The sequence below is a fragment of the Humulus lupulus genome, chromosome 3 (genome assembly GCF_963169125.1).
Source record: "Humulus lupulus chromosome 3, drHumLupu1.1, whole genome shotgun sequence".
In the NCBI taxonomy this organism is placed as follows: Eukaryota; Viridiplantae; Streptophyta; class Magnoliopsida; order Rosales; family Cannabaceae; genus Humulus; species Humulus lupulus.
This window is the reverse complement of record NC_084795.1, coordinates 34,224,627-34,296,715: the sequence shown is the minus strand read 5'-3', so window position 1 is coordinate 34,296,715 and position 72,089 is coordinate 34,224,627. Positions and strand designations below refer to the sequence as shown.

At 35.3% G+C, this 72,089-nt stretch overlaps 2 protein-coding genes across 3 annotated transcripts; one reads left to right on the top strand and one right to left on the bottom strand.

Annotated features, from left to right (window-relative positions):
* Window positions 1-19,032: 19,032 nt before the first annotated feature.
* On the bottom strand, window positions 19,033-40,635 carry LOC133822505 (histone-lysine N-methyltransferase, H3 lysine-9 specific SUVH4-like). Of its 2 annotated transcripts, none has more exons than XM_062254871.1 (16): window positions 40,464-40,635; window positions 40,036-40,379; window positions 39,887-39,916; window positions 39,196-39,264; window positions 38,704-38,755; window positions 38,436-38,542; window positions 32,977-33,156; window positions 32,661-32,759; window positions 21,217-21,315; window positions 20,991-21,040; window positions 20,812-20,900; window positions 20,535-20,694; window positions 20,220-20,325; window positions 19,965-20,147; window positions 19,520-19,753; window positions 19,033-19,361 (listed from the first exon to the last, which is right to left on the bottom strand). In XM_062254871.1, exons 2-16 carry the CDS (start codon window positions 40,366-40,368, stop codon window positions 19,248-19,250), a joined length of 1,905 nt encoding a protein of 634 aa, XP_062110855.1. In that variant the 5' UTR covers window positions 40,369-40,379; window positions 40,464-40,635; the 3' UTR covers window positions 19,033-19,247. The 2 variants fall into 2 exon arrangements, with proteins under 2 accessions (XP_062110855.1, XP_062110856.1); XM_062254872.1 differs by having other exon boundaries at window positions 40,036-40,373.
* Window positions 40,636-64,654: 24,019 nt separating this feature from the next.
* LOC133823883 (uncharacterized) lies at window positions 64,655-65,098 on the top strand. The gene has a single exon (XM_062256736.1). It carries the CDS (start codon window positions 64,655-64,657, stop codon window positions 65,096-65,098), a length of 444 nt encoding a protein of 147 aa, XP_062112720.1.
* The last annotated feature ends 6,991 nt before the right edge of the window (window positions 65,099-72,089 follow it).

Below are 72,089 nucleotides of genomic sequence, written 5' to 3'. Positions count from 1 at the left end.
AGGAAAAACTTGGTCAGCCATGAGTTAGAGAGCATTAGGGGTGGTGTGTACATATGTAGTATGCTCAACTGCCACGACCGAGATTTCGCAGAGGAACTAGGGTTGGATCATGTTTTGCCGCTTAGGTCAGCTTATTTTGTAATCCTTTGAGTTGTAAAGAACTTTTAAACTCCTATTTTGGGATCCCATGTAAAGACTAAAACCTTTTTAATGAAAATGTTTATTCCTTTGACCAAAGTTTTTATACTTGAGCCATTAGTTACTTAATCACATGTTTTAGTCCAAATAACTTGTTTAGCAAGTCCAGCACTATTTTAAACACATGTTGTAATGGTCCCTGATTAGTAGGGCATTACATATGAATTTTGAAATTTAGAGGGGCTTTGATGCTTTGATTGTGTGTGAAAAAGTGAGATGACAATAGCTATATTTATAGGCTCCAACCCCAACCCCTTTCCTCGATTCTCTCGAACTCCATTCAACAAATCAAACTTAGTCTTCCCTTAGGTAGTTTCGGCCAGCCCTAAATTACTCATTCCTTGTTTCTACATCATCTCCCATCATGCCACATAGTCTTCAATTGATTCAACATGAGTCAAAGTCCATTCTTGTTTCTCTACATAGCCTACACGCCCATGAAGACCATTTTAAATTACAATTCTTAGTTCAAATGGTTTCAACCATCTTCAACATACTCACTTTATTCAAGCCCAGTGTGACACCTCATTATGTAAAATTCAAAATGAGTCAAAACCCATCCTACTACTATGCTACACACCCAAGACTAAACTATTTAAAATTCAAATATTTCAACAAACTTTAATCTATCTCCAACTTATCAACCTTATTGTGACACCTGACCTTTTAGAAATTTAAAAAAAATACAAACCATTCCTAATTAAGTGTTACACTCCTATGACTAAGCAATGCTTTACATGATTCTTCAAAATAACTCTTATAATAAATAAATTCACAAAAATTCCACCTAATAATACCATAGGGAAATTTGGCTATACACCATATATTTAAATAATTGAGACTAAATTTAATGTCACATGTATACTTCTTAGACCACCAAATAATATGTGCTTTATTCTTTAATAAAACTATATTCTAATTTAATCAAAAAAGCTTAAAACTATATACTAAAATTATCTCATAAATTACTAGATATAATAATTATAATTTATCTAAATTATCATTATTTCTAAGTCATAAGATCATACTTTAAAATAAATAATTTAAACTTAAAGCAATTTTTTTAATTTCCACCACTCAAACTAAACTATAAACTATAATAAAAACTAAAATATGGTCATAATTTTGGAGAAAATAATAAACTTGGTTATTACATTTTCTATATAAGAATTAGAAAAAATTACAATTTGAAAATAATAATAATTGATATTTGAGATAGTTTTAAGTGATATTTTATTATTTATGTGTATGTATAATTTCAAATGAATTATACAAATATAGCATTAAAAATTTGAAAAAATACAAATGTATATAACAATCTATTATTGTAAAAAAAACTATAATTACCGTTTCAGATTATATATATTTTTATAATTAATCAGATAAGTATAAAAGTTCTTTAAATACATTATTATAAAACCAAACGAAGCGCCGCTATATTTCTTAATTATTAAATAAACTTAAATTATAAAGTTGTTTAAATGAAGGACTTTTGGAATGAAGAGATTGATATATCTCATTCATATGATATTTTAAAAGTGACAAGTGGCATTAGTCTTTTGATTAAATTTAATTTTTTTTAACAATATTTACTCCCCACACAAATACACTATATTCTATAAATAAATAAAAAAATTCATTTAATTTATTACTGCACCTCATATGTTTTCGGCACTAGGATTTGAAATAATAGTTTACTGAAACAAAATTAAATTTTTGAATACAATTTCAAATATAAATTTATAAAAAATAAAATAAACTTAATTTTATATTAAATGACTTTTTAATTAGAAATATTTATTGTGGTGTTTGTTACATATCATGTACGCAGCAGATTGTACAGAGTGGTGGGTTGAGGAATTTCAAATTTTTTTATTTAAACAATATTTAAATAATTGAATTCATTAACATGCGTACATTAATCAATGATATAAAAAAATATAAGGAATTGAACTATCAAGATTCATCGTTATCTTTTTATATCTTCAACGAACATCCAATCTAAAGGAGTCTCCAAAATACTCAGATCAAGATCTTCCAAGATGCATGTGGGCACGTAGAGTTATGATGAGAATTATGTGATTCACAAGATATTCTCAATACATGATATCTTGAAATTTTTCACAGACAATTTTTAGGGATAGAGAAAAATAATACTATATAATTGTTCTATGTGAAAAGCTTAGAATTCTCTAGAATAATTTTGAATTGTCTTCTCTTAAAACTAATTTGCTATCCAATAGATTTATAAAAGAATAATAAATTTAAAATTCAAATTATAAATCAATTATTAAATAATTAATTAAATAAATAAAAATATCCAAGACCTGGACTCTGTTACACACTAGTCAATATTAAAACTCCAACAAACTTCAAGCTCCAATAAATTTATATTATCAATTAAAACTCTTTAAAGTAATAACCTTAATTTATTAATCTCAATATTATTTCACTAAAAATATGAGACTGCACTCTTACAATTATAGACATTTATTTATTGAGTTCTTTTTAAAGATAAATAGCGTCCATCGATTTAATCATTACATACAATTCAATCATCTATTAATGTTTCATAATTAAAGTAGAGATAAGATATTGTTTTACATCTTTAATTATTTTTTGTTTCCTTAAGTACCATTAACTTCACTAGTGAAGGTTAATTCATAAACTAATTTATGAATTTGAGCTCAATAACTTTTCAGTTCCAAAAGTTATCCCTTAAGAGAACCATTATTTAATTCCTTTCGAAAATGTATACATTTCATATCTGTATATTACGTCCCCAGCCATTCACATCAATGAGCCCCCAAAACAAAAGTTTTCAGCCGGATCATTTTGATAAACCATAACGAGTGAATCAAATGACTCAAATGACATAAATAGGAGTTCATAATAACTTCAGGATTAAGATCAATTTGTATATGATCATCTTATTGATATGTTTAATTAATACTTATAAAACAAATGATATATAGTTAAGTACTAATAACATATTAGGTCCAGTTCATGTATAAACACAGTATACAAACTATCTCCATTGAGATGTCATATTACATCAGTAATCTGAATCTAGATTACATGTATTCATAATACTAGTGAACTTTACTTACAATATTTAATCCAAAGATTCTATATAACTTTTTTTTATTGCGAACTATTTAAATTTGTTCCCTACAATCTTAATCATCTCGTACCAATACAAGATTGTAGTCACAATAATGAATTTGTGAATTTTTTGATATTCATATAATATTATTCAAATAATAATAATAAACAATCAATATATGCAAAAATTAATCTTAATTATTTATTTCATAAAATATTGTCCAACACATATGCTTTCAAAGGCACAATTAATTCCTAACAATGTTGTTATAACAAAGAATATAATTTTGGCCTTTGGTAGCAAGGGGTCTGCTGGGTGTGACTAAAAAATTGCTTAGACTAAAGCATATTTTGAAAGCCTTTAATAGAGAGGAAATTGGAGATGTTGAACAGAGTTATCATCAAGCTAAAGGAGACTATCAGCTGGCTCTCACTAGAGCTCAAGCTGCCCCAACTGATTTGGCTGCACAGGAGGCTGAAAAATCAGCAGCTATTCGTTATCAAGATCATGCTGATAGATACATAAGCTTTTTAATTCAGAGGAGCAAAATTACATGGTTGCAGAAGGGAGATGATAATAATGCATACTTTCATGCTTGCATCAAAAAAAGAAGAGAGGAGAATCGTATTGTCTCCTTTCTGAATGAGCGAGGGGATATTATTGATGATTATGAAGCTGTGGTTCATCATTTTCTGGACCATTTCAGAGGCTACATGGGCAGCTCTAGTTCAGCCAATGGTTCATTTAATTCACAATGTATAGAGTTAGGTACTTGTCTGGATATTGAGATACAGCTGCGGTTGACTAGGGACTTTGGGAAATCTGATGTTAAGAAGGCTCTCCTTAGCATTCTGGGCATAAAAAGTCCAGGGTCGGATGGATTTTGTTCTGAATTTTACAAAACAATGTGGCCGGATATTGGGGATGGCATATCAAATGTTGTTCTTGGATTCTTTCGAGATGGAAAAATCCCTGAGGCGCTCAATGAAACAGCGCTTGCTTTGGTTCCTAAAACTGAACCGCCTAGCCGAGCAGTTGACTACAGGCCCATAGCTTGCTGCAACACTTTATATAAATGCATATCAAAAATGATCTGTAGTAGACTATCAGAAGTTCTTCCTCATTTGATAAGTCAAAATCAAGGTGCCTTTGTTAAAGGGAGATCGTTAGCTCATAATATTCTTATATTTCAAGACTTGATCAAGAACTACAATAGAAGAAATTCTTCCCTAAGATGTGCTTTAAAGATTGACTTGAGCAAGGCCTATGACACAATAAACTGGTGCTTTCTAGAGAAATTACTGATCTGTTTTCGGTTCCCTAACCGATTCATTCATTGGGTGATGGTTTGTCTTCGTGGCACCTCTTATGTTCTTATACTAAATGGTAGAATGCAGGGGGGTTTTAGGGGTGTTAAGGGTCTTCGCCAGGGGGACCCTATATCCCCTTTACTATTTGTCTTGATTACGGAATATCTTACGAGGCTGCTTCAACTAGGGGCTCAGCAACAAGAGTTTAGATATCACCCTCTGTGCAAAGGCCTTAAGATCATTAATCTCTGCTTGGCTGATGACTTAGTGATCTTTTGCAAAGCTAATAGCGGCTCAGTCCAGGTGGTTAAACAGGTTTTTGAGGATTTCTGTAACAGCACTGGTTTGAAGGCTAACATCAGTAAATCTCAGGTGTTTTTTGGAGGGGTTTCGACTGCTGTTAAGGACCAGATTCTTCAGATATTACAGCTTGATGAGGGAACTTTCCCTCTTAAATATCTGGGGATCCCTATGCGGCCAACAAAATGGAAAATGGCAGATTGTGGTGAGATTCTTAAAAAAATCAAGCTTAGACTTCACACCTGGGCTAGTAGACATTTATCTTATGCAGGGCGAACTCAATTGATCATATCTATTCTTTTGGGATTGCGTAATTATTGGATGAACATCTTCTTGCTCCCTCAAAGCATTGTCAAAGAGGTAGATAAACTTTGCTTGTGGTTTCTTTGGGGCAACAATGGTACTAGGAGTAATTTTCATCTCACTTCTTGGTCCTCAGTCTGTTTGCCGAAAAAATTTGGTGGGTTAGGTTTCAGTGAAGGAACTAAGTGGAACAAAGCAATGCTAGCCAAATATATCTGGGCTATTAATCATCAACCTGAGACTCTTTGGGTGAAATGGGTCAACACAGTGTATTTAAAAGGCCAAAGCTTCTGGCAGTACCATCTTAAGGCAGATACCAGTTGGTATTGGCGCAAGATCTGTCATTTGCGTGATGTGTTTTCTCAAAAGGATATTGATGCAGGTGTTAGACATGGGAGATTTAAAGTTGGTTTACTTTATATGAATTGCATTCATCAAGACCCGATCAAGTACCATCCTTTTGTTTGGAACAGAATAAGTGTGCCAAAGCATAGATTTATCACTTGGCAAGCGGTGAATGGGAAGTTATTAACTCGAGACCATTTACATAGAGTGCTCTTGCAGCTTAATAGCCTCCTCTGCCCAGTTTGTGAGCTAGTTGCTGAAAATCATGAGCATCTATTTTTTTACTGCAATTTTTCTCAGCAGGTAGTCCAACAGGTCCAACTTTGGCTGGGGTGCACTTGGCCTTTGAAATTCAATGACTGGTCTCGGTGGATTGAAAATATGAGAAGAGATTTTATAGCTGCGCTTGTGGCGGTTGTCTTCTCAGCAATGGTTTATTACATTTGGTACAATCGTAATTCTTGTTTTGTTAATCACTTCTCTTATAGAGTCAATTGTATAGTTGATATGATTAAAAAAGATATTAGCTACAGATGTAAGTGCTTTACTCAAAGGAAGTTGACAGGCAAGGAGTGGGTTTTTGTGAGGAAATTATCATCTGTGTAATGTTGTTGTTGCCTTCTCAGTGAGGGAGTTTGGTTTGCAATTTGGCTTTGATTAATAAAGTTTTCTTTCTTGATAAAAAAAAGAATATAATTTTGAAAAAATAAATTGACTCAATTTTTAAAAAAAAATGGAATTTTAATTTAATAAGAAATTGGGTGTATTTACTATTGAGATTAGTTTAATATAATGATTAAGTAGTCTTACACAAGGTGGCGTAAAATACTTAACAATTTCACTTAAATTGAAGTAAAAATATGAGTTTTTGTTGTAGGCATTTATAATTGAATTTTTTGAGTAAAAAATGATACAATGATGTATCCTAGCATCCCTTAAAAATTGGGAGTCATTTGGAGATTTTTAAAAGCATTTTTGGACACTTTAGGTAGTGGGATGGCGACATGTCACATGCCTGTAGCCGTTAAACCATTAATGGCTGCAAGAGGCAACATGTAGCCTACTAGGTGGCAACATTTCGCCTTACACTGAGAAATCAATGTGTGTTTTGACTCCAGAAATGTGTGTTTAAAAGGTGTTATCCTATTAGTTAATCCTACTGATGGTGCCTACAATATAAATGGGTCATTTAGAGTTGTAAAGTCTTGATCACACTTTTCAACCCTCTCTCTAGCTTTCTAAAAACACTCATTTTCTCCAATAAACTCAACAAGAATTGCTTGACTTGTGTGAGTTTCAAAGGCTTGTTTAATTCCACTGCTCATTCCATCTTAGTGAAGCTTCAAGCAACTTTGAGAATGCTCGGAATAGAGATTTTGGATAGCGATACTCCTGGTGTATAAGCCTTTTGATATTCTCCAAAGTTTGAAGAGTCAATTGTTCAATTCAAAAGTTGTATCTCTCTAAAACCCTAACTATCTGAGATAGTCCATTTTGATTTTGTTTTTGAGTTTCTCATTATATTTTGTGTTTTCACATTTGATAGTTATATCATATTTTATGTGAGGATTCCATTTATTTAGGAGGTGTAATTTTACTCTCTATTTTACATCATTTTCTAGATCTTGCTTTAATATTTGAATTTTCAAGATTTTTCTTCATGTGATTCTTGATTAGTCTCTAGGGTTTGTATTATTGAGTTTATTCCTATTATTCATTGTTGATTTATAGTGTAAGCCATAAATTCTTAATAATTACTAAGTCGAAAATTTTATAAATAGAATTAAATATTTAAAGAAGTATATATTTAGTTATTTTACTAAGGATAAATATGTAATAAGAAAATATTATAAAAAAAAGGTGGATTTACAATATTTTGGGGTCTAAATATAACTCCCATATTTTAGGGGAATATATCATTTTAGTATTTTGTAACTGTTTTCTCAAAAAAAAAAAAAAAGTGTGATGACGTGGCACAGAATATCAACACATATCAATTAAAGAAAAAACAAACGACATCAACATCAAAGACATTGGTCGGATCTCGACCAGACCATTCAAAGTAATTAAAGTCTTGCATACATGTACCAAATGATATCGCCCAATAAACTCCTAAGCGGTCGCAGTAGTAATTGGGCTATGTCGTATCCACAGAGAGGTAAAATACAAGTAAAAAGAAAGATTAGTAAATTAGAAATAAGAAACTTTGAAATAATGTAACTTTGAAATAGAATAATTTTTAAACACTAAATAAACAAAATTGAGGAATTAGAATCAGAAGAAAAAAAAAATATGGAAGGCACAAGTTTCATTCATGCAAATTGTTTACCGAGATTTTCGGAAACTATATTAATGAATATTAAGTAGGACTAATGATATGGATTTTAGGAGATAAAAACAGGATTTTTACGTGGTTGGGGCGTTAATGAGCCTTAGTCCACGAGTCAGTTGTATTAGAGCTTGGAAAGTCTTTTACAATGGAGTTTCTCTCTATGTTTTGACAGAGTAACTGTATACAAGTCGAAGAGAGATCCCTTCCCCAGTGCTCTATCACCTGTATTTATAGGCTCATAGGAACACTGGGTTTGGGCCGGGCATGATCCGAGCCCATCAAAGATGTGGATACTCTTGGCTTCTCTGGCGGAAGCCCAATACAAAAGATAAAAGTACATAGGTCCAAGAATAATTAAGGCCCAATGAGGCGGCCCAAGAACCATATTTCGCCCGACAAAATGGGGATTTTGGTCTGGGCACTCCGAGTTACGAGGCAGATTCAGGAGACAAAGTCAATCAGTGTATTGGCAGCGCAGGTCTGAACTAGTGGCGTGCAATCCCGAGGTGGCCTTTTCCGCAGGTGAAAAGTGGGGACAACCCCCATGCGTCGTGGGGCGGCTTTAGGGTCATGGATGCCTTTTCCTGCCAACTTGGAGGACGCGACCCGGGTCTGTTTACCTCCGTCCCTCTTCGTTTACCAGAGTCCCGGACTGTTTACCAGGCTCCGGGATCGTTTTGCGTACACTTCGACCGTAATCCCAGCTGACCATATGTCTCCTATGCGATTGTCCTAGATCACCTTCCCATACACCATCTGGGTCCGGAACACCCTTGGGTCGTCGTCCTTGGTTACTCCCGCACTAAGCGGGCCTGGCTGGGCCCATATCCAATCGCCCAGACCATGGGCCTGGACCATCATCCCGGGCCCACGACAGGAAATGGAGATAACACAAATATATATACATTAATAAAATTGATTCATTCTACACCATTAATTATAGTTAGAAAATATATATAATAAAGCTCACCTTAAAATATGTTCATAATTAAATTATACTAACTTCTAATTTTAACCTATCATATTATATACCTTAGAGCGACAAAATACCAATGGCAGATTGTAGGAAAAAGCATATAATATAACAAATATTCTAAATTAAATCAAGAGCCTACATTACATAAGAAGAGCATGACTAGACTTATGTAAAAGACACCAATAAATTTAGAATAAAAATTAGAAGAAAATAAATTTAATTGTAACAAATATATAGAAATGAAGAAAAAAAAAAGAATCATTATATTAAAAATATAATGTGAAACATGAACTTCACTCTAGCATTTTCACAAGAGAATTTAGCCTAAAATAGGCATTGTTTTCACTCAAAATGTGTAAAAGAAATGAAAGAAAAATAAGAAATACTTTTTTTTCTCTCTAACTATACTCTCCACACTTAATTCCCCAATCTAATGATGTTTTCCTACATTTGACTCTTTATTTATAGTGGAAATAGGACCAAAAATGTATAAAATCGTGTACAAAATAGTGGGAAAGTGGCTACAAAAACTTATGGAAGTGGGACAAATGGTGTTGGGCCGTGGGGGACAGCTGGGTGACGTGGCATGCTATGGTTGGCTCAGCAGAGGAGTGGCAGCAATAGGCAGGCGGTGGCAAGCAGGCGTCAGGCGCTGGTGGCTCAGCTCGACTCGGCTTCGTCAAGCGCTGGCGGGACGCATGTTAAGCAGGCAGGACTTCGGCAGGCACGCGTCAGGCAGCTCAGGCAACTCGGCTCGGCTCCAGGTAGCTCGGCTTGACAAATCAAATGCAGACATGTGGTAGATGGTAGTGGAAGGGAAGCTAGGCCGGATTGGGCTTCGGTTGGGCTTGGAATCCTTTTATTTTTACCATTTTCTTACTCCCAATCTGAATTTTAAGCACAAAATCATATTAAATTTATATTTTCAATCTAAAACTATTTTGCAATTAAAATGATGAAAATATATAACTCAATTCTAATTTATGTACACAAAAAATACCTAAAAATGCTCAAATTTACACACTAATCACAACCCTCAACCAGCTTATTGCTAGTCTCTAGCAATTCAAATGAAATGATAAATGTCAACATGATATATTTCAGGTCAAAATTTTAAAAGAACCTAAGTATTAACACAAAATGTTAGTAACAAGTCAATAAGAGTTATTAAAATTACTTTAAATAAATCTAGAGTTGTGAGTGTGTGCACTAAACTTGAACCTTCTTACCGCAAACCATAGCACATAAAGCCTTCGAAATTATGCCAAGTAAAAGTCTTAACTCCATTAACCTCTCATGTAACTGAAAATGTTTAAAGTTAAGGGTTTCACTCATGGAGTTGGAAATAAAGAAGTAAGCACTCATCAAATGGATATATATTTAGGACAAACTTTTAAATAATCATTGAAACGAAGATAGGAAATAAACTATTTGGACAACCACCATAAATAGTACTACAAAACCAGTTTTTCAGAAATTCTAAGTTAAATAGACAACTTTACATTTATTCTAAGAGCCATAAAATAAAACATGAAATTAATAAACACACTTTTTTTTCTTGGAGACAAGAGACAACATAATTTAAAATGATAAAACTATTGCTCTTGTGTCTTTATTTTTTTCTTCTTTTTTTTTCGTCTTTTTTTTCATGAAGAACATAATAAAAAAGGCTCTCTAATAAGATTTGTATATAGAAAATATTATCCCTAAAACATCGTCCATTCATACCACAATACCTTGTCCAAATAATTATAATCATTTCTACGAATCAATGAAAATTCAAAAGTTGTTTTCTTAAATCTCATCTCTCACAGCAAAGAATGAATTCTTGAACATGAAAAATTTCTAAGCAAATATGTGCTAACAACCATCTTACCACAAAGTTTGGCATGTGCATTAGGTAACTCTAAAGAAACTCTTAGTAATAAGAATAACAAAAATTGACTCAAAAGTAACATATTGCAAGAATAAATAAGTTTTTTTTTTTAATTTGACCATGAAATTATAAATATGACAAAAATCAATACACATGAATATGCTCACCACCCCCAACCAAAATTTGATAGTATCCTCAATGTCTCAAAATATAACAAATGTAAAAGTGCATGGAAAGAGAACACCTGGATAGCGAACGTTGAGTGATAGAGCGAATATTGATTCTCTAAAACATGAAAAACTGAAAACACAAAATGATAACAAATAAAATAAAATGACAAAAGGGAAATAAACAAAAAACAAACCTATGTACAAATAATTTGGAACACTACTTAGACTTGGTAAACCGGTTCCACGAGAGTGACTTCTTCAGGTTGGGTCACCCTCTCTATGTAGTGTTTCAGTCGCTGGCCATTTACTTTGAATTATCTCCCATCAGTTGGGTCTGTGACCTCAACAACACCTTTGGGAAAGACGGTTTTTACAACATATGGGCCAGTCCACCTTGATCTCAACTTTCCAAGGTGGAGTTGCAAACGAGGGTCATAAAGATGCACTCGTTGATTTGGCTCAAATTATTTTCTTAGGATCTGCCTGTCATGGGCCGCTTTCATTTTAGCCTTGTAGATCCTAGAGTTGTAATAACCATCGTTCCTGAACTTTATGTGGATACAACATAGCCTAATTACTACTGCGATCGCTTAGGAGTTTATTGGGCGATATCAATTTTTGGCGCCGTTGCCGGGGACAGCTAGGCAACGTGGCATGCTATGGTTGGCTCGGCAGAGGAGTGGCAGCAACAGGCAGGCGTCAGGCGCTGGTGGCTCAGCTCGGCTCGGCTCGGCTCGGTCAAGCACTGGTGGGATGCATGTCAAGCAGGCAGGACTTCGGCAAGCACACGTCAGGCAGCTCAAGCAACTCAGCTCGGCTCCAGGCAGTTTGGCTTGTCGAATCAAATACAGACACGTGGTAGATGGTAGTGGAAGGGAAGCTGGGCCAGATTGGGCTTAGGTTGGGCTTGGAATCATTTTATTTTTACCATTTCCTTACTCCCAATCTGAATTATTAGCACAAAATCATATTAAATTTATATTTTTAATCTAAAACTATTTTGCAATTAAAATGATGAAAATATATAACTCAATTCTAATTTATGTACACAAATAGCACCTAAAAATGCTCAAATTTACACACTAATCACCAAACATGGTTTAGTTGGAGCATAGTCAAAATTACATATGGAGAAGACAAACAACCCTATTCGGCTCGATTGTATGCTCAAATAACAATATGGTTGGATACCTTAACAAGAACGCGTAGAACGACCAAGTCAAGCAAATATTTATTATTTAAAATGTATTGTTATTCATTATTTTATTATTACTTGGAAAATAAGTCATGTAAGGCCCACAACTTATCTTGTAAGATCCTTAAGTCTATAAATATAGGGCTTAGTGCATCATTATTTCTCAAGTTTACATTTGCACACTTTTATACATAGAACATTGTATTCTCTCAAGCTTACGAAATTCAATTGAATCTTGTTCATCCGATCGTGGGTTTGTGACTTTCTACGTTAATAAAAGTGTCTAAGTGGATGTAGGGTGTGGTTGGCTAAGCTTCAACTTTTAACGTTTAGCTTATCAAAAGCTCTTTTTGGAGAAGCTACTCCTTGTAGCTTAGTGGGGAATAACTTTTTGAGGTAAAAAAGCTCTTTTGAATAGTAAATTCAAACAAATCTCAAAAGAACTTTTAAGCTCAAAAGTAAAAAAAAAAAAAAAAAAAAGTGGCTTTTAAAGTTTTGTCAACCAAGTCCGTAAATAATTACTAACTCTTGGGGCCAACCACTATAAATCCTTGAGTGTTCTTTATTATTTCAGTTTAGTTACTCTACTTTTATTTTCCGACTCAGTGTCGAATTTGTGGTCAACAGTAACCAACTTAGCAAATACCATTTTATACATGATTAATCAATTCAAAATTATACTTTTTACTATTTTTTAAATAAAAAAATTAATAAATACATAATTATAAAAATATGTGCAATTTTAAACTGATCTACTACCTAATTAAGTAATAGTGTTGCATTCCTCAATGTATGGTTTGTTTCATTTTGTATTTGATTTTATGGTTTATAGAAGTAGAAGTCCTATTTTTTGAAAAGTATCACTTATGTCCCTAAATGTTACTTTGTATAACTTAAGTTCCCAAGCATACTAAATATGTATCACATGGGTCCTTTCTGTTGGAAAACAGTTTTCAGAATGCCCAGTCGAAAATGATTTATGACTCAGTTAATTTTTTTGTAATTAATTAGGTCATAAATAACTTTTCACTGAGCCATAATTGCTTTCCGCTGCGCATTTTGAAAACTATTTTTCAACATAAAGGACCTATGTAGTACACATTCAGTAAATTTGAGAACCTAAGTGATACAAAATAAAATTTAGAGACCTAAGTGATACTTTAAAAAAAATGGCGACCTCTGTTGATATAAACTCTTGTTTTTTATTGTAATTTATCAGTTTGGCTCACAATCGTTCTTTCAACAAACATTATCATGAAAATGTAAGACCATCTCTAATGAGAGATGTATATATTGTAATATATTTGGCACACAAAATCACTATGTGTTATGTTTGGCACAATTTTCGGCACTAAGCTCTAATGCACAATTGTAAAAAGTGATGCAAAAATTAATATTTAATTAATGCTCATTTGATATTTATTGAATACAAAAAGTAATAATTTAACTTTATATTTTATTATTGATGGTTAAAGATAATAATAAAATAATAATATAAAAAATCTAGCATTTAATAGATAAATAAAGATAATAACAAAATAATAAAAATGACATAAAAGTAAATAAAAATATAGCATTTATGGTGATGCAAAATATACATTATGTTATATTGTGTGCTAAATTTTACCCAACTTTTAACATGTGCCAAATTTAGCACAACTTTTGGCACACTATTGGAGTAACTTTTTTGTAATATGAGTTATAATTTAGCAAAAAATAACCAATTGTCACTCCATTCGAGATGTTCTAACGTTGGTTTGGCTTGGTTGTGTGATATGTCTTGTGATATGAGTTGTGTGATATGTCTTGTGCTAGTTTTTTCTTGGCTTGATTCCATTATGTTATAAAAAAGAATCTTTTTAATTAATACTTAATTTTATTGTTCTCTTTGTCTAAATTATTTTATATTAATTGAGGGGACTTCCCTTTGTTAGAAGAGTAAGTTCTTTTTTTTAAGGAATTATTTTAGTTTGTAAGTTTATCTATTCTTTATTTGATTTTCAGGAGCCTCATCGGACAATCTATCGAAAATTCTTTGTTGGTTGATTCAAGTGTATTTTGGTTGTTTTATGATTTTTTTTTTCTTCTAATTTTTCAAGGGAAAATTTTTCTCGTGTTGGACTCATTTTTTTGGTGACTTATATTTTGGATTTTCATACTCTTAAGCATTCAAAAAAAAGTTAGACAAATAGCTTTCTTGAATGTAAATGATATTTCCATATTTTTTTTTTCAAACTTGATGTGAAACAATCATTTTTAAAATAATAATAATAATATACTATGGTGTTGTTTGGTAACACTTAAAAAAATAGTTTTCTATTTAATTAATTAAAAATTTAATAATTAAACATAAAATGTATTTGGTAATTCTATTTTTATTTATTATTTTTTTAAATTTTAATTAAAATTTATTAAATTTTGAAAATAGAATTCTTTTTACTTTCAAAATTTTTTAATCTGTTTTCAATTTTTTTTTTCTTCTTTTATTCAAATCAACACCTCATATTGTTAAACAAAAAATAAAAATAAAAATTATCAAACACATTTATCATTTTTTTGTTTTTAAAAACAAAAAACAAAAATAGTTACCAAACATATTTTATTTTTTTTAAATAAAAAAACAAAAATAAAATAATATTTCTATTTTAATGTTTAAAAAATTCAAAAACACAAATTTTACCAAATATATATTTATTTAATATGACACGGTATAGTATTGGTCTCTCAATTAAAGTTTATTCGTTTGTATGTTAACTGATGTGAATCTTTCTAAGTCACTATTGAAATTCATCATTGGTAAAAGTTGATAATAATTGTCTTAATTTTTGTAGCTCTATGTAAGATTTTACGTTACTCTATAGAACACATTATTTTCTTTTCCTTCTTCTTATTATTGTGTTCTCAGAAACAAGTCCACATAGAGAACAATCTTAGGGCTGTCAAAACTTTTGACAGCTAGTTCATTCAAAAGATGATATGATGAAAATGGTCTAACATTAAGGTTCGATGAATTATTTGAGGATTTTCTATAACAAAGATAACTTTTGGAAAATTGCTTTTCATAAAATAGTAACCAATTGCCGAAAAAGAAAAGAGTCTGGTTTACTAATTGTTTAGGCTTTTCTGGAATTTGCTGTCAATTTTTTATTCTTTCTATGAATTTGGTATATGTCCCACACAATTTTTTTTTTAATATTATGAATAGATTGGTACAATGTACTTAATAAATGGTTATACTGTGGTCTGTGAATATATTAAATAGTTCATTACGTAATAAACTAGCTTAATTTATTTTGTGTGATTGATGAAAGAGAATAAAGAAAGAAAAAATGGTTACATTAGATCTTCCAGATAATAGGACATATACGTATAAATATAAATTCAAACCGTAAGATATAAAAATTTGACCAACTCTTATAAAATATAATTTTCTTGATTTAACTTGAACTTAAACATGTTACAATTTATATACTAAAGCTTTTTTTAAGAAAACATAAATTTACTAAAGTGGATTGCAATATAACGTTGTAGCTAATACGATGTGAGACATTCTGCGGAACATCTTTGACAAGGGTATAAATGTCTTTTCCACTATGGGGTAAGGTCTGGGCCCTAAAAAAAAGGAAAATCAGTATTTGGTAAAATGTCAAATTCGATGGGGATTCAGTGACAATCTAATTCATCATCGTACAAATATAAGATTCCGAATTAGGTGGTAATAAGACAAATAATCCACATTAGTTTTTCAATTTTAATTTAATTGGTTGGAGCAATGGAGCTTTTCTTTTCCATCTGAAACTAATACAAATTGATCGATACTTTTATAATTATACAATTTCAGTGGGCCATTAGCCATAATGGGTAATATAATCAAGACTATAAATTTCAATTTAATGACATTTCGAGTAAAATCAACTTTTGAAAGATCTTTCCAGTTTACAAATATATAGAGTACCACTTATTAGTATTATTCTTTGAAAAAATAAACAAATAAATAAACAAATATATTATTTTGTAACATTTATTTTGCTTAATCAATCCATATTTTTAATATTGATTTCTACCATATTTTACAATATAAATCAAAATAGTATACTAAATTTATTTTTAGTCAAAATAATTTCAAATTAAAATAATTGATAATAAAAAATATATAATAATAAATTTTAAGATATAAACTAAATACAAACAAAAAAAATTAATTAATTTAAATTAGATTTATTATTAAAAAAATATAATTATATTTTCTCCATTCTCTCCTACTCTATTTTGTCCATTTTTTTCTCTCCCTACCCAGCCAATCTGACCCTAGACAGGGGAGCTTCGTTCTCGATAAAGCTCAGTTCGTGAGGTTGGGAGGTGGAGATATCAGAGGTCGTGTGTGGGTCAACTCTTGGTGCTTCCTATTTTTCTTCTTGGCAGAAGGTCAACTAGATAGGGTGTTTGGACGAGGATGGAGGTTGAGTTTCTAAGTGACAAGGCTTCAAATCGACGGCGGGCTGAGTTTTGCGATGACAACAAACCCATGATAATGGTTGGGTGCGATAGGAGATGCTTGATGTTCCTCTAATATAGGTGTTCGACTGAATTATTTTTGGCATTTCAGGATTGTTTAGAATTTTTATTTGCTTCTAAGAATAAATGAGATTCATTGGTTTCTATTTTTTTTGTTTGAGTTGGAGTATTTTATCTAGGTTTGAGATTTGAATAATGTTTAATGAATTTTGATTTTTCTTTGAATTGGGTTTTAGGGCATGTTGGATTTGGTCTTTGTTTGTATTATTGAACATTTTTCAAATCTTATATTGTTTAGTATTTTTTAAGCATTTTTTAGGTTTGACATTTCAATAGCTGATTTGATCATGATCAATTTTTTATTTTGATCTTGCAATGTAATGATAAAATTTGAGTTTGATTTTTTGTTATGATTTATGAGTTTGATTTATTTTAACTTTTTTTATCTTGAATAAAAGGAAGAACTTAATGAAGTTTTAATTTTGATTTAATATATTTTTAAAAAAATTCTATTAAATTATTTATAAATTAATATATTTTTTATTTTTTGTTTAAAGAATTAATTAAATATAATTAAAATTCAACATTTAATAAAATTTAAATGTATTTTGGTCATATTTGAAATTATTTTCATCAAAATATCTTCTGAAAATCAATTTAACAAAACATAAAGGCAAAACGAGTAATGTACTTTTACCCATTCTTATATGTTATTGGTCATTATTACTGTGATTATTTTTCTTTCAAATAATTTAAATTTCAAGAATAAAAAATTTCACATGGTAAATATCATAAGATTTTTTTTCAAAAAAATTCAATATTGATAATTTTCATTTGGTACCCTGCGCTTTATCGAAATATAAACTTAGTACTTTATGTATTCAATAATGTTCATCTAGTACCAGTAATTTGAAATCGTACATATTTAATATACTAAACTCAAATTTGATCAATATGACCATTCTGTCCTCAATTATATGTAAATAAGTAATTACATTTGAGTTTTTGTCGTAAAAATCAAATTTGAGTCCAATATACAAGTATGAGATTTGCATTAAATATTTTTCACAACAATTTTTTTTTAAAGTTGTTATACTTTATGAACAAAACTTCATTATTTAGGTTATAGCTAGAAATATAAATTATGTATAAATAAAGTAAATAGTTAGAGGGAGGGTTTGAAGTTTTTAAGCTGGTATTGTTATAGCCTCAAAATATAAAGAAGAATGATTCAAAAAAGAAACTCTAATCAATGCTCTCTTATATTGTCATTACATTTTTAGAGATTATTATTTATCTTTCAAACTTTTTTTAATAACATCTCTCATTCTCCTCCTTCGTTAAGTTATTTTTAAATGAATAAAAAAAATATAGTATTTAAATAATATATAGAAAAAATAAAAACTCGTATGGTATAATATAAAAATTGGATATACATAAAACAAAAAAAGTGAGATTTTTGTGATATATTCTAAAAAAAATAGAGTAAAAACCATTGGAAGTGATGTGATCTTAGGCTTAATCTAAAAGTTTCCCTGTATGACCATGTAAACGGAAACAAAAAAATAGTTGTGATCCAATCATGGCCAAATATTTTCTTAGAAATCAAACTGTTACACTTGTCAAAGGGCATCAAGCCTTCTTTTGCTACACAATTCATGAGAGGGATAACCCCTCAATATGGCTATGTTAACAAATCTCTTACTCTTGCAAGGGTTAAAAGGACTACGAACAAACTTCATCAAGAATGGCCACAAATTTTTGGATGAATAACTATTACCAAAATGATGAAAGAAAAACTCACTACATTGGAATGACTGTTCTTACCAAAAAAAAAAATTCTAATTTTTAAACAAAATATTATTATTAATAATAGTACTCTACCCAAGAGTGAGGGAGGGAGCGCTCACTTATTTAATGAGACTAAGAAGCGACAGGTACTCTCGTGAGGTTCAAGAAAATGGTTTCCTTAAGTAAACACATGTATAGCTATGGAGGGGCTTGTATTTGTACACGAATATGTACGGTTCTTTTATTATTCATGTGAAATTTTGACACAAGTCAATCAATAATTTAATGAACTAATTTTAAAATAATACAAGGGTAAGGTTTGTTAGTGAAAAAGGTATCTTAAAAATCCTAATCCTAATCCTAATCCTACCCTGCAGGCTGCTACGTCTAAATAAGAGTGGCTTTTCTTTTTCTGTTTGCGGATAAATCACGTTTCACTTTGCTTTAATCATCCACTTGACCTTTGGCTCTAAGCTAAAGCCATTTATTTGAGTGGCAGAGGGACTTCTACCCTACTACCATCTTAAAATAAAAAAATACATATGTACACACTATATGATTAGGTACTATTTCTTTTTTTATTATTATTATTATTTATTTTGAGGGCAGAGCTGATATTCGAATTTTAGACCTCCAAAAGAAGTATAGTACTACAAAGTGACCACATTATTACGTGGAGAAATCATAAGCAAGAATTTAAATTTCTATTAAAATCGATATGGTTCCCACTTCATCGATATTTTGAGGGCAAAGCTGATATTCGAATTTAACAAGAAAAAAAATGTTTCATTAGGGGAGGCCAACTAACCAAAATGCAAAAAATTCTCTGTCTAGTATAACCGCTTTCGACAGCTAGGTTCACCGCAGTAGCAAGGCGACTTCTTTATCTTTCCATCAGGACCAACAACACTATCGAGTACATAACCATAGTCATATGTAAGTTCCTGTTTGCAACAATGAAACACATTTTGTTAGCCAAGAATGCTGATGACATAACAAGAAATTTCAAGCTAAGAAATCACTAATTAGTTTCACAAACAATGGTTTTGGATACATTTGCTGCTGCTTAGAGAAAACTAATGAAAACACAAGAGTCCCTCACCTGCATAGGAGGTATGCTATCTGCAGCAAATAACACAACTCGAGCAAGTCTAAGGTCATGGTGAGAGTTCAAAACACACTGAACAAAGAGATTAGGCTCACAACTATGATTGATGAATCTGGCAACATTTCCAAAGGAACCTGCATCGATGGAAAACTCAGGTGCGCATTCTGATATCTTTCCTTTTTTTCTAACAGCGTGATTATGTGGGAGAGATACATCACGCAATCGCCTCTGCCAAGAATAAGATACTTAAAACAAACGAAAGCATAAACTTTTCCAAATATCCAGTGTAAGAAAAGATCTGACAGCTATACAGAAACAAAACCTCATAGTTTGCAAAATAACCCAAGTCATGTCAATCCCAAAAAGAGTATAAACCCGAAAAATAAGTTGATGGACAATAGAGCAAGATCTCATAACCTTCATTTGATGGTAACTATACCTCTCGCCCCTCTATCTCGTTCATGGTTTGCCAGCCATCAATTTCGAATATGTAGTCATTCTCAGAGACATTGTCTAATTCATCACTTCTCCTAATAACTCCAACATATTCACATACTGGCGAACCTGGAAGAATATAGTCCCATGACCTAACAGCCCAACCTTTTTCCGGAGTCCGATAGACCTGTAAAAAAGCACTTAGATTACAAAATCTGTCAAATGCAGATTCAAAAGTCCAAAAAGGGCAATTAATAACCTCAAGTCGATGCTTTAATTCCTGCATGGACGTACGGTTTACACATTTAGGTCCACAGCCACACTGTGGTCCGCATTCAAAGACAACATCCATAGGCTCGACCAGTCTAAAATGGGAGAACAGATCAATTGGTAAATTTTGCAACAACAAGAAAAATGCAATTGCAAAAATAAAACAAAACAAACTAAATTTATGCGGACAAAAAGGAGGAACTGAAAAGTAATACTATAAATGAATAATCAAAAGACAACAGAAAAGAGTGTTCACATTACAGCTTACGATTCATGGGCTGCAAAATTGATAATTAAATCTAACCTGCCACCATCTTGACTCACATAAGGAAAGTCATGGTTATTAAGTCGAGCACAAGAACAAGTCTTTGGATTAGTGCATTTTTCTTTGCAATTGCATCCAGGACCGTTCGGTGGGATTTTAACGTTACGCGCTACTTGAATAGATTTAATATATGTAAAGCCTACATGATGCCGGCCGCCACACCAAGAAATAAATAAAATTGTGAACCCGCAATATTCTTTCACACTCAATAAAACAAACTCATTTACAAAAAAAATCTGGAGGATTTAGCTCTCACCTTCTGGTGCTAAAGGTGGATCATCAATTACATTGGTAACAAGGATAGGTTTACTTTCTTGACCATTACTAATGTCCTTGCAGACCAACCTGAGAAAATAACACATTGGCATTAAAATTTATGGATGGACACATACCAAAACCAAAGCTTATTTGTGGTTATGACTACTGATTTCATACCCAGGTATTACAGACTGAGATTTATGCTTTCCCCCGCCTATAAAATGAACCTGAAAGTTATATCAGCTTTTCAAATATGCTGTTTTCATCTACCTTTGTCAAAAGTAAACCACATACGTCTATAGAACAAACTTGCAAACTAAGTAAATGAGGGCTTATGGTTCAAATTATTTGACAGTAGAATGCAATAAAAGTAAACATTTTGGAAATAAAAAGAACTGGTAACCTGATTTGAGATCAATTCAGGTTGATTTGGAAGTCGCTTCAACCTGTATTTAAAAACAGTAAAGCCAGCAGCACCTTTCTCTGCCCAGAACTGAACAACCTAGCAGAAAATAAACAAATAAATAAACTCTAACTTTCAATTCAGTTCATGAAATAATTTATTTCATCCATCATAGTAGCTCAAAAATTATGAAGAAGCTCAACATACAGCATTACAAAACTGGTATAACAAAGGCATTTCAGTGATGCTTGTGTATCTATGTTGCTTGTTTATGAATTTGGTTACAATTTCCCTTTTTTATATCATTCCATTTCCTATGTTTACACATCGAAGAAGAGAGAAGATGTTTCATTTTACTAAGTGTTCCTTTGTTCCAAAACCAAAACCCTTTATTTTGGCATTAAGACAGATAACAGCTGTTGGGTAATCCTAATATCACTGGCATATGACATGTTATTAAGAGGTTATTAAATAACTTATCTCTTCTGTTACTCTTTCAAGCCTAGACATTTACAACAGACTTTTAATCAGTTAAAACAGAACTGGTTTTACATTCAGCACACGAAGCATCTGGAGCTGCAACTATATATATTTAGGGGTTTCATTAGTTGGGTACAAGAAAAATAAGAGGTTTTGAAAAGAGAGATTGACAGAACAAGGGTTAATTTTCTTTGTACATTGTTGAGTGTGTGAAAGTTTACTGTAGTGTAAGCTAAGTGCTCATAATTTGAGTTGTACAGAGTGTTCAAGAACCTTTGTAGAGGAAGAAGGACTGGTTGTTTTGTAGCATTGATTCTTTATAGTGGAGAAGTGCTCGGACTGAACGTAGGCCTTAGTTTTAAGGCTAAACCAATATAAAATCTCTCTGTGTGATTCTTTTTCTTCCCTTTTCTATTTTTTTGTTCTCCAAGTATTTGTGTTTTAGTACACTTTCTGTATGTATTTGTTTTTGGTTTTGGTTTGTTTTGCAGGTGAAACTTGGAGCCTTGGGGTCATGGATTGCTTTACCACGACAGTGGTATCAGAGGCCAAGGTTACAGAGATTGAAGAACAAGGCTCAAATTTGATTCTTGATTACTACACAGAAAAAAAGGAGCAAGAATGTCGACATTGCATTTTGATCTCGACAAGTTTGACAGAACTTGGAATTTCAGCCTTTGGAAGGAGAAAATGATGGTTGTTCTCATACATCAAAATCTTAATGGTGCTCTTATAGGAGAAACCAAGCTTGATGAGAAAAAGAAGTCTGAAGATACAAAGGTGATGATGAAGAAAGCCAGATATGCAATTGTGATGCATCTGTCAGATAACGTGTTGAGACAGGTAATAGGAGAAGAGTCTCATGCTAGTATGTGGTCGAAACTTGAACAATTATATATGACTAAGACTACATCTAACAAAATATATCTAAAAGGAAAGTTCTATAGAGTCACAATGGATTCTACTAAAACCTTAAACCAGAATCTTGATGATTTTAACAAGATTGTTTTAGATTCGAGTAATATAGGCGAAAAGGTTGTTGAAGAGGACCAAGCTATAATACTGTTATATAGCCTGCCTAATCAATTTAGAAAGCTCAAGACAGTGATTCAATATGGTAAAGAAACTCTGTGTTTGGAAGATGTTCTGTCTATTTTGAAGACTAAAGAATTTGAGATGAATGTTGAGAAAGGCAAGAAAGAAAAAGATGAGTCTTTGTTCATGAGGGGAAGAAAACCAAAAAGATCTTTCAGTAAAGGGAAAGACAACTCAAATTGGAGGTCTCCTGCTTGATCAAAGTCAAGAGGAAAAGAAACAAGGTGTCACCACTAGAAAAATTGGACACCTTAGAAGGTTTTGTTGGGATTTGAAGAAGAAAAGGAAAGACGATCAACACACAGATGACACTACTGCACTCGTAGATGGAACAAGTCTAGAATATTTTGATGGAGAAATGTTCAACGAGTCATCAGCAAGAAATATAACTGAATGGATACTTGATTCAGGATGTACCTATCATATGAGCCTAGTAAAATAATGGTTTTTTTATTTCAAGAAATTGCACAATAACAAAGTACTCATGGGAAATGATCAAGCTTGTCAAGTAGAAGGAATTGGGTCTATAGCAATAAAATACTTTGATAGAACAATAAGGATTCTTGAAAATGTGAGGTACATACCAAATTTAAGAAAGAATTTAATATCAATTAGTGCACTGGATTCTCAAGGGTTGTGCTTCAAAGGAAGTAGTGGAAATTTCAGAATCTCACAACGTTTAAGAGTGATAATGAAAAGCATCAAAAAACATGGTTTATATGTACTTGTTGGTAGTATTGTCCCAGCTGGTGAAGCATCAATGGCCAAACATGATCGCTCATAGATAGAAGTTTGGCATCAAAGGCTAGGCCACATGAGTGACAGAGGTATGACTGAACTTTGTAAACAAGGTTTATTAACTAACATAAAATCCTCTTCTCTGCCTTTTTGTGAAACATGCATTAGAGGTAAACAACACAGTCAAATTTGGAGTTGGAAAACATAAAGCATCTTAGATTGTGGAGATTGTTCACTTGGATCTTTGGGGGCCGAGCAAAGTAGCTACTCAAGGTGGAAATCGCTATTTTTTGTCCATAGTAGATGATTATAGCAAAAAGGTATGGATTTATCATTTAAAACACAAGAGTGATTGCTTTGAAAAATTTAAAGAGTGGAAAAATTATATTGAGAAACAAACTGGTAAGTTGTTGAAAGTTATTAGGACAGATAATAGCCTAGAATTTGATAATGAGGAATTTAATACTTGGTACAAAAAGGAGGGGATAGAAAGGCATAGAATAATAATTCACACACCACAACAAAATGGGGTGGCTGAACGAAGGAATAGAACTCTTTTAAATAAAGTAAGATGCATGCTTATAAACTCTGGTTTGCCTAAACAATTTTGGGGTGAAGCTGTCATTAGAGCTGCCTATTTAGCAAATAGAAGTCCAAACAGAGTAATTGACCTAAAAACCCCTGAAGAAAAATGGCCTGGTCATCCCCCATCCCTAAGTCATTTGAGAATATTTGGCTGTGAAGCATATGCACACCAAGACACTGATAAACTAAGTTCAAAATCAGTAAAATGTTTGTTTCTAGGATATCCAAATGGTGTTAAAGGTTTTAGGCTATGCTCATTAGAACAACCAGGGTACAAAATAATTTCTACACTTGAAAGAGAAAGGTAGTGTTTCATGTGATGCAGGAAACCTAGGTAAACAAAGTACCAGTACAGAGATAGAGTTTACGTCAGTTGAGTCTCAAGGAACAGAAGACGAGTCTACTAGTCAAAGTGGAAGTTAGGAATCTGAGCAACATCCTGATGATGGGCAACCTCACGAAAGTCTTGCTAACTATCAATTAGCTAGAGATAGAACCAAAAGAGTCATTCGTGCTCCTTGCAAATTGGGAGAAGCAAATGTCATTTCATATGCTCTAAATGCGGCGAGACAACTTGATGAAAGTGAGCCATCAACATATCTGGAAGCAATTAAAAGCGGAGATTCAAAGTTATGGATTAAACTATGAATGAAGAAATGGACTCTTTAAGGAAGAATAAGACATGGGAGTTAGTTTCAAAGCCTAGAGACAAGAAGATAGTTGCTTGCAAATGGATTTATAAGCTAAAAGAAGGGGCAACACATGTTGAGGCAAAAAGGTATAAAGCAAGACTTGTGGCAAAGGGCTTTACACAAGAAGAGGGGATAAACTATAATGAAGTATTCTCACCAGTAGTTAAGTATAAAACTATAAGGATCATGCTAGCTTTAGCAACCCAGCTAGATTTTCAGGTGGAACAAATAGATGTTACAACAGCGTTTTTGAATGGAAAGCTAGAAGAAACCATTTTCATGAGTCAACCTGAAGGTTTTGAGGTAGAACAACCAGGTCGTGAACTTGTAAGCAAGCAAGAGAGGTCTTTATATGGTCTGAAGAAATCTCCTCGTCAATGGAATAGAAGGTTTGACAATTTTGTGACTAGTTTGGGGTTCAAAAGGTCTGAGTTTGATACATGTTTATACTACAAGAATTTAGAAACAAGTGATGTTGTTTTCTTACTCTTATACGTGGATGATATGTTACTAATTGGAAAAGAAAAGCAACAAATTGTTTGGTTAAAAGGACAGCTCAGTAAGGAGTTCGAAATGAAGGATTTGGGTACAGCAAAGAAAATTCTTGGCATGGTCATTACAAGGAAGAAAAAAGAGGAGAAGTTGATTATTTCTCAAACTGGATACTTGTCAAAGGTGCTTGACAGATTCAACATGAGTAATTCTAAACCTGTCAGCATGCCTATTGCTAGGGGTGGCAATTTGGGTCACGACACGATGACACGACACGACACGATGAAGGTAAACACGAACACGACACGTTTAATAATCGTGTCGTGTTCGTGTTTGAGTTTTTGACACGTTTAATAATCGTGTCGTGTTCGTATTTGAGTTTTTTACACGTTTAATAATCGTGTTGTGTTCGTATTTACCTTAATCGTGTCGTGTCATAATCGTGTTGACCCGTTTAATAATCATGTCGTGTCATAATCGTGTCAAACACGATAACACGAATAATTTGCATAGATTTTATGATTTTTTTCATATAATTAGGATTAATCGTGTTCGTGTTGACCCGTTTAATAATCGTGTCATAATCGTATTCATATTTTTGACACGTTTAATAATCGTGTCGTGTTCGTGTTTACCTTAATCCTGTCGTATCATAATCGTGTCGACACGAATCTGACACGTTTACACGAATTGTCAGCCCTACCTATTGCTGGGCATTTCAAATTTTCAAATGATCAATGCCCAAAGACTAATGAAGATACAAAAAGAATGGATAGTGTTCCTTATTCAGAAGCAATAGGTTACTTAATGTACTCAATGGTGAGTACCAGACCTGATCTAGCTTATCCTATAAGCATACTAAGTAGGTATATGGCTAATCCAGGCGAACCTCGTTGGGAAGGTTTGAAATGGTTGTTAAAATACATCAAAGGCACTTTGAATTATGGATTGCACTTCAAGAAAGCCAAGAAACATATTCAACTAGAAGGATTCGTAGATTCTGACTATGCAACAAATAGAGACAATAGGAAGTCAGTAACTTCATTTTTTTTCTTGTAAATGGAAATTGTATTTGCTGGAAACTCGACTACAACCTGTGGTGGCATTATATACAACTGAGTCAGAATTTATGGCATAACTGAAGCTATCAAAGAGGGAATTTGCCTTCAAGGCTTACTCAAAGAGTTAAAGATGTTGAAGGGAAGAGTTACTGTATATTCAGATAGTCAGTCAGCAATTCATCTCAGCAAAAATCCAGTGTACCATGAGCGTTCAAAGCACATTGGCATTAGGATGTACTGGATAAGAGAGAAAATTGAAAACAAAGAGATTGACTTGGAAAAGGTCCCTACTGAAGAAAATGCAACAAACTTGGGTACTAAGGTGCTGCCTTTGAACTGTTTGAACTTGATTGGTCTTCAAGAATTATTAAGAGGTCATTAAATAACTTATCTCTTCTGTTACTTTTCTAAGCCTAGATAGTTACAACAGACTTTTAGTCAGTTAAAACAGAACTAGTTTTACATTCAGCACGTGAAGCATCTGGAGCTGCAGCTATATATATCCAGGGGTTTCATTAGTTGGGTACAAGAAAAATAAGAGGTTTTGAAAAGAGAGATTGACAGAACAAGGGTTAATTTTCTTTGTACATTGTTGAGTGTGTGAGAGTTTACTGTGGTGTAAACTAAGTGCTCATAATTTGAGTTGTACAGAGTGTTCAAGAACCTTTGTAGAGGAAGAAGGGCTGGTTGTTTTGTAACATTGATTCATTATAGTGGAGAAGTGCTCGAACTGGATGTAGGCCTTAGTTTTAAGGCTGAACCAGTATAAAATCTCTCTGTGTGATTCTTTTTCTTCCCTTTTCTATATTTTGTTCTCCAAGTGTTTGTGTTTTAGTACACTTTCTGTATGTATTTGTTTTCGGTTTGTTTTGCAGGTGAATCTTGGAGCCTTGGGGTCGTGGATTGCTTTACCACGACAACAGCCATGTTCTCTAAGTCATGCTATGTCGAGTTAATGCATCACTACGGAGAATAACAAAGTAGCTCATTCATAATTTGCAGAATATGCTAAGATGTACAACTATGATAGACCTCCAATCACATATGTGTACACCAGGAAAGGGAAAGGTGAGGTAAGCACAAAAAGTGGCTAGAGTTAGTTAGAAGGGCTGATATTGTATGGGAGTGGGGTGTACGAGTTAGAATGAGGTCTAGGTAATAGAATAAGTTGTAAGTGAGAAGTGTGAGAGGTGTGGAAGAATTAGTGGCTGTAATCAACTTTGGAAGAGACCCAGGCTCTCAAATTCCAAGAAGTTGAATACATACAGATTTTCTTTCTATTTCTCTATGTTTGGCTACAGTTTGATCTGTTTTGACAGGAATTTCCTATCAAATTGGCATCAAAGCCAGTACTATCCATGGCACCGAAGGATAATCCACTTGAGGCCATTGATGAACATTTGGAGAACCTGCAACTTGGGTTTCATTTCGAGCTCATGGGAGTTAGATCACATTTGCAACATCTTCCGCAGGAGCTGAATACTCTGAAATCTAGGTTTGCAACAATGCAAACGAAAATGGATTTTCTAGTGGGTCATACGACTCAATTCCTCCAAGATTCGAGACAACCACGAGCAGAGCCAACGGCCGCAAGCAATGATCGGCAACGCAAGGCAGTAGATGCGAAGGAGTCTTCGACTTTGAGGCCTCAACCAACTGAGCTCCGTCCGACTCCTCAACATCAGTCACAGCCAGGAGACCCATGGCCTTACAGCAATCAAGGGTATGGAGGCAATTATCGCCCACCACGAACAAAGCTATCGTTGTTTTCCAGCGACAACCCGGACGGCTGGATTTTCAGAGTAGAGAGGTATCGTCTACTGAATCATTATCGGAAGTTCATATGCTCGAAGCAGCAATAATCGGATTGGAGGGCGATGGATTATAGTGGTTTCAATGGGAAAACTAGAGGAGGCCGATTACATCATGGATGGCTTTGAAGACTTTGTTGTTGCTGCGATTTCGCACTGTACCAGTAGGGTCGACGGCGGAAGAATGGTTGTCTGTGACCCAGGAAGCCATTGTGAAGGATTATAGTGTGAAGTGGGAAGCCCTGACATCCAAAGTTTCTAGTGTGGTGGAGCACATACTCGAAGGAAGCTTTGTTATGGGGTTGAAGGAGGACATCAAAGGGGTTCTTCACATTTTGCAGCCTGCGGGCCTGGTCCAAATCATGGAGACAGCCCAAAGGGTGGAAGAAAGCCATCTGTTACTGAATACGAGCCTTAAAACCCAAATACCCGGCCCAAAATATGTTCTGAGCCCAATCTTTATCCGTCAACCCTCATTCACTCCCTTCTCTGCCAAAGGAACGATGACGAACACGACTACGGCTACCGCAGGAGCATTGCAGTCCAGTTTGGGGTCGACAAAATCATCTCCGGCGAAACCACCGTTCACAAGGCGCCTTACTAAAGCTGAGTATCAAGACATGAAGGCCCGGGGTGTGTGTTTCAAGTGTGATAAAAAATTTCATAAGGGGCATGTGAGCAAAAATTTCTTCAAGTTATGTTGATGATGGATGAGGAAGAGGTAGCCCCTAGCATTGATTCTCCACCCTAACCCCGGATTCTCCCACTGATGACACCATGGAGGAGACTTTGGCAACCTTATCACTAAATTCATTGGTGGGCATGCCATCGGCTCACACTATGAAGCTAGCGGGGACGATCGGCCAACAATAGGTGACGGTACTAATAGACAGTGGTGCTACACAAAATTTCGTTTTTACTGAAGTGGTCAAGGCAGCCAAATTGCCCATTACAGCCACAACATGCTATGGAGTTCTGTTGGGTACGGGTAGCAAGGTGAGGACGGAGGGTATTTGTTCTTGAGTGAATCTGGATTTGGGCCCTTCGCAGGTGGTCACGGATTTTTTGTCGTTGGATTTGGGAGGAACTAATGTCATTTTGGGCATAAAATGGCTAGAAACACTAGGCAATATGCAAGTGAATTGGCGTTCTATGACTATGAGGTTTAAAGTGGCGGGTACTTAGGTGTCCCTTCAAGGGGATCCTACTCTTTGCAAATCCCAAATATCTTTGAAGGTGATGGTTCGGGCAGTGCAACAAGAGGGACAGGGCTATTGGGTAAAACTTAGTCCCTTATCCACGGATTTTGTGGTGCAGGGTGAGCAGGTCCCAGAGGCTATATCCGAGTTGTTGCACCAGCATGATTTAGTTTTTATTATGCCCTTGGGGTTACCTCCTCCACGCAACAGGGGCCATACCATCACTCTTTGCGAAGGGGCGGGGCCAATTTCGGTTCGACCATACCGATATGCCCAGGTACAGAAGGATGAGATTTAAAGACTAGTGGAAGAGATGCTGAAGTCTGGTATTGTGCGGCCTAGTACAAGTCCTTTCTCAAGTCATGTATTGTTGGTCAAGAAAAAATATGGGAGTTGGAGATTTTGTGTAGACTACCGGGCATTAGAGAAACAGTGGCTAACAAATTCCAGTGATTGACAAGCTACTACTTGAGTTACATGGAGCCACGATCTTTTCTAAGTTGGACCTCAAGTCGAGCTACCATCAAATTAGAGTGTAATTGAAGGATGTTGAGAAGACAACTTTTAGGACTCATGAAGGGCATTATGAGACCATGGTTATGCCTTTTGGCCTCACAAATGCACCGACCACGTTTCAGGCACTTATGAACAAGGTGTTTCGAGATTTTCTGCGCAAATTCATTCTGGTATTCTTTGATGACATATTGGTTTACAGCTCATTGATGGAGGCACACAGGGAACATTTGGAGATGGTTTTACAAAGGTTACATCACCACAAGTTGTACGTCAATGCAAAAAAAATGTCTATTTACTTAGCCTCGAGTGGAGTACCATGGTCATGTGATTTCAGCGAAGCGGGTAGCAACAGATCCAAGTAAAATTGAGGCTATGAAGAATTGGCCTGTGCCGAAGTCCCTGAGGGAGTTAAGAGGATTTCTTGGGCTCACGGGGTATTATCGCAAGTTTGTCAAGGGGTATGGGTCGTTTACAAGATCGTTGACCGATCAGTTGCGAAAGGATTCCTTTGGGTGGAATCAAGAGGCGCAGGAGGCCTTTGAGAGTCTTAAGGCAACTATGTGTTCAGTGCCAATTTTAGCTCTACCTGATTTTTCCGCTCCTTTTATTGTAGAAGCAGACGCTTCAGGATGTGGTTTGGGCGCGGTTATGATTCAGCAGCAAAGGCCCATTGCATATTTCAGTCAGCAACTGTCTTCACGAGCCCGTACAAAATCGATATACGAAAGGGAGTTGATGGCCATTGTCTTAGCTATCCAAAAATGGTGTCCTTATCTTTTGGGCAGAAAGTTTTTAGTCCGCACTGACTAGCAAAGCCTCAAATACCTCCTTGAACGAAGAATGGTCGCATCAGAGCATTAGAAATGGCTCACGAAATTGTTGGGATATGACTTTGAAATTCGGTATAGGCCGGGATTGGAAAACAAGGCGGCTGATGCCTTAACACGAATGTATCAAGGAGCTGAATTGGTGGCAATATCAGCCCTACGGTGATCTTTATTCCTGACTTGCAAGCTCATGTGGCAACTGATTCTTTACTTTCCAAGATTATCAAGGAAGTTCAATTGGGTAAAGCTAATGAGGGGTATACTTTCAGCCAGGGGTGTTTGAAGTTCAAGGGGCTCATTATTCCCCATTTATTTCGTTCATCTTGCAAGAATAACATTGTAGTAATGTTGGGGGCCATTCAGGAGTGTTCAAGACCTTGCAAAGGGTGGTGGCTGACCTCCATAAGCAGGGTATGAGGAAGGACGTTCAGAAATTTATAACTGAATGTGCAATATGTCAGCAGAACAAATATTTGGCTCAATCACCAACGGGTTTGCTACAGCCCTTGCCCATTCCAAGCCAAATTTGGGAGGATATCTCCATGGATTTCATTGAGGGACTTCCCCAATCCAATGGATTTGACTCGATTTTTGTTGTTGCAGATCACCTTACCAAGTATGGCCATTTCATTGCCTCGCGACACCTTTTCTCAGCAACAACAGTGGCAACGGTGTTTGTTCGTGAGATTGTTAGACTCCATGGGGTTCCGAGATCCATTGTTTCAGATCGGGACAAAATCTTCCTTAGCTTATTCTGGAAAGAGTTGTTTCGTTTACAAGGGACACATCTTAAGCAAAGTTCAGCCTATCATCCTCAATCGGATGGCCAAACCGAAGTGGTGAACTGCTGCCTTGAGATATACTTGCACTGTTTTGTAAGTACCAAACCAATACAGTGGGCACACTTGCTTTTTTGGGCTGAGTATTGGTATAATACTTCATTTCACTCCTCAGCAAGTATGACCCTTTCAAGGTTGTTTATGGGCGAGAACCACCTCCCTTGTTGTGTTTTGAACCAATTAGTACCAAAGTATCATCGGTAGAGCAGAAATTGCAGTCAAGAGATGATATTTTAGTGCTGTAAAAATGAATCTTCATCGCGCTCAGCAGAAAATGAAGGTGCAGGCATATCGGACAAGGCGAGAGGTGCAATTTGCAGAAGGGGATTTGGTGTATGTTAAGCTTCGTCCATACCGCCAAAGGTCCATAGCTAAATGCAAGAACGAGAAACTCAGTCCTAGATTTTTTGGTCCTTTTCGGGTATTAGCACGCATAGGCTCAGCTGCCACCAGACTCATGCATTCATTATGTATTTCATGTGTCCATGCTTTGTGCAGCTCTAGGTCCACAACAAGTGGTTGTTGCTCTCCCAAAGGACTTGGCGATAGAGTTGGAATAGTCATTAGACCCTGACCAGATTTTAGATGTTCGCCCGGCACACACCAGCAACAACCACTGCCTAAATTTGAAGCAACATGGGAAGATTTTAATGCCATTAACTAGTAGTACCCTACTTTCCACCTTGAGGACAAGGTGAGACTGTGGACAAGGGTATTGATAGACCTCCAATCACATATGTGTATACTAGGAAAGGGAAAGGTGAGGTAAGCACAAAAAGTGGCTAGAGTTAGTTAGAAGGGCCGGTATTGTATGGGAGTGGGGTGTACGGTTAGAGTGAGGTCTAGGTAATAGAATAAATTGCAAGTGAGAAGTGTGAGAGGTGTGGAGGAATTAGTGACTGTAACCAGCTTTGGGAGAGACCCTGGCTCTCGAATTCTAGGAGGTTGAATACATACAGAATTTCTTTCTATTTCTCTGTGTTTGGCTACTGTTTGATCTGTTTTGACAGGAATTTCCTATCAAACTACTCAACTAGGAAAAAGAAACTGAACAGAGCCAGACCAAAAAAAAATTACATTATATATATTATCATATTAGAATGGCTAACCTTGTACAAACCATCATATGTATAAACCTTGTTACTGTAACTAGCCTGACATTTATGTCCACGAACAACTCTGACGGGAATGGATTGCTCCATATTATTCTGCACAAAGATTTTTAAAAAAAAAAATTATTTCACAGCAAAAATAACCAGTAAATGCAAAGTAAGCCACTGCAACAGAAAAGGATACGTTATAACCTCATTAATACACTAGCAGATACTGTGATGTTTCTCAACAAGTACTTAGGAAAGCATAAACATTAAAGGCAACCAAAACCAATTTAAATAAATGGGAAAAAAAATATTTTCCAGGACATACCTTAAGTGCCAGATTACCACGCTTCAGTTCCTGATCTTTAATTTGGCGCTTCTTACCAAGTAAATCATGCCCACCTTGACCTGTATATACAACCTCTTCCGAGTTATCAACATCATCTTCGTATTGGCCAGACAACACGACTGCTACTGCAAGTGGAAAGGTATAGCCTTTAAACTCGTCCTGCAGTGTTCAGAAGATTAGCATTCAGATTTACTGTGTGATTTTATTTAGAATTCAGCACAAAAAGACACCTTCACACAAACTTAAAAAAAAAAGCAATAAGCAAATTATCAAACCAATCCCAATATGAGTTGGCATAGGGACTGACTAATTGACTCAATATAGACGTTGCTATCGTCAATTATCAATCCAATGGAAGAGCATTACCACTTTTAAACATTTGGTTTCATAATGTTGTATGCTGACAAGAACAATAATGTTGTTAATCTCAACCAAACACCGCTATCAAACAAAATGTCAAGAACTGTAAATTCTAATAGTTGTTTAAAGGTAGATATTGAGATTGACAGAGAAGTTAGGAGCACCCAAACATTCAGGACACAGGTCAGGTCAAGTCGAAAAAAAGAAGACTACTGTAAATAGTTAAATAGTTACAGAGAACATTTTTACACCAAGATAATCACTTTTTCAGCTTCTCCCAAGCCAGATATTGCTCAGTCTATGCACAATACTGTTTACATGAATACATCGGAGGACAATCAATCTAATTGAAAGCTTTCCCTTGGGAATGTTTGGTGCATGAGAGTAGGATTGTATAGAAATAATCTGAATTATTAGTTAGTGTTTTATAGCTCACTAGTTAGTGTTTTACAGCGTTTTACAACTCATTAGTTAGTGTTTTACAGCGTTTTACAACTCATTAGTTAGTGTTTTACAGCTAAGGTATAATTAATATAAATTAGTTTATACCTAGAATATACATTTTGTACTCAACCTATTTAAAAGTTATTCATTTAGAAATGAAAATAACAATCAAGAGTATAATTTTCTACAAGGTATCAGAACTTTAGAAGCTAAAAAATTAGGAATTTTTTTTAATTTTTTCTCAGCCCTTTCTTAAAAAAATTAAGGTTTGGTACTCTTGAGGTTCAAATCTTAGAAAACTATTTTGGAGTGGTTTTCTATTCTCACCTCCGACCCAGGGAGTTTGCCCACCCTCCGATCAGCGCAACCCCAAAATCCGATACCCAATAGAGTCGCGCGTGAGCCCCAAGCGCCGCTGCCCTCCCCGCCACGCACCAGCACGTGTTGGTGCATGCAGCCTCCGACAGCCATTTTTTCGGCGTCCACTTCCTTGGCTTCCTTTATCTGTGGTTCTCCTACTCACCTCGGCATGTGTTTTCCCTTGCTATCATTTTTTGGTTTGTTCAGCTTTTTTTATTCGAACCATTGAAAATCAACCATGGTCACTTCTCGAACTGATCCCAACACCACTTGGTACGCTATGATGGGTGCTCAACGTGACACATTCCCTTTCACCACCGATCAGATTGCTCAACTCCATAGGTTGCTCAAGTCGACTTCCACACCAAATCTGCACTCTCTGGGATTTTTCTCCGCTCCAAATACTTCTGCTGCGTTTAATGCTCAAACTTCGCCATAGATCATCAACTCCGGCGCAACTAACTACATGACTGGTCAATCTCATCAGTTCATTACTTATAGTCCTTGTTCAGGTATTAGTAAAATAAAAATTGCTGATGGCTCTCTATGTGGCTGGTAAAGGTTCCGTTTATTTATCTTCTCTTCTTACTCTTAAAGATGTCCTTCATGTGCCAAATCTATCTTGTAATCTCCTCTCCATTAGCAAACTTACCCTTGATCAAGGTTGTATTACAAAATTCTCACCCTTACATTGTGAATTCTAGAAATTTTCCTCAGGAAAGATGATTTGAAGTGCAAGAGAATGTAGCAGGCTGTACTACTTTGATGTTTGACCCTTCATATGCTCAAGGTAATAAAAGGTTGCATTCTGGTTGTACTGCTTCTAATATTGATATTATGAAATGGCATTACCGATTAGGACATCTTAGTTTTCCCTATCTGAAACATTTATTTCCTGGTCTGTTTAAAAACAAACACTTGAACATGTTCAAATGTGAAGTGTGTCAATTTGCAAAACATACTCGAAGTGTTTTTCGTTCTCGCCCCTATAAGGCATCTCATCCTTTCACTCTCATTCATAGTGACATGTGGGGGCCATCCCGCGTTACAAATATCTCTAATACCCGCTGGTTTATATCCTTTATAGATAATCATACTCATTTAACTTGGGTATTTCTTTTAAAAGACCAAATTTGATGCCGCTGCCACCTTCAAAAAAATTCATTCAATGATTAAAAATCAATTTCAAGCTAATCTCCAAGATCTGCATACTGATAATGGTACAGAATATTTTAATTCAATCTTAGGTGGTACAGAATAATAGTATTGTCCATCAGAGTTCATGTGTTCGTACTCCCCAACAAAATGAGATTGCTGAAAGGAAAAATTGACATCTGTTAGAAGTTACTAGGGCTCTCATGTTTACTACTTTTGTTCCTAGATGTTTTAAGGAGAAGTTGTTTTGATAGCAGCTTATTTAATCAATAGAATGTCTTCTCGTATCTTACAATATCAAACTCCAATTTCTTCTCTTAAGATTTATCCTCAGACTCACCTACTCTCAGATATTCCACTAAAAACGTTTGATTGTACAGCCTATGTTCATGTTTTAGGACCTAATCATACCAAACTTGATCCTCGTTCTCAAAAGTGTATTTTCCTTGGGTATTCTTCCACCAAAAAGGGCTACAAATGTTACAACCCTCTCACTCGTAGCCTTAGTGTCTCATCAGATGCCACATTCAATGAAGGGCAACCTTTTTATCCCAACACTTCGCTTCTAGGCGGGATTGTTAGGGATACTCACTGTTGGGATATATGTTTACCAATGATAGGACCTAAATTCAGTCCACCAAGTGAGTCTAATCCGCTGCTGAGTCTAGTCCGCCAACTGAGTCTAATCCGCTAATTGAGTCTAACTCTGTGCTAAATTTTGAACAAAATACTTCTGAAATGGAAAAGACAGACCGAATAAATGTAGAAAAAGAGTTGTTGGTTTATAAGTAATACTGCCAGCTACAGATCTCGTCTCCCATGAGTCTGAACAAGTGACAAATCCCAATGCAAGTGATTCTTTGAGTCTAATTTCATTTCATTCTAATCCTAGTTCGAATGTGATAGAATCAGATCGCCCATTGCAAAAAGGGAGTGAGGAATTGTACTTTACATCCTATATCTAAGTATGTGTGCTACAACAGACCCACACTAAAATTCAGAGCCTTTGCTGCCAAAATTGAGGAAACAATTATTCCAAAGAATATTGATGAAGCCTTGTCCATTCCTAAGTGGAAGAAAGCAGTTGAAGAGGAAATAGGGGCGTTGGAACCAAATGCTACCGGGAAAATAGTTGCTAAGCCAAAAGGCAAGCATGTGGTAGGATGCAAGTGGGTATTCACAGTGAAATACAAAGTTGATGGTACTGTAGAAAGATACAAGGCGAGATTGGTTGCAAAGGGGTTCACTCAAACTTACGAGGTGGACTACACAGACATTTGCACCAATGGCAAAACTAAACACAATAAGAATTCTCCTATCAATAGCTGCTAATCTTGATTGGCCATTACAGCAACTTGATATTAAGAACGTCTTTCTAAACGGAAATTTAGAGGAAGAGGTCTATATGAAGATTCCTCTTGGCCTCGAAGGAAAATATGAAAATGAAACAGCATGTCACTTAAAGAAATCTCTCTCTGGCTTGAAGCAGTCACCATGATCATGGCTTGAGAGGTTCAATCAAGTGATCAAGAAGCATGGGTACAAACAAGGTCAATCGGATCATACTCTATTCTTCAAACATTCACAAGATGGTAAGATTGTAATTCTTATTATCTATGTTGATGATATGATTCTAACTGGAAATGACCTTAATGGAATGGAGCTTAAAAGACTATTAGCCCAAGAATTTGAGGTAAAAGATCTTAGTCAGATGAGATATTTTCTAGGTATGGAGTTTGCAAGAACCAAGCAAAGTGGATTTCAGTCTCTCAACTTAAGTATGTTATTGATCTACTCAAAGAGACTGGTATGCTCGGATGTAAACCAGCAGCAACACCAGTGGAACCCAAGGGAAAGTATAAGAAGAAAGAAAATGAGAAACCTACGGACTGAGATGTATCAATGACTAGTGGGAAAATCGATATATTTGTCTCACACCAGACCTAACATTGTCTTTGCAGTTAGCTTGGTCAGTCAGTATATGCACAACCCTTTAGAAGACCACTTGGAGGCAGTTTACAGGATATTACGGTATCTAAAGAAGACACCTGGGAAAGGTATGTTGTTAAAAAAAAATAGAGAAAGAGGCATAAAAGCTTTCACTAATGCAGACTGGGCAGGTTCAATTGAGGACAGAAGATCAACATCTAGATATTGTACCAAGGTATTGGGAAACCTTGTTACTTGGAGAAGCAAGAAACAACTTGTTGTCGCAAGAAGTAGTGCTGAAGCTGAGCTTAGAGCTCTTGCTTAAGGAGTATGTGAATTGATCTAGATCAAACGAGTTCTTAAAGAACTACAACTTCAAATAGCAAATCCTTTGAACTATACAGCGACAATAAATTAGCTATTAATATAGCACACAATCCGGTTCATCATAATAGAAGCAAACATGTGAAGGTGGACCGTCATGTCATTAAAGGAAAATTTGAAAAAATAGAACTTTGTGTTGTTTATGTGCCAAGCAAACAACAAGTTGTTGATTTGCTAACAAAAGGATTAGCAAAAGAAAGCTTTGATGAGCAAGGGTGCAAGCTGGGCATGTGGGACTTGTATGCACCAGCTTGAGGGATGGTGTAGAAATAATCTGATTTATTAGTTAGTGTTTTACAGCTAAGGTGTAATTAATATAGATTAATTTATACCTAGAATATACCTTTTGTACTCAGCCTATTTAAAAGCTACTCCTTTAGAAATGAAAATAACAATCAAGAGTATATTTTTCTAAAGATTGATATACGTATTTATCCAAGGTCCCAGGTTTGCAGATTGTGATAAATAGTCAGTTCCCCAAAAGTAGTCTCATTTGCGTGAGACAAGTTATTCCAATAAAGGATGTGATATCATATGACTAATCTCACACTTCAAATTAGTGGGTCTCATCCATATGGACTCACTTTTTAAGCTTTTTTATTCCTTCTAAGAGCATCTGCATTATAGGAAGTACTAATTAGGAGTGCATGCAAGTTGTGACGTCAATGCTGAATGCAAATGCAAATGCGAGTAACAAAATTCTCATAGTAAAAGTTAAAAGTAAAAATAGGAACATTACCATAAGAAGAAATAAGACGAGAATATTTATCGTTTCTTCTGATAATGTTTAGATACAGTAGCAGTACCTGGACATAAGAATCCCCTATGTAATCAATTCCATTTAACCAACGCCCATGAATTCCTACAACAACCATCTCAGACCGAGAGAAAAATTGACGCCCCACCTCAATACCTATATCATTATAAATTAAGAAATTAAGATGGCTGGAGAGAAAGGGATTTTGAATTGCAGTATTAATACTAATAAGAAGAAGAACGTGCATGCAGATAGCCCACTTAACAGAGTATAATCTAGATAACATAATCCAACTAACAAAAACATTGTTGACCAACCTGGTAGGTGACCAAAAGTTCTTTCAGGTTTCAGAGTGCTCTTTTTGAACATCTACCATAAGAACATAAAAGAGTAATTATTTCTAATGCTCAAAGGCAAGAAAGACAAAATTCTAGTTAAAGCAAAACAATAAATTAACAGCACAGAATTCAAACGCAATTTCAGAGATAGAAGGACAGAAAAGTAGAAAACTATAGGAGGTTTTCTGAAAAAGTTATACTGCAATATGCATGCATAATCAATTTCCTACAAACAATTCCAAAGAAGAAAAAAAATCCAGTTAGCTTATAATGATTGAAGGCATAGATGCCTATTTAAAACAATCTAGCTAAAAAGAAAAATTAGATATGACTGCAGAGCATGGTTGCTAGCCAAGCAGAACATCAAACACTTTATTTAGAAGAGTGATCAATGGGAAAAAAGACATAGAACCTTCACCTTTATAAACAAAATGATGTCTAAGAAGTACAACTTTTGTACTGATAACTTACCTCGGAAATCACCTTCAAATCAGGTCGTTTGGTACGCCTCTTAACATCACCGTTGGGTTCCCTGCCATTCTGCAAATATTTGTATGAATAACATTTAAAATAATATGGTGAAGGTCAACCAATGTTCCCATATGACAACAACCATTAAAACGAAGAAATTGCTACATCTAATTTCCAATTCAAAAAATGAATTTGCAAGCACCTGCTATACAAACCACGTTGCAAAATGTATCATAACTTCAAAAGGCTTTTCTTTATCAATCAAAATTAAGTACAGACACCAAACTGGATGAGGGTTCAAGCTGAAAGATGTTCACTGTACCAAGAATCCGACATTAAACGTAAATCATTCTCTTAAACTTGACCCGACTGTTAACAATAACTAACACAAAGTAGCCAATTCTCACATCCAAATTGTGTATCTCTATAAATCTTTTCCATCTTTCTGAACAAAACTTACATGTCTCCCTAAGAAAGCCACCCTTACACATTCTATGTATAATTCAATCTCTCCCTTTTGTTCTCTTTTCCTCATAACAGCCAACATAGAATCAAACCATTAAATTTAGGGACATGGGTGTACAATTATAAGCCTATAGTAAGAAAGATGGAACTATGAGACTGAGGAATATCAAAACACAGTATCCATGTAAAAAAAAAACAGAACGAATGTGGGTCAAATAAAAAAAACCTGTTCTTTCTTGCATCTCTTCTCCTCTTCCTGCATATGAGCAATAAGTATTATAGTGAATGAAAACACACATTATCAATCAAATAATATCAGCTACTTGGAGGTATATTTACTTACATTTCAAGATCAAGCAAGAAAAAGATAGCTACCTGAACAAATTGGAGGTACAACAAATTAAAAAGCCTCAATGACTCTTTGACTCTTGCAGCGAAGTGTGTATCCTTCTTCTTATCATTCAAACAAGTAGGCACCGGAACCAGCGATTGATCATCATCCAAAATGACAGCATTTTGATTGGAATTATCAGAATCAGACCGTAAGTTTTTGGCTTTGACAGACTTGCATTTGTTCAATTTAGGCATTTTGGAGACCGGCGTAGTATCTGCATTGGAAGGCGTCCTTTTCCTGGTGTGACTGCCATAGTAAGGCCTTTTATCTTCTGGAATATTTCGGAGTCTTGGGCTACTTCTCGGACCAGCCATTGATTCTGGTTCTACAAAATATTTACGCATGATTATCAACAACCATTATTGAACAACAACAGCATGATTCCACGAGAAAGAGACAAGAATCGTACCAATAATTATGAGGAAAATCGTTGAACAAATTACATGCAATCAAAGTTAGGCCATCATCTCCGGAGGGCCTGGCTTGGTGTGGGAATGGGATAGTAATTATATAAAATCTAGGGTTTTGTAAACTAATATTATTATAGGATTTGAATTTAGACGCGCGATTTTATCATTAAATCTCACTTCACTCCAGTCATACTACTTGCACCAAAATATATAACACATTTTAGTGTACTTATTCTTTTCAACCAATATAATACATTTTATTATATTCTTTTCAACCAAAAAAAAATATATTATTGTATTTATACTTAATAATTACTTCATCAATGCAAATTAAATATATCTCTTCTATATAATAAGTGTGTAGATAACGAAAATTATTAGTTTAAATGGTTTTTTATTTTTTTTTAATGTTAACTTTAACAAAATATTTTTATATTTAACAGAATATTCTTATATTTAACGGTAGTTTGTAAATACTTAAACTTAAATAAAATAAATAATTAAAAAAGAAAATAGGATATTTTTGAGATATTTTACAATAATAATTATTTAAAAATAATAAATAATTAAACAAATTAAAATATGATATTTTTGAGATATTTTACAATAATAATTATTTAAAAATAATAAAATCATATATTTTATAACTTAAATAAAATTTAATTAAACTTAAACTCACTTATTATAATAATATCATAATAAACATATAATATAATATATGATGAATTAGCAACAAATTGTTTTTTTAAAAAAACTAGCAAGAAACTTAAATTTAAAATATAATATTTAATATTACATTAAACATATAATATATAATCTCTTGTTGTTACTTCCAAATTCAAAAACTAGAACAAACATAAACTTAAACAAAAATAAATAAATTATTTAATTAAAATAAGATATTTATTTGAAATTTATATGATATTAATATAAGTTTAATAAAAATAATTAATAAATTCTATAAATAAAACTAAATAAACGTGCACATTGCACATTGCTTGTATCTAGTATAAAGATAAAGTGTGTAGATAACAGAAATTCTTGATTTTAATGATTTTTTATTTTTTTCCGCTAACTTTAACGGAATATTCTTATATTTAACAGTAGATTGTAAACATGACATGACTTAAACTTAAATAAATAAATAATTAAACAAATTTAAATAAAATATTTTTTAGATATTTTACAATGATAATTATTTAAAAAAAATAAAACAATACATTTTTTAACTTAAATAAAATTTAATTAAACTTAAACTTAAACTTAAACTTAATATCTATTATATATAAAAGTGTGTAGATAACGGAAATTCTTAGTTTTAATGGTTTTTTATTTTTTTAATGTCAACTTTAACGAAATATTCTTATATTTAACAATAGTTTGTAAATATCACTTAAACTTAAATAAAATAAAATATGATATTTTTGAGATATTTTATCATGATAATTATTTAAAAAATAATAAATAATTAAACAAATTAAAATAGCATATTTTTTAGATATTTTACAATGATAATTATTTAAAAATAATAAAATCATATGTTTTATAACTTAAATAAAATTTAATTAAACTTAAACTTAATTCACTTATTAGAATAATATCATATTAAACATATAATATAATTTACTGTCAATTAGCAACAAATTGTTTTTTTAAAAAAACTAGCAAGAAACTTAAATTTAAAATTCACCTATAATATTTAATATTACATTAAACATATAGTATATAATCTTTTGTTATCACTCTCAAATTAAAAAACTAGAACCAATATAAACTTAAACTTCAACAAAAATAAATAAATTATTTAATTAAAACACAATATTTATTTAAAATTTATATGACATTAATATAAATTTAATAAAAATAATTAATAAATTCTATAAATAAAACTAAGAATTGTATCTAGTTATATTAAACATATAATATATAATCATTTGTTGTCACTCCCAAATTCAAAAATTAGAACAAACATAAACTTAAACAAAAATTAATTAATTAAAATATGATATTTTAAAGATATTTTATGATAATTTAAATAATTAAATCATATTTATTTAAAAATAATACATATCATTTTTTTGATCTTATAAATTTGTTTGATAATTTGTTTTTTTATCAAGTGATTATAGCTATTTCTCTTCATTAAATTCACCAAAGGATATTGCGAGATTCATTATACTACTATCTACACTGTAACTTTTTCTATTCTTTTTTTATTTATATTATTAATTTCTTTTTAAATATTATTGTATTTTATATATATGTCATGTAGCCATGTAAATGTATATTTATATCAACGTTGTGTTTAGATGTCATAAATGTAGAGATTATACTATAAAATTATAATTTATTCTATTATATATATTAAAAAAAACAGTGAACCAGTTTTTATTAAAATTATAGACAACGTTTACCACCTTAAAACTAAGCAAATGCGCATTGCACATTGCTTTTACTTAGTAACTTTTTATAATTGTGTAATTTTTAATTGATCAATCAAATCTAATTACCCAATAAAATTTGTAACTTTCTATAATTTTGTAATTACTACTTCATTACATCAATCAAATGTATATCAATCAATTAACATGAAATTAATTATTAATAAACTACAAATATAACATTAGGCCACAAAAATATATTATTTTGCAAATATTGGACAAAATTGCCTCTTTTATTATGAGCCTGTCAGTCTCAAGCTCCCTATCAACCACAATGGCACTACCATCACCACCACTTCCCCACGATAACAAAGCACCACCTCAATACTACCGCTGCTATTAACACTGTCCTTGCCATTAACGCTGACATTTCAAATTAACATTGAAGCACCCCATCAAAGCACCAATCTATTTTTAAGAACATTCACTTAAAACACTAATTTTAAAGGTTTGAAACACATCTATGTATGATTTATTGGTTTTGCTCGCATTTTTTTTTCAAATTTAAAACTCTGAAAAATCTGCAAAATTTTGAACAAAACGATACTTTTGCAATGCATTTTGCGATGCTCCAACGGTGCTTTTATGATGTTAACAATGCTTTAATGATTGTATCATAAAAACTTGATTTTAAGCACACACAAAAATGATGTTTAACGATGCATTTGCAATGGTATTGTGAAAACTTGATTTTTGGCTAAAAACAATACTTAACGATGGTTTTGTAATGGTTTGAGATGAAATTTGATGAGGCATAAATTTTGACTCGAATGTCAGTTTGAGGTTATTTTTTTGTTGAATTTTAGCATAGTTTTTCGATATCTACACGTTTAAACTGTGTAGAATCTTAAATTTGGGATGTATAGAACATAAAATTTCGAGATCTGTCTGTTTGAGGCCATAATAAAGTTTGAATCCTTAATCATTGAAATTTTATCTTCTATGCACTCTAAATTTAAGGTTCTATACATTCTAAACATGTAGATCTCAAAGAAAATAATACCAGAATTCAACAACAAAAAATCACCTCAAACTGATATCTGAGTGAAAAGTTATGTCTTACCAAAGTTTTCATCAAATGTCATCGTTAAGCATCATTTTTTGCCAAAAAATAAGTTTCCATGGCACTAATACAAATGAATCGTTAAGCATTGCATATACATAATTAAGCATCGTTTTTTTTTTTTTTGCCTAAAAATCAAGTTTTCACGACACTATCATTAAAGCATCGCAAAAGTATTGTTATATTCAAAATTTTGCAAGTTTTCAGAGCTTTAGATCTATAAAAAAAATACGAGTAAAGCCAATAAATCATACATAGATGTGTTTGAAACTCTTAAATTAATGTTTTTAATTGAATATTATTGGGGATTTAAGTTTTTTTTTTAAATCATTAAAAAAATAGATTGGTGCTTTGATGGGGTGTTTCAATGGTGATGAGAGGTAGTGACATTAATGACGAGGACGATGTTAATAACTGTGGCAGCATTGAGGTGATACTTTGTTGTCGTGGAGAGTGGTGGTGGTGATGCATTGTGGTAGAGAAAGAGCTTGAGAGATAGCCTGAGAGAGAGAAGGTTGTTAATGGGAGGGGCAATTTTGTCCAATATTTATTAAATGACGTATTTTTCTGGTGTTTAATTATGTTGACATATTTTATAATTATGGTATACTAAGAAGCATAAAGCCTCAATATTTCCAAATAAAATTCAAATATCTAAACTAGTTACAATAATATAAATTAAAATATTTATTATAATAAACAATCATATATCTAAAAAAAATAACTCATCAAAACATTAAAAAAAAGTTTACAATTTGTGATTTATAAACCTAATTGTATATAATGATAAAAATAATAAAAAATTAAGAGTAAATGACACATTACAAGCTAAATTGTTTATAATAATAATAAAGAAATAAAATTTATTTATTTATTGATATTATTTTGTTAAAAAAACCATCATAGTAATAAAAAAAATCAACAAAAATGTTTATAAAGTCAATCATACAATACCAAATTAAGAAAAATAGCCAATAATAATAATTTGCCAATACCTTTATGTTGACGCGGTTTTTCGCCAACGGTGTATTAAGAAAAATAATAAGGTTGATTAGTGCTTAATAATAAACCAAAATAAGAAATAAACTCTCAAAGACACAGATCTTTTTACGTGGTTCAGTGGTTAAAATCCACCTTGTTGACGCGATTCTTCGTCAATAGGTAATTATACGAATAAGTAGGATGGATTAGTGCAAATTGGTGAACCGTAATATGAGAATAATTATATTCTAGACTTGAGAAACTAATAGCATGGGAAGATGGTCACTCCTTTCTTATTAGGTGGTTCGAAGGTTAAAATCCATCTAGTCCACCAGTCAATATTATCTCTTGACTATTTCTTATAGAGTGTTTCTTTACAAAAATATCTCAACCCCTGCACTACCCAGGGTCTTGGTATTTATAGGAAGAAGATATCTGGGTTGGCAATGGGGTCATCCCGTGATCTCTTTACCCTTCACGTCATCTCTGTGGCGCTGATGAATAATTCTTAAACCTTGCAGTGAAGTGAGGTCTAATTAACAGGTAAGGATGGGTAATGGGCCGCATGGCCCAAATCAGACACCGGTTGACAGAATACGCACGTTTATACTGCGCATCCGAGAAATCAGGAATAAAACAGACATGTGATGTCTGATATATGCACGTTTATATTGCGTGGTTGACTTTACAAGGATTTAGGTGTCAGATCTCTGCCGCATTCGAAGCTTAATGTGGCGCTAGCTCGTGACACTCATACTGCTGACACGATGCCTTCGAGTAGCAGTTAACTCTCTAATCAGCTCGGGCTGGATAGATGAAGGCCCGTAACAAACAGCTCCGGGTGGACGATTTACACGTGGCAGATCGAATTAGGCCATTTTCTAGCTCGCCAATAGTGCGCGGATATTTTGGGCGTACATACCTAGTCCACGAGTCTATATTATTACTGTTTTTCTCTCTCTATTTTGGCAAAGTTTCAGTATTACAGAATAATCATCCCTTTTCTAGCCCAATATTCACAATATTTATAGAGAAATTTCATGGACAAGTTCGGGTAACCGCATGAGTCAATCACGGATTTACATATTTATTATATTTAATATAAATTATTCCCATTTTTACTAGGATATGATCTGATCACGAAATAAATGTCTCCTAATATCTGGGACATTAAATATTACAGGCTGGCCATAAATGATTATATATAAGTACCCGAGTCTTTGGGGATTCGTGGGTACGCAATATATTCGAATTACCACGAGCTGGATATCTCTCCGATCTCGTACTTCGGCAACCATTTGAATATCATGAGCTTATGCTTCACAACCTTCATGTTTGTAGCTCGGGTTAAACCTAAGACGCCCGACATCACTCGTGCCCAGGTGAAACCGGAGTTGCTTACGTGGATAATAAGCAGACATCATTTCCTTGGTCATTTCTCCGCATATTTATTTGCCAGCTGTACCTGAGCTGAGTGAAGGACTAATGCTGAAATTAGGGTACAACATTTGCCCCCCAAGTCCTTGCTCATGGTTCATGATGTCACCTTCTAACCTACACAGTAGGGACTTTTAGACTTCTGCTGCATTAAACCATGCATGCCAATTACTCAAGTATTGGACACGTGGTATACCGCAATTGGTGTCTATTCGGGTTTTCGAGGACTGCAATAATTGTCTTGTCACCTTTTTGCTGCTGTTTTGTCTTTTCAACCCTAGCCTTTAGATCTTGTGGTAACCAAATCGAATGGTTCAAATTTGCTTATACCGTTTACGTATAAATAGGGGAAACACTTTTCAGATTTCACCACCTTTCATTTGAAAACTTTCTTATATTTTCTTCTTCACTTCTGATCCCTCTTCTTTCTCAGAAAACCCAGAAACCGTTCATTGCGCTTAGTTGTCCGGAGGTCTAACCAGTTATCCAGAGGTCTTCCAGGAACTTTTCCTTGCAAAGCTTACTTCCTTTCTGCTGAAGAATACACTATAAGTGCCTTGTCTATTGATTTCGAAGAAACTTTTTTTTTCTTTTTATGCCCATTCACACTCCACCGTAGTCCTTATTAGGTTGTTCTCCAAATGTTTTTGGCACATAGGCTTCGACTTAGGTTTACTGAGTATGTCTTAAAATATCTCTAGAACTATGATATTCATAAAACTGGGTAATTTCTAGGTAAACCTGGGTAATTTATGGTGAATTTTAGGAAATACCCATTCGGGATAAAGAAGGTGAAAAGTTTTTAGGGTTTGAAACTAGGTTGCTTAAGGGTCACGCTTCTTGGGTGGTTTTGCACTAAACCGCCCCCAAGGGAAGTAGTGGTCTGACACTCTGACACACAAATCCCTAAATATCAAGGTTTGTTAGAAAATTGAGGCGCGTAATCTAGGATAGTGTGTGGCATCACGCAACGGGCTAAGACTAACTCAGCTCGAATATCAAAGACAACATCCCCTCTGTACTTCCGTGCCAAAAACACTCTTACGTCGCCTACTAAGTAACTTGTCATTCTTATTCGTTAGGCGATCTGATGGCTCCCAAGAAGAACGCACCCAGCTCGTCTACCCAGAAAACAAACAAAGGGAAAGAGATCGCCTCAGAATCTCCCATTCCTCACTTCGGCCCAGTGGTGTAGAGGGAAGTTGTGGTTGACCCCAACTCTTTCTTCGAGGCAAAGACAATCGCTTCTAAGATTACGACCCAAAGAAGGGTCAACAAAATTATGCTGAGCCATAACATTGAGGTTGGGACCGGAGTCCTTATTGCCTGACCTGCGTTCGAAGGGGAACGGAGCTGCTCCCCTCTCCAGGACGACTTCGCGGCCTGGAATGATGAACATTTGAAGGCAGGGGCCTTCCTTCCCCTGGACCAATACTTTGCCGACTTCCTAAATTATGTGAAGTTGGAACCTTTTTAGCTCCCCCAAGATTCTTACAGGCTTTTGGCGGGGATGAAATACTTATTTTTGAAGCACGAGTGGAAGGTCCCTACTCCGGCATATATATACTGTACTTTTTTTTGCCTAAAAGCTAGCCCGAAACAAAAGGGTTGAGGTGACGGGTTCCACTACCTAACCAGATTCCCAAACTCTGCTCCGGTCATCGAGCTCCCAAGCCACCCCAACGACTACAAAGACCAGTTCTTTATGTCGAACGGGTTCCGAAACTGTGAGCACTGATACTTCAACCGTCCTCGTAAGTTTTTTTTAGTCTCTGATCTCAGCTCAGAAAATATTACTCTTTTCAAGACATTTTCCTTGCACATGTGCTAACTGAGTTTATTTTTTGTGCAGCCATATTTGCGAGGAGGGGAAGTCAGTGACCCTCGGGGGTCAATATGAAACATTGTCTAGGCTCCCACCCATCAAGAAGGATTACCGCTAGCTCATGAATGATGCCACGATGCTGGCATGCAATTTGATTAGCCAAGGCCAGACGTTGGCCTTAAGAAGGACTCGGGCTACTCTCTCGGTAATCCACGAGCTCTCGCCCTCTCAAGAAGATGACTCATTGGCCACCGAAGGCGAGGAGCAAGAAGTAGAGAGGTGCCTCTTGTGCAGAAGAGTGGGTTCCCCAGGCTAGTCTGGAACCCAATTTAGAACGAGCTGCGTCGGGGCAGCAGCCGGCCCCTCCGGCCAAGGTAACCCATACCCATATAGGGCATTAGATAGGGTTGTTATCGATCTTAGGTTAGTTAGATTTAACCCAAATCAACTTGTCCACCGTCACCCTAACAATCCAAACCATAATGTCACCACGCTCCAGTGTGTGGACCACTTAGTGTTGTGTCATGACAACAATTACCCCAAGGGTATTGTTGTTGTCGATAGTACTTTAAACTTTAATTCCGCTATCTTTGACCAGTACTGGACCAACCGTAGGACCTGGCCTTCCCTACTCCAGGGCGCCTTTACCCCGGGATTTAGGCAGTTTGTAGACGAGTCTAGCCCGCCCCGAGGTAGAACCTGTGCCTGAACCTCCTAGGGTCCAAGAAATATTAGACTTAGATTCTCCTTCTCCTCCAATAGTTTCAAGGCCGGAGGTCGTGATAATAGAATCCTCCCCCAACCCGGAGGGTAGGATCTTTATTCATTTTCTTTGTGTATGTTTTTTACTTTACTTGTGAACTAATCCCCTTTTTGTTCTTTTCAGGTGATGAGATGGAACATACCGGAGCTCCTGATCTCCGCACCGCCTTCCAGGCCGGGAAAACCGGCTCGGGCCCTGTCGTGAAGAGGCCCAGATTACCAAAAAGACCCCTCTGGCAGTGGGAAATGCTTCAAAGTCCCCTGCTAAGGGGAAAGGCACAAGCTCGACAGCTCCGGTGTCTTCCGTCACTCAGAGGAGGATTCCTCCTCCACCTCGGTTCGCGCCTTCTCAGTATCAAGTAATACAAGCTGATCCTCCAGCTCCTTCTACCCCAATTGCGACCGTCCGCATACTAGTGGATCCCCAGGATCTAGAGAGGATCCTTGAAGCTTTTTGGGGAATCTTGTATGAGACAGCGAGCCACATGGTGGGGCACGCTTATAAGGCCAACTCAAGGGATTTGAGGACAATCGAGGAGCAGAGCCCAGAAAACGTCCTAGAGCCAGCCTTGGGGATGACCCTCACAGTAAGTTATCATTCCTTGGTGACATTTTTCTCTTTATCTTGTCAAAGGATACATCTAACTTGCCTTGTTATTTTGCAGTCTGCCCTGGCTCAACACCGCAGGATAGCCCAGGCTAGGGCTAGAAATGATGAGCTCCAGGCTAAAATCAATGTCGCCAAGACTGCCCTAACTACTACTCAAGAAGGTGAGCAGGCCGCCAAAGCTGCCTTTGTGGCTGCTCAAAAGAGCGAGTACGATGCCAAGTTTGCCCTCGCCTCGTCTCAAGAAAGCGAACAGGATGCAAATATTGCCTTGGCTGCTCTCCAGGCCCAAACTGCCCAGCTCCAGGCCGAGGTTGATGAAACCAAGACAAAGCTGCTCGAGGCCAAGGCTGTAGTCAAAGAAGAAAATGTGGCCTCAATGTCCTCCATGTAAGATATGTTGTATCATTACTGGGCTTTTAACCAGGATGGAAACTTTTCTTTCATGGCTCCTGCGCTGTGGGAACTGTACCTTGAAAAACTCAAGGCTCGAATCTTGCTAGAATTGTCTGAAATGGGGGATGCTTCTGCAGCGAGCAAGCAGGAAGGCAAGGAGGTCACGTCCTCAGAGCAACTTGGAGGAGCTTAATGATAATCTCGTTCCTTTTGTTTTTGTTTTTTTTTTTTTTTGTAAACAATTGCCCTTGGGGCTCAGTTCGAGGTTTTTTTCCCCGTGACAAATTTATTTTTAATTTATATATCTAACTTTTTTATCTATTCATCTTTCCTTTATTATCTCTCATGTTTATGACTCCTTAGACTTGTACATTCGAGATGTTAGGAATCGATTTTTAGATCGGGATGGACATTTTGAGCTCGGTTATATCCAAACTTTACGTGTTGATTTATATCATACCTATTGAGAATCATGCCTTGGACCCGGTTATATCCGAGATTTAAATATTTTAAACTTAGTTCGTGTTAAGTTTATTGATAACTCGAGCTTTAAAAAGCCCTTGATTTAAAAAAATTTCCCAACTTTCAAAGTTTTGTACCTGGTTGTATCTAGGGTTTTAAATGATTAAAACTGAGTTTATGCTAGGTTTATTGACATCTCGAGCTTTTTTTAAAAAAAGCTATCAAATATTCAATTTTCCTAGCTTCTAAGTTTTAGACCTGGTTGTATCCAGGGTTTTAAGTGATTTAAACTTAGTCCGTGCTAGGTTTATTAACATCTCGAGCTCTTAAAAAGCCGTCGAATAATCAATTTTCCAAGCTTCTAAATTTCTAACCTGGTTGTATCCAGGATAGTTTTAGACCTGGTTGTATCCAGGGTTTTAAGTGATTTAAACTTATCCGGCAACCTTATTCTGATCCACCTTGAGTTATATGCCCCCCAAGTAACCAGAATGTAGAGACTTTCTTGGTTTCTTTTACAAACATCAATACACGAGCTAATACAACCTTATAAAGAAAAATTATTTAAAACCATTTCAACAAGAAAAATCATTTAATAATCCATCTGTTATTTATCTAAGTGGCCTTTATATTTAAGCTTTACATAGATGACTGTATTATTGATAATACTTTTTTAAATGCATGGCGTTCCAGGTCCGTGGGACTATCTCCCCATTAAGCCGAGCTATCTTGAAGGTCCCTTCACGTAAAACTTCCATGATCTAATAAGAAACATTTAAATTAAATGATGTGATTCGCTGCCTTATTCTGATCCACCTAAAAATATCTTAAAATATCTTGTCTGCCTGAGAGGTTATAAATAGATCTCTCTTTCATTACTGCTCCATGCGCTACTCTCATCTTTTCCTTTGTTCCATGCGCCAATTTCAAAAGGATCTGAGTCTAATTTTTCCAGGTCCTCATCAAACTCTGATTTTTGGTAAGTATTTTCTTCTAATCATCACATCATTTAATTTAAGGGACCTTCAAGATAGCTCGGCTTTTTGAGGAGAATTAATTTCAAGGAAGTTTAATTTAAGGGACCTTCAAGATAGCTCGGCTTTTTAAGGGACCTTCAAGCACATTTAAATTAAATGATGTGATGATTAGAAGAAAATACTTACCAAAAATCAGAGTTTGATGAGGACCTGGAAAAATTAGACTCAGATCCTTTTGAAATTGGCGCATGGAACAAAGGAAAAGATGAGAGTAGCGCATGGAGCAGTAATGAAAGAGAGATCTATTTATAACCTCTCAGGCAGACAAGATATTTTAAGATATTTTTAGGAATTCAAATTTCCTTGAAAAATATCTAATATGGTTTAAATTTAAATTCCTTGAAAAATATTTATATCTTTATGAATTTAAAATTCCTTGAAAAATATTTATATTTTTAGGAAATCAAATTCCTTGAAAAATGTTTATTATTTTTAGGAATTAATATCCTTGAAAAATATATTATATTTTTAGGACCTTAAAAACTCCTTGAAAAATATATTATAATTTTAGGATGTCAAATTTCCTTGAAAAATATATTGGATTTTTAGGAAATTAATTTTCCTTGAAAAACCTAATTAATTTTAGGAATTGCTAATTATCCCTGAAAAATTCGTATCGAGCAAAGTATCGGTAGTAAAAAGTACTGTGTAATGTCTCGAGGGACTTGACTATCTAAGTACTGCTACGGTATGTTTCTCAGGCCTGGATCAAGTTTACCGTAATGTTAAGTACATTACAATAAACTTGGGGGGCAAATGTTATCCCTCAAAAATACAAGGATGACGTGGTGAATGAGAATGTGACATGTGACATCACAAATTAGGGAAAAACGACAAAGTATTGAGAAAAGATCGACGGGAAAAAAGGATAGGTCCAGGATCTATAGGAAAATCGACCAAGCCAGTACCCTTTGGGGTGGTCAGCCCAAGCAGGCCCTATACCCCCTAGGGGTGGTTGGCCCAAGCAAGCCTTGTACCCCTAGGGGTGGTCGGCCTGACCCTACCCCGGGGTGGTCGGCCCAATATGCCCAAGGACATTAGGGGTGGTTGGCCTGACCCTATCCTCCATAGGATGGTCAGCCTAAACCCCTAAGTACACTTCACTGAGAAGTAATTCTTCTCGTTCAAACTAAGATCAACAGGCCTAGCACCCCGAAGAACAATAGGCCTAGCACCCAGAAGGCCACAGGTCCAACACCCAAGCTTTTGTCGTCGGGCCTAGCACCTAAGTCTGACATACCAACAGAGACTTAGCATTTCCCAGAAGTTTCTATCGTGCATCATCCACCATGATCTATAGAAACAAGAGAAGACCCACGATCTCATAATCGTGGGAAGGTGGACATGTATCTCCACTCACCATGATCGTGTACCAAACCACGATCTCTAGTACTACTGATCGTGTAACAGCCCCTGGGTACTATAAATAAAGGACCCAAGGCTTCGTAAAAAGGACTTCTTTTTTGGAACCCTTTTTTGGACTGGAAAAACTCTTTTGAGAAGTGAATTACTGAGTTCATACTTGTAATTGTCGAGTAACTCAATACTAAAGACTAAGTGGATTAGGTTATTACTGTTCATCAGAACAGGGCGGAACCACTATAAATTTATGTGTGTTTACTTAAGATAATTGTATTCTGTCATTTATATTACTTATTCCATTCAAAAGGTGTCATATATTGTACATACAACCATTGGCCAATTTCACAGGTCAACACAATGAATGACCGCATCGGTATAATGTACCATCCACTATCACATACCTCGGAGCTTGATAGAGTATTTTTCTTGCGTCCTTTCTTTCCTCAGGTAGCCTTCCCGTTGTAAGGTATTCCACTATGGGAGTCATCTAGGTCAGCCTTGTGTCAATCATCTCGACCTCTACCATTTTTTCTGTCACGCTCGGACTTTCCAAGAACTCCACTGGCACTACATTCAAAGTCTCAGCTTCCTTGGTGGTGGCAAGCCTTGCCAAAGCGTCAGCATTAGAGTTCTGCTCACGAGGTATCTGTTCAACAGTACTGCACTCAAATTCTGATAGCTCCCCCTTTACCTTAGCTAGGTAAGCCGCCATCTTGGTACCTTGAGCTTGATACTCCCCCAACACCTGATTGACCACAAGCTGGGAATCGCTATAACACTATATGACCTTCGCTTTGAGCTCCTTTGCCACTCTAAGTCCAGCTAGCAAGGCCTCATATTCGGCTTCGTTGTTGGATGCTTTGAATCCAAATCTCAGAGTTGTATGAAATCGATGCCCTTCTGAAGAGATTAATATGATCCCAGCTCTGGATCCGTTCTCGTTTGATGACCCATCTACGAATATTTTCCACAACTCCTGCACCGATTCCTTCAAAAGCTCATCTTGAAATCTGGTGCATTCAGCCACAAAATCAGCAAGGGCCTGACTTTTGATTGAGGTCTGTTGTACGTACAATATCTCGAACTGGCTGAGTTCAATTGTCCATTTTAAAAGACCTCCCGACATTTAAGGTTTTTGCAATACCTGCCTTAAAGGTTGGTCGGTCATGACGTGGATTAAATGGGACTAGAAATATGGTCTGAGCTTCCTAGAAGCCAATATTAGACAGAATGCCATCTTTTCTATTAGTGGATATCGTGATTCAGCTCTGAGAAGTCTCTTACTTATATAATACACTAGTTTTTTAGCGCAATATTCTTCTCGAATTAACACGACACTGACTACACTTTCTGTCACAGCTAAATAAAGGAATAGAGGTTCTCCAGACATAGGCTTAGACAATACTGGGGGCTCGGCTAAGTGCATTTTTAGGTCGAGGAATGCCTTCTCGCACTCCTCAATCCATTCAAATTTCTTGTTTCCTCTGAGCAAGTTGTAAAAGGGCAAGCACTTGTCAGTGGATTTTGAAATAAAATGGTTCAGGGCTGCCACCTTTCCAGTTAGAGTCTGAACTTCTTTACGTGACCTAGGTGAGGGAATTTCCAACAATGATCTGATTTTATCAGGGTTCGCCTCTATCCCCCTTGTATTGACTATGAATCCCAGAAATTTTCCCGATGCCACTCCGAAAGTACACTTCTAGGGATTCAGTCTCATATTATACCTCCTCAAGATCTCAAAACATTCATTCAGATCGGATACATGGTTATCGACAGTCTTGGATTTGACTAGCATATCATCGACATACACTTCCATATTTTTCCCGATCTGACCAACAAACATTTTGTTGACTAACCGTTGGTAGGTAGCTCCGACATTCTTCAGCCCGAAAGGGCATAACTTTATAACAATATACATTCGTTTGAGTCATAAAGCTAGTATGCTCTTGGTCTGTAGGATTCATCATGATCTGGTTATATCCATAATACGCATCCATAAAAGACATGTGCTCGTGTCTCGCAGTGGCATCTTCCAACTGATCAATCCTCGACAGTGGAAAGAAATCTTTAGGACAAGCTTTGTTCAGGTCGGATAAATCGATGCAGATCCTCCATTTCTGTTTGGCTTCGGGACCAACACAGGATTCGCGACCCAGATCAGGTATTTTGCTTCACAAATAAATCCACACTTTAATAGCTGAGCTACTTCTTCCTCTAGTGCTTCAGCTCGGACTGTTCCCAAACGTCTCTATTTTTGGGATTTTGCAGGCACACTTTTGTCCAAGTTTAGAGTGTGCATAATCACACTCGAGCTTATTCCCACCATGTCTTCATGCGACCAGGCGAAAACATCTAGATTCCCTTGTAAAAATTTAACCAACTCCTTTTTCCTTTCATCTCCAAGATTTTTCCCAATATTAATGACTCTTGAAGCGTCTTTGGGATCTATGTTTACTTCCTCGAGCTCCTCAATATCTTGGAACTCTGATCTGTCCTCGCCCATTCATGGGTCGATGTCATCACTTGGGGCGACGTCACTATCCTTTATTTCTTAAGGTTCTTCCATCTCGCAAGCAACTTCCACTTCCTGAGACTCCTCACCTCCGTCACTTATGGTCATTGCTTGCTACCCGGGTTGTAATTTTCCCTTCATAGAAATGCTATAGCATTCCCTGGCATTGAGCTGATCGCCTTTAACGGTGCATATTCTCGCAGATGAGGGGAATTTGATTGCTAGGTGGCAGATAGAGGTTATGGCTTCAAACGCCATCAATGCAGGTCGGCCCAAAATCGCATTGTACGCGGCTGGACAATCGATGACCACGAACTCAAGCAGCTTGGAGACAGTTCGTGGACCTTCACCCAATGTTACCACTAATTCGATCGTTTTGATGGCAGCCAACCCTTCACCAGAAAACCCATATAGAATCATTGAGGTTGCCTTTAGCTCGGTTACAGACAATCCCATTTTTTCTAAAGTGGACCTAAAAAGTAGATTCATAGAGCTCTCGTTGTCTACTAGTGTCCTCTGAACTCTCTGGTTGGCGAGCTGAACAGTTATGACTAGAGGATCGTTATGTGGGAACTGGACATGGCTAACATCTTCCTCTGTAAAAATGATTGGTTGTTTCTCCAATCGCTGCTGCTTTGATAACCACTGTTCCGGGATGAACTCCACTCCGTTATTGGACTTCAATTCGTTGATGTACCTCTTCTGCGCACCTTTGCTCGTGCCTGCCAGGTGAGGTCCTCCCGAAATGGTGGCTATATCTCCTCCTGTTATCAGAGGAGGATTGTCAAGATTCACATGAGCTTCGGTTTGATTCATTGGAGCCTCAAGAGCTAACGGAGGATTTTGTCCAGCGAGCTGACTGGGAGTCGCTCGATTTCAGGCGTACTGGGCCAAAGGTCCCTCCCTAATGAGAGTCTCGATCTCATCCTTCAGTTGTCTACAGTCATCAGTATTATGACCGATATCATTGTGGAATCGGCAAAAATTCGAAGGATCTCTCTTTGCTCTTTGGTTTTTTATCGGTTCTGGCTTCTTCCATGGAAGATGAGTAGAATTAGCTAAGAAGATGCGCTCTCTAGTATCTGTGAGATCGGTATATGTTGTGTAGACCGGTTTAAATTTCTCCATGGACTTGTTTTTCTTTGTTCCACTCTGATCACCCTCACCATTTCCCTTCCTCTTATTATTTCCCCCTTAGTTATTCTAGGCAACGGTCTGAGCCGTAGCTACAACATCCGTTACCACTCCAACGGGCTGGATATGGACTTGGCTGGTTCCCATGACAGAAGCTCGCGCCTCTTCCAGGTTAACCCATCTTTGAGCTCGTGTCAAGAACTCATCCACAGTATTAAATCCTTTCCTTTGTAACTCTTGCCACAGGTCGCCTCCAACAAGAATTCCCGTCCTCATTGCCATGAGCTTGGAGCTTTCGTCGGCATCTCTAGCTTGCGCAGCGACATTGGCAAACCTACTTAGATATGCTTTCAATGGCGCACCGGCTGCTGCTTACATTAGCCAATAACTCAGCCTTAATCCGAGCTGCCTGGGAAGCCCTAAATGCTCTCTTAAAATCAGTGTAAAAACTCTTCCACAAGCTAATTGAATGCCTCTTGTATTGTTTAAACCACTTCCTGGCTAGCCCAATCAGAGTCGAGGGGAATATAAGGCACCTTAGATCAGGCCCAACGTTGTGGGCCATCATTATTGTGTTGAACATCTCCAGGTGATCAGACAGATCCCCATCTCCATCAAACTTTGACAAATGTGCATCCTGAAACCCACTGGATATGCGGCCGCAGCAATATTTGGGGCAAAAAGCTCGAGCTCATCCTCTGAGTCACACTCATCTTTCTCTTTCTCCGATAGAAGCTTCTTTATTAGCTCCTCCATCTAGGCTAGCCTTTTGAGGGTTTGGTTGTAACGCCCTACTTCCTTAGATCCGTTACTAAGTGAGTTTTAAACGTGCAATTAACTCGCTAATCGAGGTTTTAGGTTAAAAGTGTGGCTAAACTGTAATAAAATTCATATAATTTGAAAATGCAACCATTCATTGAAATTATAAAACGTTAAACATTTGGGATCCCAGAATACTGTTTAGAAATATTTACAGCTCAAAATATGATTAAAGTTGACTGAACGAAAAAATTTGGATTAAGACATAACATCTCCCAAAAATACCCCTGGTCGTGACAACCAGTCAGGCCGAAAATGTACACGCCTCTTCACGCTCTCCATACTCATGGTTGGTCGACCTTTCCCTTGCCCTTACCTACACCATAGAGCATCCGTGAGCCGAAGCCCGGCAAGAAAACTCAACACAAACAATTAACATATGCATAACTATCAATTAGCATACAACAAGGTAGCCAACAGGCTAATCACATAGAGGTCATGCCGTCCCAGGCGCTCTACCAGGCCCTGGGTTCGCAGTCTACATTGTGAGGATGTCTTAAGCATCTGAGAAGGGTCTCACCCTGGCGACTTGCACTCCGCATGCTCAACGCTGCTCCCGACCCTTGTCATACTCGCCCTTGCATTCCACGTGCTTGATGTCGTTCCCGGCCCCTTGCCGTACCCGGCTTCCTGCCGTTCTCGGCCTTTGCCGTTCCCAGCCTTCGTTGTTCATTAACAAATATGCAACACAAAGCATATATTCAACAAATACTTAAATAAATACAAACATTAACAATAGGGCTATGCCCTGTATCACAATCCCATAGGGTCGTGCCCTGCAATACAAACTATAGGGCCACGCCTTGCTCTACGGGTACAACAGTTTTCTTACCTGTGTCCCAAGCTTCCTGAGGACCGATATCCTGAGCACAGTCCCCTAGTCCAAGCCTCGCTAATAACCTAGTCACAACATATCAACAACATCCATCCATCAAGCCCTAATCTATTAAATAGCTTTGGAACATAATTCTAGTCTCCGGGACCTTGAATTCTATCAATCCGGTTGATAAAATCCATCCCGAGCCTTAACTTTTGGATTCTCGAGCCAAAAACCTTCTCGGGGTCCAAAAACCCCTTAAAAGCCGCAGCCCACCTCAATCCAGAGGCTCAGCCTCCCATTTCTACAGACACACGCTGAGGCCCAACCAAAGGGGCGCCGCAACCCCCCCTCCATCCTGGCCTCCCATCTATTCTAGAGGGCCGCAGCTCACCAAGAATAGAGCCGAGCCCGACCCCTTCAAACCCAGAAAATCCCCCATTTTAACAACTAAAAACCATCTAGTTTACCCTAAAACCAATCTAACAACTCAATTTAATCACCACAGTAGTTCTAGAATGGTCTCAGCAACAAAACCTAACAAAAAGTTAGCTTAAAACCTCATCAAACCCCAAATTCAATCTCCAACTTCAAAGAAGACTCAAGAAAGCAAAAACTCAACCAAGAACTACAGAATTTAATGGCTAAAATCACAATTCAAAGCTTACCTTAACCTCTGCTTGAATCCACAAGTTGAAACTGAGCTAATCCTCAAGTCTAGAGCCCCAATTCCTTAGCTTCAATGGTTCCCTTGATAAAGTTTAGAGAAAACAAGAGGGAGAGAAAAGGGAGATAGGGTCGGTTTATGCCAAATTTTTTAGTGTTTCTTATGTTTTGTCTTACTTAACCTAGGTCACTTAAGTTACCTCCAAGGCTCGGGGTACCAAAAACGTCCCCGAGAGAAAAATGGTAAATTTCCCCAACATTCCCTCCTAAACGCTCTAACTTCAAATATATCTCCAAATATTTATTTTCATAACCCGATAACCCCAATTAAATGTCTAATGCCCAGAATACCCCTTGACTCGCCCTGAGTCGGGTATCGGGTCCCGTTGTGACTTCCTAGCTAAACCGCTCCCTAGGACTGTCTTGGATCATGCATCTCAAATATATCACCACTCACACGTGGTAAAGATCACAAGAATCACAAATATTGCATTTATACCCTCAACGGGCTAAAATTACAAACATGCCCCTAATAACCAAATGGGGCCCACATGCATATTTAATTTACCTAAACATGCATTTCTAATCACATACTCATCAAATTCACACATTAATATAATAAATCACTTATTGCCCTCCAGGCACGCTAATCAAGGCCCTAAGCCTTATTAGCAAATTTGGGATGCTACAACTATCCCTTCCTTACAGAAATTTCTTCCTTGAAATTACTTGAATAACTCGGGATACCGCTCCCGCATATCTGACTCAAGTTCCCACGTTGCCTCCTCAATCCTGCTGTTCCTCCACAACACTTTCACCAAGGCGATGGTCTTGCTCCGCGAGACTTTATCCTTCCAGTCGAGAATCTGAATTGGCTTTTCCTCATATGATAAATCTTGGTTTAGCTCCAAGTTCTCATAACTCAGTACATGCGTAGAATATGATACATACTTCCGGAGTATTGATACGAGAAAAACATCATGAACCCCTGATAGAGCTGGAGGCATCGCCAATCTGTAAGCTACCTCTCCAGCCCATTCCAGAATCTCAAAGGGGCCAACAAACCTAGGGCTCAGCTTATCCCGAACACCAAACCGTCTCACCCCTTTCAAGGGAGAAACCCTCAGAAACACATGGTCACCGACTTGAAACTCCACGCTCCTGCGTTTCAAGTCCGAGTAACTCTTCTGGTGACTCTCGGAGGCGAGCATTTGAGCTCTAATCTTTTCAATCGCCTCATTGGTCCTCTGAACCATCTCAGGATGTAAGTTCCTTCTCTCACCTGTCTCATCCCTATGGATAGGTGATCCACACTTCCTCCCATATAACATCTCATACGGAGCCACTCCGATAGTCGTCTGATAACTTTTGTTGTACGAAAACTCAATCAAAGGAAGATACTTACTCCAAGATCCCCCAAAATCCAGCACACAGGATCGTAGCATATCTTCTAGTATCTAAATCGTCCTTGGAATTGCGCTCTTCAATTCATAGAACGCTCTATAAGCAATATAGATACATTATTAATTATCCATTGTTACAACCATAATTGTCACTCATTCCACTATAGACAGTCTACAATGAGATGAGACTAAAATACCATTTTACCCCTAATTGTATTTTATCCTTAAAACACTTAGTTCCTTGTAAATGATATTTCAGTAAACTAATATTAATTACTGAAATGAGATCTCTATCAATTAGCACCTTGAACCAAACTAAAAGGAACCATCATTTCACTTCTTCATCAGAAGCTATAGACGTTCATATCTATGATTAACACTCTCACTCAATTATACTACTGAGTTCCCAAGATGTAAGTATGGGCTAGTCCGTAGGGTAAGCTGGTAACGAACAAGTCAAAGAACTCAAATAATGCAATCAGTTAGAATACTAACCACTCAGAATTGAGATTGAATTGACCTATGGTCAACTATATGATATGACTAGAATGGATAATAACGGTATGTTTACTTATCCTATCTACTATCAATATCGGTCCTGTCCGGTGTAACAAATACATCCGATCTTATCTACTTTGCTAATGTTTTGGAAATAACATAACACTACAATGTGTAAGTAGAACATATCGTAGATTGGCAAGTCAGTGTAAATCCTCTGCACTGACTAATCTTAGGACTAACTTATTTTGAACATATAATCATATTTATATTCCACTGTGATTACGTCACTATAAATACAATTAGCTATATGCTCGGGATTTAATAGAAGTTTGTATTAAACAAATAATCATGAAAATAAAACATGTGAGCAAAGTGATTGACCAAGTCAAAAAATAATTTTTATTCTTTTATTGATAATAAATGAGATTACAAAGAAATTGGGTTTTAATTAGGGCATAAAACCCCAACAATAAGGTGTGACGCTAGTGATTATGCGGTAGGAGCGCTCCTTGGGCAAAGAGTAGGTAAGGTCCCGCATGTTATATACTATGCCTCTCAAACTCTTAATGATGCTCAGTTGAATTACTCTACCATGGAGAAAGAGCTTTTAGCGGTCATCTTTGCTCTAGAAAAGTTTCGGTTTTACTTGATTGGAAGTAAAGTTATTGTTTACACTGACCATGCAGCTCTTAAATATTTACTAGCTAAGAAAGAAGTGAAACCCAAATTTATTCGGTGGATTTTACTTCTGCAAGAATTTGATCTTGAAATAAAAGATAAGAGAAGATTAGAAAATTTGGTGGCTAATCATTTAAGTAGACTTATTCAGGATGAAGATAGCTTACAATTAAATGAAAAATTTCCTGACGAACAACTCCTAGCTCCTAAAGACCATGGTTTGCTGATATTGTTAATTATTTAGCCACTAAAGAGTTACCAGGAGAACTTTGCCTTTCCGCTCACGCCTTGCTTGGACTTGATCCCACCAAATTGAGGCATGACCCGTGCTCAGGAATTTCACCTTCGCGTCACACAAGCTCAAAAGAACAAGATTAAGCATGATGCTAAGTTTTATATTTGGGATGACCCTTATTCATGGAAACATTGCACTGATCAAGTCATTCGAATGTGTGTTCCGGATTCTGAATTTCAATCTATCCTTGCTTTCTCACATTCTCATGCTTGTGGAGGTCATTTTGGACCAAAAAGAATAGCTCATAAAGTACATGACAACGATTTTTATTGGCCTACCATCTTTAAAGATTCATATGCATATTGTAAGGCATGTGACTATTGTCAACGAGTTGGTAATATTACTGCTAGGGATCAAATGCCCCAAACTCCCATACTTATTATCAAGATTTTTGATGTATTGGGCATTGATTTTATGGGACCATTTCCATCGTCATTCGGTTTTGAGTATATTCTTTTAGCGGTGGATTATGTGTCTAAGTGGGTGGAAGCAAAAACAACTAAAGCAGATAATTCTAAAACAGTAGTTGAGTTCATTCGATCGAATATTTTTGTGAGATTTGGTATTCCAAGGGCAATAATTAGTGAGCGAGGTACTCACTTCTGCAATAAAACGATTGAAGCTTTATTTCGACGCTATCAAGTAACCACTACCTACCATCCACAAGAAAATGGCCAAGCCAAGGTATCGAATAGAGAAGTCAAGTCTATTCTTGAAAAGACGATGAATCCAAATAGAAATGATTGAAGTATAAGATTAGATGATGCTCTATGGGCACGCACGACCTATAAGACACCTCTTGGTATGTCTCCGTATCGGTTGGTGTATGGAAAGACTTGTCATTTACTGGTTGAATTGGAGCATAAATCTTGGGGGGCTGTGAAAAAGTGTAACATGGAGATGGACAACGCAGGCCAACAAAGAATGCTGCAAGTACAAGAGCTAGAGGAAATTCATAATGATCCTTATGAGAGCTCTAAGATTTACAAATAAAAGACCAAAACCTTTCATGATTGAAATAGAATTATTCGGAAAACATTTGATGCAGGACATAAAGTATTATTGTATCATTCTTGTCTCAAACTCTTTCCGGGTAAGTTGAAGTCTCGATGGGTTGGACCATTCATAGTGGTACATCACTATCCTCATGGAGCGGTAGAAATTTCAAGTCCATCAACGGGAAAAATACTGAAGGAAAATGGCCAGAGATTGAAGCCTTATTATGAGTCTTTTGAGGAGGAACAAGCTACTGTGATTCACCTTTTCGATTCAGAATATGTTGATGAGGTATGAAAAGGGTTTATGTCGAGCTAGCGACGTTAAACTAAGCTAAAGTTTATGTATTTTATTTTTAAGACATTTTTGTTTATTTTTTTTCTTTTTAAACTTAGTTTTAATTTTATTTTTGGACATTTTTATTCCTTCTAAAAAAAATTGGGCCAAATGGCCTGTGCCCACGGCTTGGAGAACAAAATGTAGTGGCCGCGGCCACTGTGCGATTTCAGCACCAATTTTTAAAAAAAATCTCATTTCATCTCTTTTCCACTTCCCACACAAACAAAGACCTCAAAACCGGAAAAGAAACTCTCATTTTTACACAAAATTTCATCATTTTTCCCTAATTTTCACTCAAATTATTCCCTACAATCATCACAATTCTCATCATCAATCTTCATTCTCTACCATTTTTCATCTATTCTCACTAAAATCATCCTTTTCTATAAAAAATTCCCTTTCAAAACCTAAAGTCCCATAATTTCAAATTTGACAATTGAGGTTAATCAACTAGTTTCAAGGTTCTTCATTGACACAATCAAGCTTTCAAAGACTTTCTATAGTCAATCACAAGTAAGTAGCTTCTCTTGATTCTTTGATTATTGGGTTTTGAGTATTGAAGAATAAGATTTGGAGTATTTTGGATTATATGGTTTTCGATGGATGAATTACTTATATATTGTGATCATTGACTTAGATTAAGTGTTTATGTTGTTATATTAGTGATAATTTCAATTTTGGAAAGATTGAATTACTACAACTTAATTTTCCACTATTGGATTAGTCTATGCCTACTAAGTGTTTGATGAAAGTTCTAAGAGAAGTGTGTTTCAGTTTTAAGGGAAATTGAATGAATATTTTTGAAATGGAATTATTCATTTGTTTATTAGATATTTGGTGGGAATAATTAGAGGAGTTTGACTTGATATTTTTGGGGTATTTTGAATTATTCTCTTAGCGCTTAATTATTTGTGTTCAAGGAAGCTTATCCCTAAGTTTTGAAGTGAAGAATGGCACCAAAGAGATTTAGAAAGAATACTAAAGTGCTTCCTCATCTGAGGTTCAATTTGATGCTACCAAATTTATTTCTGAGGAGGTATTCAAACGCTATCAAGATGTGGTAGTGAAACAGAAAATGATGATTGAAGAGAAGGGGTTTGATATGGAGATTCATCATGGGTATCCATCTATTGCGGAGCAGATTGAGAAAAGACAATGGGAGAAATTTTGTTCACAACCCGATGCTACAGTAATCCCTATAGTAAGAGAGTTTTATGCTAATGGAATTTCTCAAGTTACAGCTATGGCTACAGTGCGAGGGATTAATGTGACTTTCTCATGTGCAGCCATAAATCAATTTTATGGGCTTCCTAGCATAGACAATGATGAGTATAGCCAAATAGTTGATAATCCTGAATTTAATGAGATTATCCAATTTCTGTGTAAGCCAAATACCCAATGGAAGTTAACTGAAACAAGTCATCCCATTAAGTTTAACCGAGAGGCAATGGGAGTTATTGAAAAAGCCTGGCATAAGTTTATTAATGCAAAACTATTTCCCACTAAACATGTCAGTGATGTGAATGTGGATATTGTCATACTTTTATATGCCATCTTGAAGGGGAAAACAATTGATGTGGGGCGCATTATCAAGTCCTCCATTTAGAGCAGTTTCAGACATGTTTCTAAGGGGTATCATCCCCATCTCATTACCGCCATGTGTGCTCAAGCTGGTGTGAAATGGGATCCTTCAGAGCCTTTGTTGCAGTCCATGCATAAACTGAATAGATCCTCCATCACTCGCTTCAAGGTCACTGACACTGCAGGGGCTAGCTCATCTTATCATATTCAGGCTAGGCCACCGCCATCAACCAAAAATATGACCTTGGTGGACCGTAAGACACTTGTGGAGGAATCTCTGTACACTACCTCTCAAGAGCTGCATGCTCACCGTACTGAATTCCAAGCACAGCAGCAACGCATGATTGAGTGGGCCAGTTATCAAGATGTTTGTTTCAGGATGAGTGTCATTCACCTTGGCATGGAGATGACAAACTATCCACCTGCACCACAGTGGATTCAATTGTATCCACCACCTATTCCCATGATGCAAGATGATGAAAACGAGGAGGAAGCTAAAGATGATCAAGGAGACGCTTGATTAATGAGCATTTACTTCGGTTGATGGAGTTTTTCTTTTTCTTTTTCTTTATTTTCTTTTATTTTGTTTTATTTTTCATTGAGGACAATGTATTGTATAAGTGTGGGGGAAGGGAACAATTGAAACTAAACTGCTTTGATTTTATGATGTTATCTTGTTTTTGCTTTGATTTTTATTTTTATTATGTTGCATTTTTTTATGTTTTTATGTCATTTTTTTTCATTTTTAGTTTTTTTTTAAGGTTTTCGTAATCATGGCATGATTATGTTGGAAGTTGTTTGTCAATGATAAAAATTCTGATTGAGGTGAGACTAGTTTCCTAGGAAATTGATGAATTCTGCATGAATTGTGTGCTCAACTCTTGTGTGGTTGTTACTTAAGCTTGATCTTAGATTTTTAAAAATAATGTGTGTACAATTAGATTTACTTTTTCACTAGTATTTGGAGATATTTATGCATGTTATTACTTATATATAGTCTCAACCACTCTAGAAATCATTGATTAATTGTTTGAGGCGAAATCCTAAGCACACATGATTAGGAAGATGATTAAGGCATGTTCTTTTGATCGTTTGAGCCTTTCAAGCTTACCTGTGAAATTGAATATCCTAGTTTCCCATTTTTTAGTCATAATGACTAATCTTTTTCTTTTATAAGCCAATATCTAAACATTTGTAGCTTGAAAATTTTATCTTTTTCTGTGACCCATTACACCATAGTTTTATATGATTGTTTGATTTGGTGGGTTGGGTTATGGATTGTAAGAAAGGGAAGTTGTATTAGTTTATTGGATTATAATGTGAAAGTATATGATCTACTATTTCTTCCAATGAGTTGAATTGAAAAGAAAAAAAAACAGAAAAAAAAATTGCACTGAGAAATATGAAAAAAAAGTATTGCAAAAGTATAAGTGTGGGGGAAATAGTAAGATCAATGTGGAAAGAAAAAAATGGAAAGATTATGTATTTTCTTGAATTATATGGGAAATTTGTGGCAAGATCTAGAGAATAGGAAAAAAATATTTATAGGCTATGGTGTGATTTAAGCTTAAATATTCATTTTTCATCTACCTTCAACCTTAGCCTTACATTACAAGCTTTTAAAGATCTTATGATTCTTGATTATGTGTGTTTACATTAGTGGAGAACAATTGGTTAATGTCTATGGAGTGGATATTTTTCAAGAAAATATTATTAACTATGAAACTTTAAAACATATTATGGCATGAATAAATTGATTCAAATGTTTGTGTTTTGGTTTATTTAATTGTGCATAATCATTAATAAGATCAAGTTTTAAGTGGTGACTAGGCATTGAGTTGAAATTCTGAGGATTGTGGAATTCAGATTTTTCTTATAACTTATATTGGTTGATCAATCTTTGAGATAACTAACACTTTTGACAAAATCATTGCTTATGTTTTATTTGTTTAGTTTTTAGTTTTTATTAGTGATTTTGCTAAGGGACTAGCAAAGTTTAAGTGTGGGGGAATCTGATAAGGTTATTTTGGATATTATATTTGTTATCCTTTCGCACTTAGATAATGTTCATTTCAAGTGTTTTTAGGTGTTCTTAGCTTTGTTTTATGAGTCTTTGATTTTTAAGCCATAAAATATTTTATAAGGTATTATTGATGAAGTTGATACATTTTTGTGGTTAGGAATGAATGTGCAATGATAGGACTTGAGAAAATGAAGTTTGGAATGAGTTTGAAATGTTTTAGAAGTCCCTAAACCCAAGGTTCGAGCTTAAAGTTGAAGATTATAAAGAAAAAAGCATGCGAGCAGAAAATGGCATGTCGCTGCGGTCACCAACATTTACTAGTCACGACCTGGGAGTCAGGGAGTAGTGGTCGCGGCCACCACAATCTCCTGGCCGCGGCTTCCATGCGAATCTGGCCCAGAACATCCTGTGGCCGCGGCCACCAAGAATCACTGGCCGCAGCCGTGCGACAATTTTTTCCTTAAATTTTAAATGTAATTTTTTGGGGGCTATAAAAGGGATTAGGGTTAACTTTTATTATAACTTTGGATTGCGAATTTTAGAGGCTAGAGAAGCAAAAGAGGAGAAAAGACATCATCATCTACATTCTTCAATCTAGTTTTTCTTTCTTCTCAAAACTCTTTTATTTTCATTGAATATTTATGTTTATGAATATGAATATGATTATGGAGTAGTTTTCTTTATAGTTGAGGGTTATTTCAAAACCCTAGACATGAGATCTTGAATGCAATGATGAATTTTATTTCTTCTAATCCCTTATATTAAATTGCTTCTATTTTCCTATTTGAATGTTATGAATCTTGTAAAATCTTGTTTAGATGGCTACTAATTAGGGTTTTGCATTGTTCTACTATCATCTTAGGATTTCTATTCACCTAATAGTTTAGGATTCTAAGTAGAGTGATAAATTACGATTAGAGTATTGTGACGGGTATTTTGATTGTGATGAAAAATAAAACCTAGGTTAAATGAATTGCATGTTTAATGAATTTGTTGCTTAGATTAACCTGTTTCCATAGAGTGTAATGCTTTTACTAGGTTAAATATATCACATGCTTAATGGGTTTATTGTTGGGTAAAAAGGGTTAATTAATAGCGCTTAGCTTTAATTAAGTATAATAGGGAAACTGGGATAATTGACTGCTTAAGTATTTTCTGCGGGGTTAATAGTTTAATTAGGAATAGGGAATATTATTCGTCATTGTTGATAGATTGATTGTCGAAGGTGGAGAGTAATTCTTGACTATTTCTTTAATATCGTTATATCCTTAGTTATTCAATCTTTTATATTTATTTCATTTTATGTTTTCAGCTGTTAAAACTAAAACCCATTTCTAATTTTAGTTTAGTTCATATTTTGAATAATAATTTGATCATAGTCCTCGTGGGTTGGACCATTATTTATCGCTATACTGAAGTAGCTGGTATAAGTGAATAAAAAAATATAATTAAATTTGATACGGCATACGGCACCCATCAATGTGACCTAGATCCGGGTTACTAGTGCAGTAGGACACTTTAGTGGAGGTATTTTGCATGCTGAGAGTATGTAGAACTAGACCATATGTGATTTAATAATACTTGTTTAAATATTGTTTCGTAGTATTATAAAACACATCAACTGATGATCATATACAAACTGATCTTAATCCTAAAGTTACTATGAACTCCTTTATATGTCACTTGATCCTTTGATTCATGCATTACGATTTGTCATAATGATCAGACTACGAACTATTGTTTTGGGGACTCAATGATGTATATAGCTGGGGACATAGCTTAACAGATATGGAATCTATACCTTCTTATAGATTGAATGATGATTCCCTATTGGGTTGGATTTTGGAACTAAAAAGGTTATTAACGTCAAATTCATAATCAGATTATGAATTAACCTTCACTAGTATATTCAATGGTACACTAAGAATCAAGATATAATTAAAAGGGTAAAATGGTAATTTTATTCCCATTTAATTATGAATCATCAATAGAGGATTAATTTGTATGTAATGATTATATCAATGGACACTTTATGGTTATAATAAAGTACTCAGTAAATATATATCCTTAATTCTCAAGAGTTCAGTCTCATATTTATAGTGGAAGAATCATGAGATTAATAAATATGATTATTGAATCAAAGAGTTTTGGTTAATAATATTTTATTGGAGCTTAGAATTATTGGTCCATAGTTCCCAGGGCGGCTCTATCAACACTAATCAAGGTAAGAGTTGATACAAGGGTTAAACTGTGAATGGGCTATTTGAGAGAATATCTATTCTTTGGGATAAATGTGCAATTATGTGATAATTGAAGTTGCACAATTTATTATTTCATTCGTGAAATTTCGAAATTGTTTAGAGATAAAAGAAATTGATTTTAATCAATTTTATTTAAGTGTGAATAAATAAATATGGATAGTCAAAATTGGTTTTTGATTATTATATTTATTTAATTAATAATAAGATGATAATGGAAATTCAAATTTTGAATTTTGAATTTTGAAATTTAAGTTGTTGTCTTTTTCTTAAAAAGAAGATACCTTATTTGGATATCTAATTATTAATTAATTAAAATAAAAACACATGAAAAATCAAAATCCCATTTTTCAGAGATAGGCCACACGCATAGGGCTTGGACTGCTCTATGCGTGTGGCATATTTGATGTTATCAGATATTGATTTTTTATTTTTATTTAATTAATTAAGCATTTTAAAAGGGGTTTTAAAATGGAATGTTAGATTTTTGTCTATTATCATTATTATTATTATAAAAGATGATTGAATTTCTTTATTATTATTATTATCATTATGGTAATAATGCCTATATATTCTATATGATAGAAAATAGAAATATCAAGTTTGAAAATTATAGAGAAGAAATACTATCATCTTCATCTTTTTCACAAAGAAAAAAATATATTTTTTCTCTAGCCTATAATCAAAAGTCTCATGTGTTGAGAATACTTTTGATTCACAAAATTGATCGTTGTTCTCTATGTGGCCACCCACATCTTGAGAAGTAGAGAACGTCTTGGAAGATCTAGGTGTGAGTACTCTAGCAAGGATAGGAAGATCGAAACATATACGAAAAGATTCAATGATTCTTGATAGGTTATAAGGGGTAAATCGTTTCGTATTTTTTTTTCATATTCATATTATACATTGATTAATATATTGCATATTAAAGGATCCTCATATAAATATTGTTTATATTAAAAATTTTGTTGTATACCATTACCGTATTTTTCGCTATGCACTAGGAACCGTTCCTAACAATTGGTACCAGAGCCAGGTTTCATTTTTATTTTATGTGTAATATATGAATGGATGGATGTTTGTGTATGAATAGTTTATGTTCTTAAGGGTTGGTTTTCATAGTGTTTTTGGGTTAGGAAATGTTCTTATTTTTTCTAGATATACAAAAATTGTAATCCATTTTGGGGCATAGGAATTTTTTAATTTATCTTTTTAAAATTCTGGAAAAATTCTGTAATGGCCCGAGCCCCGAGCACAAACCCCGAGCCGCTGCCCCTCCAGCCCAACGCACGCTTGCGCGCCTGTTTAACACCCAAAATGTGCATCCACTAGGCGGTTGTTGTAGTATAGATCGGGCAGTCGATTCCACAATGAGGCAAATAAATAAATTTTAGAGATAAATAGTATGAGAAAAATAGAACAAGTGATATTTTTGTTGTTTTTGAGATTTAAAGATTAGAAATAAAGATAGACTAAAGTGTGATGTAACAATAGGTAACAAGTAAGAAGGATCAAGAGTCACCAATACGCATACTTATTTATTTGAATCTTTGATTCACAAAAATTACACAAATGGATAGTTCACATCCTAACTATTCATTTGGAAGATTTAATATTGAAGAACAAATATATTTCACAAAAATGTATTCAAGTGATTATTATTCTTTACCGTGGAAGGATGAGATAAATCTTATGAGAAATCTAAAAATGACATTATATCATTGGCAATAATGCAATAAAAGATTGGACATAAAACCTAACACAAATATTACTTTTACTATTTATAAAATACATAGAAAGAGCATGACTAATTCTATATAGATTTAGCAAAAGTAAATATATATGATTGGGATAGAGAAAATGATAAAGATATTATCTATATTATTTTCACTAATTTGATAATATATGCTTGACAAAATCTATATACTATTAGTAAACATAAATAAAGATAACAAGATGAAGAAATAGAGATGAAAGAAAATAAATCACTCAAATATATAAACTTTAAGCACACGATGAATCAAAAATATCAAACAAAGTCATAGTGCATATAGGATCATCCTAAGAAGGTTAGGCCTATTATGCTAGACATTCTCATGAAATTCTAGAGAGAAAATATGAGAAATGAGACTAAAATTTGGTAGAGTTTTTGTAGCGCACCAATTTTTTTTATTTATTCAAATTTTGTGCTTTATTTTATTTAATTGTTAAGTGTTGTGAATTGTTTTATTATATGTTTAAATTAATTGTTAGAATTATTTGGTAGAATTTTGTGAATTTAAATTGTTAATTGTTTATTCATTTATTTATTTTTAAATAAAAATAATTGAGTTTTGGTTGAATGCACTAAGATGCATGGTAGGTAGTGATGCACCCTAATTATTGAGTGTGTGCTTGTGCATGGTTGCATGGTGCACTTGTGTGGAATTTTCTACATACTTTATAGTTTCCTTATATTAGATTTATTTAATTATTTTAATTATAAAAATAGGGCAACAAAGGAGTGGACGGCATAAGCGGGAACATGGGGGATTTGTTTTTTCATTTATTTTGTCAATCAAATAAATTAGAATTAAAAGAAAATAGGCACAATTAGGAAACTTACCAATTCTTTTCCTTAGGCTATTATGGATAGATTAGAATAAATAGGGAAATAAAGAGGAAGAGAGCATTATGCTCATTTGGGACTCACGACTAGAGAGAGAGAGGGAGAAAGAGACTGCCATTTTCTAGAGAGAATGAGGAGAAAAAAAAAAGAAAAAAAAACGCGAAGGAAGAAGAGTGGAGGAAGAAGGGTAGGGTTTTCCAAAGTACCCCTAGGTATGTGTTCATGTTTTTTGTTTTATTTTCTTAGGTCTTGAATTCCCTTCCTCTTGAAAGATTCTAAGAGAATAATGGTAGTTTTTCTTTTCTTGGTGTTCGAAAATCCCTAGGATTTGAGCAAGGTGGTGACCCTAGTTTGGGTTCTTGAATACTATCAAGAGAAGTATTGGATTCCTCCCTCAATCTATGGTTGTTTTTATTTTATTTTTTTTATTTTGGAGAGATTGTGGTTTGAATGTGAATTGGTGTTTTGGGCAAGGATATTATGTTTTGTGTTGCTTTGATATTGATGGATGTTTTCAAAAATCATGTTTTGAAAGAAAGCTAATGTTTTGATTATTTTGGCCTTGGTGTATGTTTTGCATTATTGTTATGTTGGCTTGATGAGAAACATGTTAGGTGGTTAT

Excerpts from the sequence above, each read along its gene's own strand:
- LOC133822505 (XM_062254871.1), bottom strand. The coding sequence starts at position 40,368 with ATGGCTGGTCCGAGAAGTAGCCCAAGACTCCGAAATATTCCAGAAGAT. Across the intron at positions 39,917-40,035 it reads TGTACCTCCAATTTGTTCAG|GAAGAGGAGAAGAGATGCAA; the intron begins GTAGCTATCTTT and ends GCTCATATGCAG. Across the intron at positions 19,754-19,964 it reads ACGAGATAGAGGGGCGAGAG|AGGCGATTGCGTGATGTATC; the intron begins GTATAGTTACCA and ends TATTCTTGGCAG.
- LOC133823883 (XM_062256736.1), top strand. The coding sequence starts at position 64,655 with ATGTGTGCTCAAGCTGGTGTGAAATGGGATCCTTCAGAGCCTTTGTTG.